Source organism: Canis lupus, chromosome 13 (assembly GCF_003254725.2).
Source record: "Canis lupus dingo isolate Sandy chromosome 13, ASM325472v2, whole genome shotgun sequence".
Lineage (NCBI taxonomy): Eukaryota > Metazoa > Chordata > Mammalia > Carnivora > Canidae > Canis > Canis lupus.
The window spans coordinates 49,235,846-49,292,290 of NC_064255.1; the positions used below are offsets into that span (position 1 = coordinate 49,235,846).

Here is a 56,445-nt window from a genome sequence, read left to right on the forward strand (position 1 = left end):
CCTTCCTTGTCAATAACTTTAAACCCAGTTAATAGGTAGACAGGTCCTGGATTCATTTTTTAAAAATAGCTCTATGCTTTTATTGTTTAAGAAACAGGCTAGGCTCCGTAATAAGAGATCTCCAAACATTGTGATTTCACCAAAATAAAAACTTATTTCTCTATTAGGCTCCTTCCTGGATAGGAATCCAGGGCTGATGTGATGACTTGATGGTGTTGTGTGCTTTGGTAGATACTAGTTCTGTTGAAAAAAATATTTCCAGTCTTCTTTCTTTGGAAATAAGGGAAGATTGTCCTTCTCTGCCCTGTTGGGGTTAGACAGGGTCATGCAACTTGCTTTGGTCCGTGAAATGTGAGTGTGGTGTGCCACAGAAGCATTTAGTTGCCCATGTTTTCCCTCACACTGAAATTTGCGTGGAGGCACTGTTAATATGAAGGACAGCCATCCTGAAAAATTCCTCAGAGCTGCAGCTTATTTGTGGAAGTGAGAAATAGAGCATTGCTTTTAAGCCACTGATTGGACGTTGAGTGTTAATGCAGTTAAACCTGGTATTTCTGAATAATACAGAGACCCAGGCTTCTTTTGTTTTGTTACTTTCCAAACCCTAAGATATTACTGTCATCTACAAGATCTGAGACAGCTCTAGTTCAGGAGAAGGGGGAAGAGAAACAAGAGGGCACATTATTCTTTTTAGAGGCATGACCCAGAAATAGCACACAGCACTTCCTTACCCACACAGTGCTTTAGTTATCCGTTGCTGCAAAACCAATTATCCCAAAGCTCGGCAGATTAGAACAAGAACCATTTTTAAGGGGCAGCTTAGCTGGATAGGTTATATCTCAAGGGCTGCTGTTATCTGAAGGCTTGACAGAGGCTGGTGGATTCACTTCCAAGCTCACAAGGTTGTTGACAGACCTCTGTCCTTACTGGCTGTTGTCAGGAGGCCTTAGTTGCTTGCCTTATGGGCCTCTCCATAGGGCTGCTCCACATGACAGCTGGCTTCCCCCAGATAAGGTAATCCCAAAGACGGACAGAGAGAGAAGCTGCAGTGTCTTTTAACCTAATCTCAGAAGTGACTCACCATCATTTCTGTTTCTTTTTTTTTTTTTTTTTTTAAATTTATTTATTTATTTATGATAGTCACACAGAGAGAGAGAGAGAGGCAGAGACACAGGCAGAGGGAGAAGCAGGCTCCATGCACCGGGACCCCGATGCGGGATTCAATCCCAGGTCTCCAGGATTGCGCCCTGGGCCAAAGGCAGGCGCCAAACCGCTGCGCCACTCAGGGATCCCTCATTTCTGTTTCTTTAGTGGTCACACAGACCAACCCTGGTACAATGTGGGAAGGGACTATGCAAAGGTGGGAATACCAGGAGGCAGAGATCATTAGAAACATCTTGGAGACTGGCTTAAAAACCTCACTGTAAAAGAGGTGAGAAAAGCTAGTCTTTAGCTGGGCAGCCATCTCCTTAGATAGGAAGAAAGGGAGAAGGGCTAAGGGGACACACAGAATTCTCTGCACTCGCCTCTAGCCACACATATTTACAGGTGCACTCTCCTCATACATGAATACACATCCTATATCCTAAAAAGATTCTAGGCTTCTGAATTGTAGTTCCTGTGTCCCAGAGGATTCTTATCCCTTAAGGTCACTATCTCCAGGAACTTGCCTTCTTCAATCCCAGACAATGCCAAATTCCCATATAAAAAGCTTTTTAGGAAAGGAGTGGGAGAGGGCGCTTCCATCTGGAAGGAAGAATAAAATCCTTCTCTGGGTGCCTGGGTGTTTCAGTGGGTTAAGCAACTGACTCTTGATTTTGGCTCAGGTCATGATTTCAGGGTTGTGAGATCGAGCCCCACATTGAGCTCCATGCTGAGTGTGGAGCCTGCTTGGGATTCTCTCTCTCCCTCCCCCGCTACTCCTCCCTGCTCATCATGTTCTCTGTCTCTATTTTAAAAAAGAGAGAGAAAAAAAAGTCCTTCTGCATTGCTAATCTGGAACTCCAAGGATGAGTCATATGAACTATGAGTCAGTTTACCATTATATGGAAGTAGTTGGGTGAGTTACATAAATTGAGATTCAAACCTAATGTTTCTTGTGTTTTTCTAAGTTAAAGTGGTAAATTCTTATAAGAAGAATCTATATTTACAGGAGCATATCCCCCAGTGTGACAGCACTTAAATACTTTGAAGCCTAAAAATGATAGTGAAGGAAAAGGGAGAAGATATCTAGAAACCTCTACTTCCTCGTGCCCTTCATTGTTTATGTAGAGCACAACAACATAGCACCAGGCACCCAAAATCCTATTATGCTGCTCTGCCAACATAAGCAGTGGCTGATATCCCAGATCATGGCCTGACTTATGTCCACTTCACTACCTCTCAGTACTTCCATCATGGGAAAAGAATGTGAAGTTTCAAATTATTTTTCTTATTAGCATTGTTATGGCTAGATACTTTGGCATTGAATTTGAGCAGGGATGTGTTTGAAACAGTTGGTATCAGGTTTTAAAATGATCTTTTAGTGGACAGTGGAACATGTGGAGCAAAATGTCTACAAGGAGATGGCAAGGGTCACAAACTTGTATCTACCCAACATTTACACTTAGTTCACAAAGTATGTCCTTGATGCCCTTAAATTATCTACTCGTCATCCTATAATGTGCAAAACTAATCTTTTTCTCAAGTCCCCATCAATTGAGAAAAATCTGGTACTCTGTCCAATTATTTTCAAGGTTTGTTGGCCGACATATTCTTGGTTATTTATTTTTTTCTTACTCTGATTCTCTGCTTCTCCTGGATTCTTAATTACTCTAGCGGCTGATAGTTCTCCTTCTATGCATTCCTCTCTTGATTCGGACATTAGTTGAGACTCTTTTTGCTGCAAGTGACAGATACGCAGCAAGAAGAGAATTCATTAGCTCACAGAGCCATGAAGGCTGTGGTAAGCCCAAGGGGAGAGTGGGAACCAGGGCCTCAGGACCTGACCTCTCTTTCTGTTCTTCTCTTTGAAACTCCCATCTCTGCATGGCTTCATTCTCTTCCACTACAGAGTGCTCTGCTCTCTGTGCTTGGGTAGATGGCTGCCTGCAACCCAGGCCTCTCATAACTCTCCAGGCAAGAGCACAAGAGAGAATTACCAGTTCCAACTGTGAAAACTGGCGAAGGCTAAGAGCCCATACATTGTTTCAGTCCCTGTGTGCACAGGAATATGGCATTGTGATAGGCCAGCGAGGGCCATGTGTTGAATTCTGAGTAGGGTGGGGAACCTGTGATGCTGTAACTGCTCTACCAGGACCACATGAAGTAGGGAAGGGGGTGCTCTTACCGCTTTATGAGAAGAGAACAGACAGAAACATTTCTTCAGTCCACCGTGTGCCACCCACATGGCTCAAGCAGTTCCTTCCCCGTCCCCTGAAGGATCACCAAGGCAAGGCCATCGTGTGCTAAAACTTTCCTGAAGGTTGAGGATTTAATCAATCATGCCTACATAATGAAGCCTCCATAAAAGCCCCAAAGTACAGGATTCACAGGGCTTCCAGGAGGTGCTAGGGAGTGTGGTGTGCTCAGCATGGGCATGGAAGCTGAGCACCCCTATGTCCGTATCTTCCATCTAGCTGTTCCTGAGCTATATCCTTTATTACGGACTGGTCATCCAGTGAGGAAACTGTTCTCCTGAATTCTGTGAACTGTTCTAGCCAATCCGTCACACCCAAGGAGGGGGTCCTGGGGACTTATATAAAACATTCAAAAACATGCCTCCTCTTAATATATTCTCCTGTAACATAAACATTTATAAGAGGTTACCTCTGGGTAGTGGGATCATGGGTAATTCTTATGGATTTTGTTGGTTTTATTGTTTCTCTCTTTTGCTTATCTCTTTTTACAATTACCAAATGAAACTGGTTCAAGGCAAGCAAGAAAAAACAGACTGAGCCTGCTACCCTCTCCTCCCCCTTTACCAGGAAATGCAAAACCTCTCCCCAAAGCCTCCCATCTCCTCCCACCTCCCCTCACCCCAGGTCTTCAGTCTCAGCAGCAAGACTGTGTCACATGACTGCCACAGCTTCCAGTGAGGATGGAAAAAGGAGCATTTTGGCTTTTTAACCTCTACAGCCTTGCTGGGAGAAAGGTGGCAACAGAGAAAGGGGCTGGGGATAATCATCAGTCTAAGCAGCCAGTACCATCTGCAATGGCAGAACTGGGCATCAAGGGTAGAAACAGGGATTTTTCTCAGTCCGGGGTGGGTGTTACCACTTTGGTGTGTGGCCCTGGGTGTCCAGAAGAGACTTCTGACAATAAAATGTAGAGCTCTGGGTTCTCTTTAAGACTTCTCTCAGGCATCAAGATGATCCTTTTCCCATTCTCATTAATACCTTGTAGTAAGAGTAATTATTATTACTATTTACAGAGTGCTTTTTTTGAAGTAGTGTATTGCCATCCTCATATTACTCGGGAAGGTTAGTACTGTTAACAGATCCACACTTAAAAGGGCACCGAGTCTTTCCTTGCCTCTGCTGAGCCCCCAGAGGCTGCGGAGCATTTAAGATTGGCCTCCCCTTCCCCACCACCAGGGGCAAAGAAGACCCTGCCACTGGTGGTGTAGGGTGTAGGAGAGGTTAAGACTGCTGTACCAGGAGTGCTGAAGACCGGCCTCATCCATGAAGGCCTTCACAGGGAATAGCCAACCTGTAGGAGCCTCAGACAAGCACCAAACCCATCTTTGTGTAGCTGCCTCTGACCCTGATGAGGCTACGTATGTCGACTTGGTGGAGGCACTTTGTGCCGAGTGCCAAATCCACATAATTAAGGTGGATGACAACACCAAACTAGGGGAATGGGTAGGCTTCTATAAAAGTGTTAGGGAAAACAGGAAAGTGGTTGGTTGCAGTTGTGCAGTAGTTAAGGACAACAGCAAAGACTCAAGCCAAGGATGCCATTAAGGAGTACTTCAAATGCAAGAAATGAATACATAAAAAACTTGGCACTTGTTTAAACACACTAGTTAATTAATTAAAAGGACACAGAATCTCATTTTCTCCCAGCATGTGCTATTCAAGGACTCTTGACTCCTGGGCCTGATGAACACAGGAAGTGATCCTTCTGTCCCAAATGGTGCTTCTTGGTACCAAGACGCACTCTCTGCCCAACTGGTTAACTCTTCTTGTCCTGGATGGATTGTTCTTGAAAGTGTCTCTGGGGTCTAGAAAGACTTCTGACATGGGTCTTAGATCTGGTTTAGCATCTTTCTCAGGGCGTGATATGGGTAAATCACTGTGCTCTCCATCTGCTTTGCCCCCAGTCATTTTTTTTCCTGTCAGCCAGTATCTATAAAAGCTTTGGAAGGTAAAGAATATTCTCTCGATACAGGTATTTATTACGTGCACACATTCCTACCTCATTTCCACCTTTTCCCTTCCTTCTTTCCAGAAAGTGATGTCAGCATCCAGCCCTGGGTGCTGAGAGATGCTCAGGGCATCACTAATAAGGTTGTAGGGAGCATGCCAGATGAGGTTATTCTTTCAGACCCTGGATCACTATGTGTTGTTTACAGAAGAAATATTTTAAGGTATAGGGAGAGGAAGCTTGCCAAGGGTGTGTACTAGGATCTTGTAAACATTTGTATTCTGAATAACTGTTAGTGTTTCTTATTCTGGACCCATTATTTTAAAGCTCTAAAAAAAAAAAATTGTGTCTGCATTGTAGGTCAGAGTTCAGAAGTGTAGACCAGTGATGGGTCGCCGAGGTGGCTCAGTCAGTTAAGTGCAGACTCTTGATCTCGGCTCCAGTCTTGATCTCAGGGTTGTGAGTTCAAGCCCCGTGTTGGGCTCCATACTGGGCTCCAGGTTGGGCTCCATGCTGGGTGTGGAGCCAATTAAAAAAAAAAGTGTAGACTAGTGTCTTTCCAGGCTGGGTTAGCAGACACTGCTAGTGGCCTTTCTAATATCCATCCTCTCTTTCTTTTTCTTTCTTTCTTTTTCTTTCTTTCTTTCTTTCTTTCTTTCTTTCTTTCTTTCTTTCTTTCTTTCTTTCTTCTTTTTCTTTCTTTCTTTCTTTCTTTTTCTTTCTTTCTTTCTTTTTCTTCTTTCTTTCTTTCTTTCTTTCTTTCTTTCCTTCTTTCTTTCTTTTTCTTTCTCTCTTTCTTTCTTTCTTTTTTAATTTTATTTATTTATTTGAGACAGAGAATGTCAGAGAAAGAGCACAAGCCAGGTTGGGGTGGGGAAGGGACAGATGGAGAGGGAGAAGCAGATTCTCTACTGAGCTGGGAGCCCAACGTGGGCCTCAATCTCAGGACCCTGGGATCAAGACCTGGGCCAAAGGCAGATGCTTAATCAACTGAGCCCCCTATGTGCCCCTCTGCCCTTCTTACCAACAGAACCCTGATTTTGCTCAAGGCAACAATATGCCCAATTAAAAATGTTCACTTTCCTAGGCTCCCTTGTTGTTAGGAATAGTCATGGGCTTCTGGCCAGTGAGATGTAGCTGAGAGTTGCTAGGTGGGGGCCTCCAGGAAACCTTTTTTAAAGGTCAGGGACTTAGCTGGCATTTCCCCCCTGCCCTTTTCTTTCACTTGAAACGCAGACTTAATGGCCAACCATCCACCTTGTATGCCATGAGCACAAAACCTACATGCTAAAGACAGCAAAGTAGGAGACAGAGTGACCACAGGTCCTTGACATTAGAGAGACACTTACCTGCTGATGTCTCATTAAAAATAATCAAGCAATTAAACAAAAAGCCATTTTGGTTAATCCACTATGATAGTTATTGTTTCATACAATGAAACACTTAAAAAAAAAAAAGATTTATTTTCTTGAGGGTGCGAGGGGCAGAGGGAGTGAACTTTCGAGCTGACCCCCCCACTGAGTGCAGAGCGTAACTCGGGGCTCCATCTGACAACCTGTGAGACTATGACCTGTGCCCAAACCAAGAGTCGGACGCTTAACCAACTGAGCCACCCAGGGGCCCCAATCAAACACACATTTAATAAATAAGACATTAAGACCTTTAATATGCGGGGCAGCCCTGGTGGCTCAGCGGTTTAGTGCCACCTTTAGTCCGGGGCCTGATCCTGGAGACCTGGGATCGAGTCCCATGTTGGGCTCCCTGCATGGAGCCTACTTCTCCCTCTGCTTGTGTCTCTGCCTCTCTTTCTCTCTGTGTGTCTCATGAATAAATAAATAAAATCTTAAAAAAAAAAAAAGACCTTTAATATGCTATCATAGAAGATAGAGGCAAATTGCCTGTAGGGGCTGTGAGAGGACAGTGCTGCTTACGCTTCCATGTGCATATACATCACCTGGGGACCTTGTTAAAAATGCCGATTCTGATTCTGTAGGGCTGGATTGGAGTCTGAATTTCTGCATTCTCAGAAGCAAGCTCGCTGCTAATGCTGATAATATGAGTAATGAACTCCACTTTGAGCAGCAAAGACTTGAAAAACGATAGCAATTTTGTCAGTCTGCTCCTATGTTGGAGTTCTTCTGTTTTTCTCTGATACGTGTATTATTCGGTTAAAAACCTACAGAGGAGGGAGATCCCTGGGTGGCTCAGTGGTTTAGCGCCTGCCTTTGGCCCAGGGTGCGATCCTGGAGTCCCGGGATCAAGTCCTGTGTTGGGCTCCTGGCATGGCGCCTGCTTATCCCTCTGCCTCTGCCCCCCACCCCATGTCTATCATAAATGAATTAAAAAAAAAAAAAACCCTGCATAGGCTATGTCTATGTCTATCATAAATAAATTAAAAACAAACAAACAAACAAACAAACCTGCAGAGGACTCTGTGCATTTTCAACAAAGAGGTTTTTATTTAGAGTATCATTTCAGAGACAAAAAGCAGTTCATTTTGTTTAGTAAAATAAATTTAACAAATACATTTAAGTAAGGTAAATTCAATACTCCTGTGGATTTTATTTTCCCCCCTCGGTTACTTGATTTTCTGCCCGTTGGAGTTTCTGTCTTCCAGCCTAACTGGGTTCTTTCCAAGTTAATGCAGCTATAATCCAAGGAACTGCTTTATGAAATCTGAATGACTCAAATATCCCTCTGTATTCTCAATCTCCATGTATTAAATGCAGCATAAGGAAAACAACTTAGGGAATTAGAACCAGAAGGAAATGCTTCCCCCTCTTGGTCATGTCATCTTTTCAACGGAGGCCTTACCTACTCTGAAATGGATGGTAAAAATAAACTCGTACGGGGAGATGATGGTCAAAAGCATACTTCGATGATTTTCATACCATCTATCATCAAGACCCGAAAGGAAATGCAAGCCCCGCCACTTTTCAGCCCAGCCACGGCTTTACACAGAAGCTACATACAGCTTCCTATAGTTATTTTCTTTCCTAGTTATATACATTTAAAAAATACAACATCGTGTTAAATAGCAGGACACCTAACAATGAAACACATAGCACTATGCTGAAAAAACAAAAAGGATGGTTAAGCTGAGAGAAACGGTGCATGGTCTTCATGGAGGGAAGCTCCTGGCACCAGCCCACCATCTCCTCAGTCTGTCACGGATCTGCACTCTGAGGGGAGGCCTTCCGACTGCCGCCACTGAGCCAGACGCTGCTTAAACCATTTCTGGAGGAGGGAAATAGCAAAATTACCTGTCACATATTGGAAAACTGGAACATTCCCTCTTTTTCTATGGTCCAACCAGAAAGGAGAGCAAGGAATGTGTCCACAGGGATGGTTTTTCTCACTGTGACACTTAACTTCTCTGCTCCAGGACCTTTGCACATGCTATTTCCTATGCTTAGCATGTTCCGCCTTCATTCTTTATCTGATGATCTCCCTTTCATCCTCAGGTCTCAGCTTAAATAGGACATTCTCAATGAAGCCTTCCCTAACCACTTAGTCTAAAGTAGGTTCTCTACCCATCTCCTTATTCTCTATTTTAATACTTTATTACCTTCACAGAATGTTTGGTATCTCTAATTACTATGTTTAATCACTTGCTGTTAGTCTACATTTCCTTCTAGAATATAAGATCCATGAAAACGGAGACTGTATTCATCTTATTATCATCGATTGCATCCTTTGCCCCCACCCAGCACCAGAGCTTAACAGGGATTAATCAGTGTTTGTTTAATGAATGAAAGAAATTGAAGGATCTCCTTGATGCCCCAGATAAACCTCTATGGCTGCTATATCTCGCCAATGTGTGGTGATCTCATCAAGGGCCTTGGTCATCAGTAGTGCTTAGTAAGTATTTGTTAAGTAAAATGAGTGGAAACCAGCCCTGAACAACCTTAAGGTACTGCTTTTTAGGGATCCATGGAGTAGGCTAGCCCAAACTCTCCTGCTGTGGGGCTGCTAAATAATAAGAAAAGAAAGAGTTGTCCTTCCAGCTTACTCAGAACCTTCTAGCTCTGTGTACTCCAAATCTTCACATCTCACAAAAGAGACCAGGGATTTAGGGAAGGCCCTGGATGGGATGCTTCTAGACATGGTACCCTGGGAGGGCTAAAACACTTTTATGTGTCATAGGTCTGCCTTTTACTATGCTACTGAGAGCTGGGGGATCCTGCAAACAAAAGACAAGGAGGAAACCCATGCTGGCGAATCAGCTGGGGTGTGGATTAGGTTGGCCAGGAGGAAGCTAGGATTTTTAAAAAACAATGTTGAAGGGGGACTAGTGAGGAAACAGAAGCAGCCTGCCCTGATCCTCATGGGAGAGGATGAGTCAGAGGGCCCTGTGGGAAGTCAGACCTCAGGCTTTTTTCTCCTGTGTTTCCCAGCCTTTCACTCATCATGGCAAACATTGGGCATGATGATATTTTTCACATCACACTGGGATAAACAGGCATATTGCTTGGGTAGGTGTCCACCAGGACTCTGTAGTCCTGGACCCTGCCAATAGGAAGCTCTAGGGTGATCAACTGGCTACGGGAACCCAAGGAAGCCCCTTAAAAATAGTGCCAGTCAGCTCAACTGTACATGAAGAGGTAAGCTTAGGGGGTCTTTACTGTCCCTTCTGGGTTTTTATAATTCACCTATTCCAGAGGTAAGCACATGAGGGGACAGAAAAGAAGCAAATAGAACACAGCTATGAGATGGACACCAGACCTGGGATGTGCTGATGGAGATGGTGTGGTAAGAAACATCCAGAGGGCTCTGACTTAGTATGGCCAGAGTAGACTCAACCTCAGGACAAAGAGGGTGGACTCTAGGGTCATGCTGGGGAGGATCTCATCTCTGCAGAGATCTCGGGAGCTGAAAGGTAGTTCAGCATTAGCCCATGATCAGAAGAAAGAGTGAGAACCACAGGAGAAGGAGTGCTTCTAGGAATCAAGGCCTGTAGAGCCAGAAAGGAGTTGGGGCCGCAGGGCCATTTAGGGCTCTGCACCAGTGCTAAGCTGGCTGAAGAGCATGGGACCATACTTATAACTTGCCCTGACTGTACAACAGAGTTTACACACTGAAATGCCTTACATGGCTGTCAAGATCAGTTGTCCTGAACTGTGAGGTGGGAGCAGAGAAAAGTAGCCTAAAGCCAAGGGCAGCAGACTACCCATGTGGGGCAGTTGCTCTCCAGATGCCATATTCTACTCCTGGAGATCACTAGCTCATGTTAACTTTGGTGGCTTTCACCAAAGTTCTACCGCTAAAGGTAGGGTGCATTTTCTTCCATAACCCGCGTGTGTTTGGTTAACTCTGGAATCTGGTGTGAGAGCAGCATGGTTCCAGTTCCCCTAATGAGGTAGCTCTGTGGGGGGTTCTGAGGCTACAAGGTCTGATTCAATAGGATTTCCAGTTACTAGAGCTGAACAAATGGCAAAGTTTTAAAGACTGACTAATTAAAACTTGGAGGAGGAAAGTCTCATTTTCTATCAGGATTCATTTAAGACAAAATGATTGAGCTGGCCTCATTCAGAAGAGCCACCCGTATCTTTATACTAGTAATGAATATTAATGTACAGTTACCAAAAATAACTTCAGCAAGGATCACATTCGTGAATTGGAGAGTTGGCATCCAAATGCCTACCAAAGTGAACCCTAGTATTGGGGGATGGGACAAGGTTCAAGAAAAACTGAACGATAATTTGGCAAACCAGTCTCTGTCCAACAAAAACCATGAAACACCTTGCTTGCTTCTTTTCCCCTCCAGAGCTGAATCTTACATCTCGCTCACATCAATACTAATTTTCCACCTGGCTTTATTCTTCTCTTCCTTGTTTCCGTCATCCCCTGGGAAAGACATTCATCCCTCACTGGCTTATAAATGAATGCCCTCATTACCTCACCCCATTGATGGAGATTTATTTACTCTGAGTGAACAGATGATAATTAGACACTGTGATGGGGAGGGGCGGAGGCCAAATAACATTGTTCCTGTCCTTTTCTCTAGTGACTAACATTTTAGTCTTTTCAGGGGGAGACCTTTAGATCTTTATTCCACTGATAAAGCGTCCAACAACTAAAACCACTGAGTTCTGGGAATAGTCCCAGGGCATTAAGAGGAGATAAAGATACTGGAAACCTCTGTAAGAACCAACGCCAGCTACACTGGGCTTGAATTGGTGATAATAGAAAATGCCAGATCTTCCTGGCCTCCCAAGGGACTGATAGAAGACCTTTCCCAGCCCCTTCTAACACTGACTTCAAAATAATAAAAGACACAGGGGTTGGGATTCTGTAAGGTTTATCTAATTTCATTGTAGGAGATATCTTATTACTGTCATGAGAAAAAAACCCATTCTAGGATCCCAGCAATGCAACTTAAAATGTCATTAACTTTAGCGCTCCCTTCACCTCACTCCTGGTACCTACAGGTGTCCCTCTAATAGCAGAGAATATTGTCCGACAGTGGGACAGTTACAAAGAGGTCATCCAAGCCCCCAGAGAATGTTTCAAACTTCTGGTCCCTCTTGCCTCTGCCAAAGTATCAGCAATGTGAATCAGCTCTAGCGAATTATCTCAAAGGAGCATCTCGTGCCTATTTTTCTTCCATGAAAGCATTACTTGTTCTAGGAAAATGAAGAATATGATTCCAATTCTGGAGATGGGTGGTGGTAGGGGTGAGGGACCAGGCATCAGAAATCAGTAGTATTTTGGCTCTGGAGAACTCTTCCTGTGGAAAGGGGCAACACAGATAAAGAATAGAAACAGGGGATGTGCTGATACCAGACACAGTCTATATGTTGGCCCTGTAGACCCTGGCCTTCATGGAGTTAAGGAGTCCCTCCAAAGCCTGCTGTCAATTAAAATAATTGTATTTATGTCTGAAAGTTCACCATTGGGCATTGTATCTCCAGAAGACACTTTAAAAAATACAGATGTTGTTTGAGGTGCACTTGGATGGTTCAGTTGGTTAAGTATCCAACTCTTGATTTTGGCTCAGATCATGATTTTAGGGTCTTGGGATCGAGCCCCAGAGTTGAGCCCTATGTCAGGCTCCTCACTGGGTATGGAGCAAGGTTAAGATTCTCTCTTTCTCTCTGCCTCTCCCTTGGCCCCTCCCCCTCTCTAAAATACATATATATGTGTGTGTGTATATATATATGAATGTTGTTTGAGAAGATTAAAGAAGAACCCCATTCTTACCAACCAGTGCACATGGGGGTGGGAGGAGCTGGGAAAGAGTTTGGGTGGAAAGGATGGGAAGTTGGAAAATGGGACCCAACCAAGTAAGGAGTGACAGAGGACAGACACTTCCCCTGAACTTGCTAACTTTTGCCTCCCTCTGAGCTCTGGGGTCTCCGGTGCTTCCCTGCGGGTCTACACAGGAAGGCAGAGGGGCAAGCAGAGCTGTAGCAGCCCCAGAGAGGAAGAAGGTGTTGGCCCCACGGCAGGAAAAGGAAGCCAGGCACCCTGCTCAGAGGCTGACTCACCCCTACAACCACTCATGTCAGGGTTGCAGCTACCATTTGGTTCAGTTGAGGATGGCAGGAGAGGGGCGATGGAGAAAGGCTGCCCGAGGAGAAAGGCGGACCTGCTGTCAGAAGTCTAAACTGATTGACCTCTATCACAAAAAAGAATCAGGCGCCCCTTCTTTCTTCCCATTCCTCACCTGATTTCATTTCAGTTCTTTAATATAAGGTGAATCTCAAGAAAAGATTGAACATAGCTGAGAAGACTGTCATGTAATACATGGATTTTTCTTTTTCCCCCAGGAAGAAATACAACAGAAGTTGAATTTTCAGGGCAGCCCCTGTGGCCCAGCGGTTTAGCGCCGCCTTCAGCCTGGGGTGTGATCCTGGAGACCCGAGATCGAGTCCCACGTCAGGCTCCCTGCAGGGAGCCTACTTCTCCCTCTGCCTGTGTCTTGCCTCTCTCTCTCTCTCTCTCTCTCTCTGTCATGAATAAATAAATAAAATCTTAAAAAAAAAAAAGAAGTTGAATTTTCAGTCCTTCCACCCCATCCCCTAGTTGTTTCCATTCTTCCTCTGTACCTATGAAGAGAGTCAGGAGTCCAGATTGTGACCCAGACTGCTACGATTCAAATCTCAGCTCTGTTACTTCCTAGTTGCGGCCTTGGGCCAGTTATCTAACTTTTCTGTGCCTTGGTTTCTCTTATCTGTCCAACTGGACTGATGCTACCTACTGCACAACCCTGTTGGGACGAATGATTTACTACCTGGAGGGTGCAGGGCGCAATACTGGGCAAGCATCAGTCATCACAAAGAGCAACATAATTACTCTGCCTTCAGGGTAAGGGTGATTTACCCCAGGAGAAGCAGAGGCTGGGAAGAGCTTAGACCCCAGCCTGGTACTGTGCCTACAATGAATCCGCAGCTTTTTTAAAAGACAAGTCGTTATCTCAGAGATCACTCCTCTTTCCTAAACATAGTGAGGGATTTTAGGTGATAAAGCTTCAGCAGGGTTCCAAGAAACATGAACCGTTGGACCTCGGTTACTTTAAATCACCTTCCATTAAATTCTCGTTCTGGTTAGTCAGACAGCTGTTCCCTTTGCTGAAAACAGATATGCTTGACTTTTTCTATTTGACCTAGGAATGAGAAGATTTTCTATGGGCAAACTCCCCAAAGTACATCTGGCTTAATTAGTAAAAATCATTTTAGACTTGGGATCCAGGGTCTTGGTTCTGGGATATCTTAGAGCACCCATGACAAGCTTTTAAGCCTCAGCTGAGTATGGTCCAAAGTGAGGAGAGGTCAAAGTGCCTAATGCTCTGGTCTATAAAATGGGAAAAATAAGAAAATCCCTGCTTTAGAGCTGAGACCAGAGGTGTGGAAGTGCTTCAGGCTCCCGTGGGAGAGATGCTAGAGCGGTTCCAAGTAGTAGTATCATGCATAACTAATTGTCTTTCCATGACCAAGGGGAAAATAGAAGTCAGAGTAAACTCTAGATAAGGGTTTAAAAAAAAAAAAAAAAAAGCCTGCTGAAGCAACATTGCACCTGGAGGTTCATAATCACAGGCAGTGTTTCCTTCTCTATCCTAAACAATATTCCGAATAATAGGAGCTTTTAAAAATAGATAAATCAATCAAAGCACTTAAAGGGACATCTGCTTCCACTCCCTTCAGTTGTAAATGTCAGATGCTTACTTTCTTGGAAAACTCCAGAAAAAGACTTAGAGCCCGGGAATTTTTTGAACTGTGAAATCTCCCTGGCTATACACAATTTTAGCTCCGCAGCTAAGGGGCACTGGAGCGCGGAGTGTGGAAAGAGCAAGCTTGACGACCCTTGCTATGCTGGCAACTCTCTCCTTGGCCTCAGTTTCCTCGTTTGCCAAACCGAGGACTGAATTTACTATAGCTGATCGCTAGAGTCCCTTCCAGCCTGGCACTCTCGCCCGAGAACAGAGCTGCCAGCGGGGGTTCAGAGGGCGCACGAGGCTCCTCTTCCGAAGGTGTCGCGGGGGGGGGGGTGGGGTGAGAAATCGCGCGCGGAGGAGGAGGAGGAAGCGAGGCGAGGCGAGAGTGGCCCAGGGACGCAGCCCCCGGAGCCGCAGGGAGGACGGCGCGCTTCTCCCGGGCTGCGGGGAGAGCAGCGAAGCACGGAGGGGGCAGGGTGACCGTGAGGTTTCCACGCGCTTCCCCGGGGGGCCGCCGCGGGCTGGGGCTGGAGGGGCAGACGCGGGGCGCACGGAGCCGGGCAGCTGGCGAGCGGCGGGGGCAGCGCCGCGGCGTCCGGGCTCGCGGGGTGCGGGCGGGAGCGACCGCTGATCCGGGGAGGGTGGGGGGGCCCCCGCGTGCGCAAGGCGGCCCGGGGCGCGCAGGGGTCGGGGGGATGGGGGAGCGTGCAGGGGTGGGGAGGTGCACAGGGATGGAGGCGGAGGGGAGCGCGGGGGTCGGGGGAATGGGGAGAGCGCGCAGGGGTCGGGGGCTGGCGGGGCGCGCAGGGGTCGGGGGTGGAGGAGCGCGCAGGGGTGCGGGGCTGCACAGGGATGGGGTGGAGGGGAGCGCGCAGTGGTCCGGGGGTGGAGGAGCGCGCAGGGGTGGGTGAGGCGCGCAGGGATGGGGTGGAGGGGAGCGCGCAGGGGTCGGGGGTGGAGGAGCGCGCAGGGGTGGGGGGGCGCTCAGGGATGGGGGTGGAGAGGAACGCACAGGAGTCGGGGGTGGAGGAGAGCGCGGGGGTGGGGAGGCGCAGGGGTCGGGGTGGGGGGGCGCAGGGGTCTGGGCGGGGGGCGCGCAGGGGTCGGGGCGGGGGGCGTGCCGGCCTCACCTGGGTCTCCTCCTCGGAAAGGCCGGCCTCGGCCGCGATGAGGCACAGCGTGGTGGGGTCCGGGTGCTTGTTGACCTTGCTGAAGTTGTACTCCAGAATCTCCACCTGGTCCTCGGTGGGGCCGCTCGCGGTCTCCGCCGACATAGTCGCGGCGCGGCTGCGGGGGAGAGGAGCGGCGGGGTGAGCGCGGCGGCGGCGGCGGCGGGCAGGGATGGAGATCGCGGCGCGGCCTCCCGGCCCGGCCCCGGCGCCCAAGGCTCCCTCCGCGGAGCCGCGCGTCCTCGGGCCCGACCTGCCCGCGGGGTCTCCCGGCCGCGGTCCCCGGGGCGGCGGCGCGCCCTCCTGCAAAGTCGCCTCCGGAGCTTCGCCCCCGGGCGAGGGAGCTGCGCCGGGCGGTGGCGACGGGTCGCGGGGCTGGGGACCCACCTCGCGGGTGCGCGTCCGTCGGCCTCGAACGTGGCTAAGCCGAGGGGGGCAGGACGCCCCACCCCGCCCCTCCCTCGAAGAAACGACCCGAAGGACGGAAGTTACTTAAAGTTGGGGAACTGGAGCCGCACTTTTACTCTCTCCCGTCTACAGAGGAGGACAGAGGTCCACGGAGATGTCGTTTACTCCTGGAGGCGCTAAGACCGGGAGCTGAGCATCAGGAGAAACGTCCACCTGAGGGCTTGTTGACTCACTCTGCAATCTGCAGCCTCCCTGGCCCTCCGCCCCACCCCTCCACCCCCATTTTTCTGAAGCCAGGAATCCACAGCCTCCAGTCAGCGCGGCTCCCCACGGCCTGGCGCTGCTGGCCGTCGGGGCCTAGCCACTTGGTCACCAGCTCCAGGGTCTCTTGCATTTCCTTGCTTCAGAGCCAAACATCGCTCTGGCAGATTTTGGGTAGCATGACTTCCTGCTGCATCCTCTCCATATCTAAATAGCCTCTGAACTGGGCCAAAAAAAAAGTTGGGGGGGGGGCAGGTGTTCATCAGATGTTCTCCTCCCCCCCACCCCTCTCCATCCTACAATTTAAGATGTACCGAGGCATAGGAAGCTACAGTCTTGAAGATCCTGGCTGAGGATTTGGTACAGACAGGTCAGGACTTGACTCTGCTGACAGTAAAAGACAAGTTCCAAGTGTGGGAATCAGGCTGGTTTGTTGTTTAAACAAACAATTGCAAAATCATCCAGCACAATCCTGAGTAGGTTTTGAAGTGGTTTGTGCCTGGGGAGGAGCCACACTCCACCGATGTGCCTGCATAATGTACCTGATGCTGGTACGACCCTTTCTACTGGGACCTGCCTCCTGTGCTCCCTGGTAAATATCTTTACCTCCCCTCTGGGTCACTTGGAGACGTTTCCAGGTGGGACAAGAAAGCATTCCACTGTGTGAGAGTCTTGGGCTCAAGGCCCTTGTCAGGCCACCATTGAAGTCCCCTGTTTATAGATGAGTTATATGCCCCCCTCCCCAATTTCAAAATCTGTACCAGTCACTCCTGTTACAGTGCTCACAGGCTCAAGCCAGGTCAGAAATGCCACCTCTCCTGTGGGCACCCATCTCCCCTTTTCTTTGACCCAGAAATTCAGAGCTGGAAAGAATCTCGGAGATTTTTTTTCAATCCTCTCCTGGAACAGCCCAGGAGAAGCAGGCACAGAAGGACTTCCTCTACCAGCATTGCCCAGTTAATGACCGACACCCTTAGCTTTAGTTTCAGTCCTGTGTTCTGCGAGACCCTTCCCAGCAGGCCATTCTGACTTTAGTTGGGCAGAAAAAATCAGGAGGGCAGCAGTTTAAAGGCAGGAGCTTCTGAATGGGCATTGACTGTCCTCATAGGATCCCAATTCCAGCCAAAGCTGCCTCCTGGAACCACCCCACCCCTGCTCATTTTGCCTAAAAGAATATAGAGGGGACATTACTGCCTCTGATTTTATTTCTTGGAAAGGTTCCATCTAATTCCTTTGACACAGTTATGCTGCCTCTTTTCAGTGAAACATTTTGGGTCTTTGTAGAACTCTTAGTCCCTCAAAAATATTAACCAAGTGTATAGATTTCTAAACTGGACTCAGATTCAAGGTCTGTTCGGCATGTACTTCTTTCTCTCTTTTTGTTACATACTTACTATTATTATATAACTCAAAGCCTGTTACTGTCCTAACATTTAATCAGGTGCATTTTCTCTTCTATTTTTGTGGCTTCCTGTTACAGGACTCTGTATGAGGTTTCATGGGTAGCTTCCGGTTGACTTGAAAGTGCTCCTTGGGTTAGTTGGCTGAGGGCCACTGGACTTGTTTGGCTGCTAAGGAGACTTGTGGGAGGGCCTTTTGAAAATACCTGCTTCTCCAACGTACACCAAACAAACAAGCTTGATTTCTAGAAATGAAGATAAAAGGTCTGACCTCGATAGTGAGACTTATCTGCTGTTCTCCACAAAACTGTTGCTGTTATTTCAGCCCCCTTTGGCTGACAAGTGTTTGCAGCTGTTGCTTGGTTTCTTCTCTCCTTCTCCCTCTTTTAAAGGAAATTTAAAAACCAAATCACCCCCATAACCTTGGCCTTATAAAACTTCTCAACTCTTTCCAGTAAGGAAGCTGTTGAAAAGCCTCTCTCGAGGTAGTAGTCTAAACACTTTCAGATGAAAAGAACTAAAAATATCTTAAAGCTTCTTAAACTTTAATCTCAGCACAAGTTCTATTGTTGCTGAGGTTATAGTCATATGAAACATTCAAAGAGCAATTTGTCCTGTGGTTTGTTTTTGTGGTGGGGGAAGACAACGCATAAAGCTTTTTCAAGAGGTTAAATGAAAACAGCAGGCTTTTCTTCTAAATGAATCCCTACACCTGGTTAGACAGTTTTACCCTTGCTCCCTAACCCTGTGGTTATTTATTTTAAAGATATTTACCTGGATGAACTAGCTCACAGAGAGTGCTACAAACTAACCTGCAGAGACTGCTGTGAGCTCTCATTTACTATCTCTCTCCCCCCCGCCCCCCCAACCATCAGACCTCTTTGTAAAGCCACTAATATCAAACCAAATAAACATGGTGAGCTGGCCAAAAGAGAAAAAAGCAGTTGAATCATTTTTTAGGGCCATCTCTCAATTTCCTTTAGCCCAGGACTTCTGGGAAGCAACGGGCTCCAGAAACACTGTATTTTCTTAAGTGAGAAAAGTAATGTGCTGTCCTATCCCCAAGAGAAGTGGAGGTTCTTCACCACTTACTTAACTACTCCGGACAGGGCACAAAGGGCACCATCCACGCTGTCTGTGTCTGTCAGAATTGACAAATGGGGGGCATCTGGGTGCCTCAGTTGGTTTAGTATCTGACTCTTGATTTCCCCACAGGTTGTGATCTCAGGGTCCTGGGATCTGGCTCCACATTCGGTGTGGAGTCCGCTTGGGATTCTCTCTCCCTTTTCTTCCTCTGTCCTTATCTCCATCAAATAAATAAATAAATCTTAAAAAAAAAAAAAAAAAGAAATTGACAAACAGGAGTGGAATATTGATCTGCCTCTCCAGGCTAACATGAGGTCTGCTTTCTTTCTTTCTTTTCTTTTTTTTTAAGACTTTATTTATTTATTTATTTATTTATTTATTTATTCATTTATTTATTCATGAGAGACACAGAGAGAGACACAGAGACACAGGCAGAGGGAGAAGCAGGCTACCTGTGGGGAGCCTGATGCAGGACTAGATCTGAGGACCCTGGGATCATGCCTTGAGCCAAAGGCAGACATTCAACCACTGAGCCACCCAGATGCCCCATGAGGTCTGCTTTCAAAGAAAAAACAGTTTGTGTATGTGTTTGTTTTTCTTTTTGATTGATTAATGCTTAGAACAGTAGCTCTTGTGCCTGACTGATACTCAGAATCACCAGTAGAAATGTCCGGGTCTCGGGATCCCTGGGTGGCGCAGCGGTTTAGTGCCTGCCTTTGGCCCAGGGCGTGATCCTGGAGACCCAGGATCGAATCCCACGTCAGGCTCCCGGTGCATGGAGCCTGCTTCTCCCGCTGCCTGTGTCTCTGCCTCTCTCTCTCTCTCTGTGACTCATAAATAAATTAAAAAAAATTAAAAAAAAAAAGAAATGTCCGGGTCTCCCATAGTCCTCTATCAGAACCACTTTAGGAATCCAGTGTGGAAGGGTTATAAAATGTATCTCAGCTCTTACAAGATTTTGTAATTATTAAAGTCAATGATGAATGTTTAAAACATCTTATACTTTATACCTATAAAAATTCATTAAAATATCTTCTACCTTTGATGCTGTGTATCATCTCGACAATTGAGTAGATGATAGGCTGAGGTAGTTTTAAAGGAATAAAGTCTTTTTGAAAATATTGTACTTATTTACTTTAGAGAGAGAGAGTGAGGACAGGAGCAGAGGGAGAGAGAGAGAGAGAGAATCCCAAGCAGACTCTGAGCTGACGTGGGGCTCAATCCCACAACCCTGAGATCATTACCTGAGTGGAAACCAAGAGTTGGATGCTTACTCAACTGAGGCGCCCAGACACCCCTAAGGTATAAAGTTTTTAAAGTACACAGATACATGTCAGAAAAAAAACATTTAGGCACCATGTTATTACTCTTTTTTATGTATGGTCAGGAATGGGGAAATTGCCTTTAAAATTATGAATTATCAGGGTACCTGGGGGCTCAATTGGTTAAGTATCTGACTTTGACTCAGGTGGTGATCTTGGGGTCCTGGGATGGAGTCAGACTCCACCCTCAATGGTTAGTCTGCTGTCCCTCTGCTCATCCCCTCCAGTCATGTTCTATCTCGCTGACATAAATAAATAAAATATTTTTAAAAATTATGAATTTTCAAGAGAAATTTCCCTGTTTTCAAAAATTTAGAAATAATATAAAACCCCTTAAAAATCTTGAAAAATGTATTTTTATATTGACATCAGAGTAAGAAAGCAGGTCATCAAAAGAAAAATCCCTTCCACCTCTTCATACAGTTATCTGTAATTGATTTAGATGGCAAAAATTATAGTGGAAAAGATTTGGCAAACTGGACAAATGACTGTCCTCTAATTTCTTAAAGTTTTCAGTGAGAGAACTGCTAAAATTTAAGTTATCATTTACATGGACAACTTGTATAATAGAACTTAAAACTGAACATTAGATTATGAATACTCCATATACACATAACATCATTACTATCTTCAGGGAAACAGGATTCCAAACAGAAATAGGAAAATATATTTTTTAAATGCTATTATCAGGGCAGCCTGGGTGGCTAAGTGGTTTAGCGCCGCCTTCGGCCCAGGTTGTGATCCTGCAGGCCCGGGATCGAGTCCCACATCAGGCTCCTCTTGAAGCCTGCTTCTCCCTCTGCCTGTGTGTGTCTCTGCCTCTCTCTCTCTCTCTCTCTGTCTCTCATGAATAAATAAACAAAATCTTTTTTAAAAAATGCTATTATCAATTCTAGTTTTACATATTTAAAAAACTAGAGAAAAATTCAACAAAAGGTTAACAGTGATTATATCTAAATTGTGAGACTACAGATGATGTAAATTTTTTTCTTTATATTTTCTTGTTTCCTCCCTATTCTATCATGAGCATTTATTATTTTGAAATTAAGAAGTTTATTTACTTTTTCTTAAAAAGATATCCCTGGGGGCACCTGGGTGGCTCAGTGGTGCCCCTATTCCTTTGATTATTAAAGTAGTTCCATCACATATGTATGGATCCCTAAAAGAACATATTATTTTAGCTTTGTATATTTTGGAATTATATAAAGTAGTATTATATATAATTATTCTATGAATTGCTTTTTTCATCAATAATTTCCAAGATTCACCCATAATTTCTGCATGTAGAGAAGTTCATCCATATTCGGTGCTGTTTCCATTTTGTGAATATACTATAATTTATTTATGTCTTTTCCTGTTGGTAGATATTTGGTTTTCAGTTTTTAGCTATTATGAACATTGCTCCTGGAATATTTTTTCATATGCCTTCTGAAGTGCATCTAGGAGGGTTTCTCTAGGTATACACAAGCGGAACAGGTCTTAAGATATGTGGCCTTTAAAAAAAAAGATTATTTTATATAGAGAGAAAGTGCTTGGGGGGGAAGGGGCAGAGGGACAGAGAACCTCAAGCAGATTCTCTGCTGAGCAGGGAACCCTACTTGGGGCTCAATATCATGACCCTGAGCCAAAATTAAGAGTTGGCCACTCAACCAACTACATCATCCAGGTGCCCCAAGATTATGTGGCTTTTAACTTTACAAATAATATCAACTTTTCCCCCAAAGTTGTTGAACTATACTCCTACAATGTATAGCATTTCCTTGTTCCACATCCTCATCAGTACTGTCAAACTTCTTAATTTTTGCTAATTTTTGTTATGTATTTTTTTTTTATCCATGAGTAATACCTAAACCTCTTGCAGCTATTTATGTGTTCAGCTTGCATAAGTTCTTGGGGCTAAAAGGTTCCATATGTTTACTATTTACTGTATAAAAGCATTCCCTGTTTCAGCCCAGCAGGAGATTTGAGGGTTTTTTGAGTTTAGTGTCTGTCTCTAGGCTAGCTTGTTATTTTCATGGGTCACCAAAAACAATACAAAAGATGTATGGAAAACCAATTATATTAGATCTTTTGTCTGTCTTATGCTAAAAATGTTATTTTCCCTTTTACAGAGCTCCTGGAAGTGAGGACTGGATTCTATACTTAAAAAAAAAAATTTAAAACAACATGTTAACCATATTAATTATCCACCCCCACCCCCCACCCCTGCAAAGTTAGTATCAAAGTTTCCGAACAAAAATAACAGATATGGATTTAAAATGACTGAGTAAAAGAAGAAAGGATGTAGGGATAGACAGGAAGTGTAAAAAGACTATTAGGCTGTGGGTTTAAAACAGGATATAAACATGTAAAACCAAATAATGTGTTCTTGTGTTTGGACTGCGATGCCAGGAGCAGGGGGTGTGAGCTCCAGTTCAAAAGCAGGTTGCTATTAGTTCTTTTGATTTCTTTCATAATCCTTTCATAGTAATCAGAATGGAATTAGTCCTGTTTTGTGGTTAGAGAAAGGTTAACTAACTTGTTTATAGCATCAGAGGAAAACCCAGAATTCTGGCTTTAGCAGTACAGGCAGTTTGTGGTATCTTGAGCAACAAGATTGATTTATACCTTTAAAAATATATTCTTCTTGGAGCGCTTGGGTGGCTCAGTCAGTTAAGCGTCCTACTCTTGATTTCAGCTCAGGTCATGATCTCAGGGTCATGAGATCAAGCCCTGCCTGGTGCTCCACGTTCATGGAGTCTGCTTGTCCTTCTCCCTCTGCTTCTCCCTTCTCCCCCATTTGCTCGTTCTCTCTAAAATAAATAATAAAATATTTTTAAAAACCTATATTCTCCTTATGGTCTACTGATATCAGAGATTCTAAGATATCACTGAATCACCTATTTGGATTGCTGAGCTCTAACTGGAGTTGTTATCTGTTAATTTAGTGAAGAACTGGGGCTGGTGGCAGCCAGTCTTTCCCAGTGTGGGGCAGGCATTGCTGACCTGCTGTGGTCTCTCCAGCCTCATTCCCTTAGCTTCTACTGCAGACTTCTTGCAGCCCTCCACATGCCTCCCGGGAAAGCCTAGTGTCTACTTGACACCAAGGTAACAGGGTTAACGGACTCACCCCTCTCAAGTTTTGTTCTGACTCCATTATTAGAGGTACAGATAAAGTGGGGAGATTTGTTCAAGTTTGTCCAGTAAGATCTGAGCTCTTAGTTTTTGACTTGGTTTAAGAGCTCCTGGCACATGCAGAACCACCTGCCAGCTCACAATGGCATGCACCTGTTCTCCCAGAACAGGCTACAATTGATTCAACAAAGCAGGAAGAATGAGATGCCCTGCATTGGGTTCCATGCTGGGTGCAGAGCCTCATTTAAAAAAACCCAAAACACAAAAGACATCACTTGCAATACCTCCAGTTCTCTCATGTGAAGAAGGGATATAACACACACCTTTACCTAGCTCACAGCTTTGTTATAAAGTTCATATGACATTATTGTAGGGAAGTATGTCTAAACTGTAAAGTGCTTGCTTATGGAAGATATTATTGTTCTTTGAATGACTGTGGGCTAGGCATTCAGCAGGGCGGCTCCTGGGTGGCAAGCTGGTAAGGACAGTTGAAAGTTTTGGTCTTTCTGGGCTGCAGTTTCCTTAAAAAAAATTTTTTTTTTTTTAAATCAAATGCTGGAGTGCCTGGGTGGCTCAGTTGATCAAGCGTCTGCCTTTGGCTCGGGTCATGATCTCTGGGTCCTGGGATCAAGCCCTACATTGGGCTTCCTGCTCAGCAGAAAGTCTGCTTCTCTCTTTATCTCCCTATGCCCCTCCTAACCTCTCATTCTCTCTCTCTCTGAAATAAAATCTTTAAAAAAAAAAATCAAATGCGGTCTGTATTCCTTCATCATAAGACATATCCCTGGATGGAATGTCTCAAAACTAATGAGGTGGGGATGGGAGGAGGTGAGGATGTCCTATCTTTAGCATGTTTTCTTATTAGCACTTCTATACTGTGCATTGATTTGAATTTAGTTGTTGGTATTTTTTTTCTCATTTCTCACCAGCACTTTTCAATTTATCTTTTTATTTATTAATAAGGAAGCATTAATAGGGCAGAAAGGGAATAGTAAGGAGTTAAAAATAAGCAGGAAAAAATATGACTTGGTGAGTAGATTTTTCTAGGCTGTGTTGGCCTATGAGAAAAATGACCAAATTGAAATTGTTTTAAAATCATTTGTTCCTGGGCCTGTCTTCCCCACTAAATTATATGCTCTTCTATGGGGAATATGTCATCTCTTGTACATTTATATCTCACCACCATTCATTAGGAGTATCTGGCACTTAATAGGTGCTTATTATTTGTCTGCTGAACTGAACTTAACCAATGGCATCTGGCAGGACTTGATATAGGACATAAGTTGGAAAGATACTGTTCTGTGTTTTCTTTCAACAACCAGGACTGACCAAGTTCAAAACCAAAACATTACATTGGAAAAAATAACTTTCCAGCCTTCTAATGTCTTTTAGTCCTCCCTGCCTAAAACAGCACAGAGCTGATTCCTATTATCAAATTGCATACAGAAACCTCATCCCTGCTATAACAATAACAACGTTATTATTATTATTATTATTATTGAGCAATTACTATATGCCTGGCACAGTCCTATGTCGTGGATGAGTTACCTCATGTAACCGTCAGAGGAAGGAGCATTATGGTAGAGGCACTCATCTCCATTTTATACTTGTAGAAACTGATGTATATGGAAACTTAGATACCTTTCCCCAGGAGCTGTATAAAACTTTCCCCAAATACAAACCAAGTGAGTGGTAGAGAAGAGATTCAAACCCAGAAAGTCTAGCTTCTGCGTCCATCTTCTTAGCCACTACCCTATATCTCCTCTTTGCATGAAGTAGCCGTGTAGACAGAAGAGCCTTGATGGGTGGTTGTGGAAAGAGAAGAGGTAAAGCCAGGTGGTGCCTCCTGGGAGAAAAGTAAGGCAGTGTCCTGTGTCTACACTGGCTCCTTGTGGGGTGGAGCCAGTCTGGCAGCAATGTCTTCCTCCCTGTGACATGTTTCAAAACAAACATGGTGACCAGACAAGGCTCTGACCTAGCTAAATGGATTAGCTAGTGATTTCAGTTAACACTACCAGCACCACCAGCCAGGCTGGCTTTCTTTCCCCCACATGCTCTTCTTTAATTGGAACAGAGATAATTGAAAGATGACATTATATGAATAATATAGTGTACAAATGAGAAAAGGTGTCAGCATCTGACAGAATGGAATAGAAATGTTGGCTTCAACCAGACCAGCTGGTATTAGGGATTGTGGCTGCTACTTAATCCCTAGATTTACAGAGTTTTATTGATTTAAGGAATATCCTGAAACTTGTTGAAATGAGTCCCTCTGCAGTCTAGACTTTCTACAGCTACTTACAGATGATAGTAAGCTCGGAAAAGCTGTTGGAAGAAGGGGTGAATTAATTGTTAATTAATCCTGGAAATAAAATTTTTTGTGTACACACTGAGTTCTTTTCACTGGTAGCCCAAGTCATGCTCTAAGTCGAAGCTTTGTATGTAGAAATATGAGGAAATGGTTAAAGACAATAATAAAACCTTGGGCTTCTTCATGCTGTGAAATAAGTAGAGGATTTCATCAACCTCCTTAGAAATAAATGGGCAGGGGATCCCTGGGTGGCTCAGCGGTTTGGCACCTGCCTTTGGCCTAGGGTGTGGTCTTGGAGTCCTGGGATCGAGTCCTGCATCGGGCTCCCTGCATGGAGCTTGCTTCTCCCTCTGCCTGTGTCTCTGTGTCTCTCATGAGTGAATGAATGGAATCTTTAAAAAAAGAAAAAGAAAAAAAGAAATAAATGGGCAAATGAAAGAAAGCAACCTCATTTTTGTCATCTCCTCGTGGGAGATCTCCCTATTGCTCCAGATTGCTATTCCAAAAGGCTATCTCTGTAGTGACTGTTACGAATTCAGAAAAAGTTTTCTCTAGACAGAACAGAATTGTGGATAGAACCTGAGGCTAACCCACACATAGAGTGTAACTAAAATGCTACATATTTGTTACAGAAAGAAAAAAGTAGAAAATAATCCTGTTGAAATATCTTAGGGAAATTTAATATCATTTCACTTTGAAGGCAAATGCTTAAGAAAGAGTTTTACTTGAAACTTGGCTCAGAGAAATGGGGTTCTGGTGCAGATATTGAAGGGGTTTCAGGGAACTTGGAAGAGGCTGGAGGTTTATAGCACAAGTCTGATGTATCCCAAGAGTCAGGAGCAGTCCCTGACACATTGTGGGATGGGAAGTGAATACATACGGATGCATGGTGATGGAACTTTATTTTCACTCCAGGAAGTCTGACTTCACCATGTCTTATTAAGGCATAATCATTAGAGCTGTATTCGTCTCAGAGATGAAATCAAGAGAGGGAGAGGGGGGAGAAGGGGAATGCTGAGAAGCATTGATGTAAGAATCAGGCTGTTTGAGACATAATTAATGAACATAAAGAAAAAGCCAGAGGTAACCTCCCATGGTCCTCACCTCCTCATTCTTCTACCCAAGGGACAAGGAAGAAGGGGATAGGAAAGGGTTTGTGTTTTGCACTTCCTGGGCCAGCCACCAAGAGGCGCTGTCGGGCCAGAACAGTTCAGTTGCTGGCCAGAGCGCTCTGCAGGTGGGGAAGAGAAAGGGTGGTAGATCTTTAATGGATTATACGTAGGAGATATATTTTAAATCCTCACTAATGAATGAAAATACTAACCCGGTATGATATATTGGAAAGAGCACTGGGCAAAGAGTCAGAGCTGCATTTCAGTTTTAGCTCCTCTACTTTCATAGTCTCATGACCTTGGCCAGGTGTGGATTTTTTGTTTTTTTTTTTAACTTATTTGAAACTTAGTTCTCTTTTCTGTAAAATGTGGCTAAAAACTTCCTTCCTTGCCTACTTCAATTGTGATCCAGTGAGAGTCGGCTCAGGAAACAACTTAGAAAACTGTACAATGACATTCACGTTTCCAGAAGTGTAATGATTTATTCATCTAGAAAAGCGAAGATGCTGGGCCAGATGACCTCTGAGATCATTTGTCCTCTACAATTCTAACGATCAGCATGGCCTGGGTTTAAATTATCATGCTATTCCTCAACAACAGTTTACTAATGTCACTGACCTGCTGAAAGGGAATACCGTGGCATATTCCAGGCTGTGTCCCTGGTTTGCTGAACACTTTGTGCCTGAACACTTCAAAGGACGACTAAAGAGCCCTTGAAACATTTTGAACCAAGGTGCTTTTTAATATTCAGCCTATCTGTTAAAGTAACGTGACCAAAGAATTCGCCATCTAACCTGGAACACATAGGTGTAAAAGGGACGCTATGAATAATTACATCAAGACAACAGCATACATCAGAAGTGTCCCGGGCGAACCTGGACATCTGGTCCCCGTGTTGTAAAACTTTACATTTCTCACTTAGGTATGGGATAGTAAAAATATTCCTGTTGAATTCAGGTATCTGCACTGCTGTTACAGAGTAGCAAGGTAGCAAGATGCAGTTCTGTTAGAACCTTGGAGAACAGAAACGCATATTCCTAACCATGGTAGCGAACAGGAGGCTGCTTTTGCTCTTAAGAAATCATATTGTTGCAGCTTGTGGTTAAAGATAAGAGAATACACTATAGCTTCAAATTTCCTGACCTTTCATTTTTATTCCACTTTGAATAGGTAGGATAGGAATTTGTCTGATGGGGTGAATATGCTTGGGCCTCTGCCTGTTTCGGGTATTGTTAGTATGGTTGTGCTAATGCTTAGTAAGTGTGAATATTCATTACATCTCAAACAGACTTTGGTCCTATGATCAAATATAAACAAAGGAACAAAAAACAGCTTGTACTAGAATTTTCCACCGGCACAGCCATGTGCTCTGGGCTTTTCAAACCAGATAATCCGGGAGGGGTGAGACTTGTGAAGTAAATTGAATGATCAAATCTCTTTGAAAATGTCTCATGCCCTAATACACCAAGAAATCAGACAAATAGATTTCTGCTGGGGGAGGGGGTGCAGATCTCAATATTTTCTAAAGAAAACCATTAAACATAAAGAGAAATTTGCATTACTAAGGCTAGAAGCAAATAACAGAAAAGCCAACTGTCTAAACAGTTTGTAGAGAGGAAAAGTGGCATGAGTAAGTAAAATGGCTGATTATAAATACACTAAAAAAAAAAAAAAGATTTATTTATTTTAGAGAGCAAGAGGTAGGGGGGAGTAGAGGAAGAAGAGAGAATCTTCAGGAGACTCCCCGCTGACTGAGGAGTTTGATCCTATGACCGAGATCATGACCTGAGCCAACATCAAGAGTCAGATGCTTAACCAACTGAGCCACCCAGGCGCCCCTATATATATCCTTTTTATGTTTTAAGTTATTCATTTTTGGTTACCCATTTAGCTTCCTAATTCTGCTTGACCAGGAGAACATTAATTAAATTAATTAGAGCAATAGGGTGCAGGGTAGGGAAAGATAGATTTCTTTCTTAGAAGAGGAGGGGTGCTCAAAATCTTTTTAAACACTGATCATAGAGATCAGTCTGGTATTTAAAAAATCGAATAAAAAAAAAAAATCGAATCCAGTGAAGCCACACATAGATAACTGAGAGTCAGGTAGATATGTTATACTGCTCTGTAGCCATTTTCTCAAATAAATTAGAGTTTTTTTCTGGAGAGTTTTTTCCCAGTGCCTGACTCTGAAAAAGGCTGCCTGATTGTAATTCTGGGGACATTTCATCATGATTTTTTTAAAAAGTATTTTATTTATTTGTTCATGAGAGACATACAGAGAGAGAGAGAGAGAAGCAGAGACACAGGCAGAGGGAGAAGCAGGCTCCATGCAGGGAGCCCGATGTGGGACTCGATCCCAGGTCTCCAGGATCACACCCTGGGCTGAAGGCAGTGCCAAACCGCTGAGCCACCCAGGCTGCCCTCATCATGATTTTTTTAAAATAATTTATTAAAAAATTATTTATTTATTAGAGAGAGAGAGAACGAGAGTGTGAGCACAGCAGGAGGAGTGGCAGGCAGAGGGAGAGGAAGTGCCCATCATGATTTATTATTTTTTTTAAGTGTATACTGGATTCTACAATATTTTTGCCTGAGCCCTAATTACATACTAAGGAACAGTAGTTAGGGACTTCCACGGTATCGCACATGCGTGATCCGTAGATGGTTAGGCTGTCTGTTTGTAGGCTGTTGTAACCTGTCTAATGCAAGTAGGTTGTTTGTACACTTTGAAATGTCTAGAAAAGACTCTTTGAAGAATGGAGTTATCTCTATGCAAATATACTTGAATCGATTATTATTTTTTATGGTCCAACCACCATTCTTATTTTATGACTGTAATTAGGTAACGAGTAAAATGACATGCACCTGGTACTTTGTAGTGCTCCAAGTCATGTCAAAGTCCAACCATGCATGCTGCTTGTTGCCGTGAGACTCAGTTATACGGGCTTTATTTTTTTACCCAGTTGTTTTTATGAACAGGTGTTCAACTAATGGGATAAACACAGGATGTGCAGCTACAGCCTTCTTATTAACATCACAAAATAATTGAAAAGGACAGATACTTCACAAAGTCCAGCTTGGGGGATAACTCTGAACCTCCTGTAGGTCGTTCCTCTGAGCATTAGAGGGATGTTGCAGAAAGGCTGGGTGGGCGGGGAACCTGGATGCCTCAGTCAGTTAAGTGTCTGCCTTCAAACCAGGTATAGTGCTAATGAAAAAGGAGATGACCTCCCCCTTTCTCTAGTCCTGCTTCATTCATGCCAAAGCCAGCCATCTCCAAAGGATGCTATTCTACTCCCCAGGAAGGGTATGAACAATATGTAATAAGGGAACAGATCCTTCCAAGCGCTAGTTATTGATTTTGAGTTTTTTCTAAAAATAAATTTCACTCTGGGGGACTAGTAGGCTAGAAATTTGAAAGGAGAGAGGGGCATAAGAGCTAGAGACATTGTTTATATAACTTTCTTAGGGAGAAACCACACAGGAAGGAAATGAAACTACAGCAGTGAAGACTAGACTATTTAAGCATATCTGTCATGTCCTTGAGAATTCCAGGAAACTTCCAGGCCTCTGGGTCTAGTGGCTAGAATGACAGCCATTGGTTTCCATACACACTAAGAGATTAGAACGGATCAATGTCGCCTTAGATTGTGTCTGGTTTTGTTTTTAACATCAAAGGACAGAGTAGTTCTGAAAGATCTGGAGGATTTTCATGTTTGGCCACGTTTTATCAAAACTACCAGAAGCAAATTACAAGAAATTACATGAAGATGGGTAAAAATTAACTTCTCTACTTTTAGAAGAGTTTCTATCATTATCCAAACATGGCCATAAGCTAACATTAGAACCTGAAGCAAATAGAGTAATTTGACCTTGTGGCGAACATTTCCTTGAACCCCCAGTGTTCATGTTGAACTTCTGTTTGGCAAGCCAATATAAATATATCAGCTCTTCATCTGCGCTGTACAGATACTTGCTTCCCACGAGGACCCTGAGTCACAGAGAGAGTGAGTGACTTGGCAGAAAGACCAGAATGGTCTAGGTTCCAGAGCCAGCTCAGCTACCAACTGATCCTAAGATGCAGGACAACTCACTTTATTCTTAAACTTTTATGCATTGTATTCATAGGTGGCCATATAATTTATTGCTCAGGCCAAGTATTTATTAAAAACGAAAGGCGGGGGGGAATCCCTGGGTGGCGCAGCGGTTTGGCTCCTGCCTTTGGCCCAGGGCGTGATCCTGGAGACCCGGGATCGAATCCCACGTTGGGCTCCCGGTGCATGGAGCCTGCTTCTCCCTCTGCCTGTGTCTCTGCCTCTCTCTCTCTCACTGTGTGCCTATCATAAATAAATAAAAAAATTAAAAAAAATTAAAAAAAAAACGAAAGGCAGGGGCGGGGGGGAGGCAGCTATTAACAATCCACTGGGACAACTGATATTTCGGGCTTCCTCTGCTTTAAAATTCCATTACAACTGAATTAGAACCGAAAATAGGACCCAGATTCCTGAACATCAGACCCATACTCTGCTCCCTAGGCTGGGCTATCATCTGCCAGGACTTGTCTACACCGGGAGTCTGTGGAAGAGTGTTTAACATATTGCTTGAAGATTGATGAAAGGAGTTACCCAGCAAAGAGAAAGGACAGCCTGACCTCTACCTGTTTGGTCATGTATCTACACACCCAAACCCCACATGTGTTCAGAATCAACAGCCCTGGAATGCCAAATCCACATCAGGGTCATTGGAAGGTGGGGTGATGAAGGGAGCCAGGGCCAGGAAGAGAGCAGATGCACACACCCCCTGCATCAGGAGAATCCCTCATATTTGCAGCCTCAAGCCAGTTCTCCGCCGGCCTGCCCAAGGCGAGTAGACAGGATGGCTGCGGTCCAGGGGCTGCCTTGGGATCCCCAGGTGCTGGCTTTTAAATGGGCAGGTGAGCACTCTATAAATTACTGTGGGCCACATGCCATCCTTCTGCCAACAATTTCATCTTTGCATCCTTCTGTTGACCAGCCCCATTCACTCGGCTTTTTAAAAGTTTGAGGAAGCCATCGACAACATCTTAAAAATTAATCTGGGTTAGGTCATGACACAGCCTTAAAAAAAATGTCTGAGTGAACTAAACCATGCCATGCTCCATGCTAAGAGAATTTGAAAACAAAGGGGAGGGGAACTATTTAAAGAAAAAGCCATCCAGGGCAGCCCAGGTGGCTCAGCAGTCTCGCACGGCCTTCAGCCCAGGGCCTGATCCTAGAGACCCAGGATCCAGTCCCACGTCGGGCTCCCTGCGTGGAGCCTGCTTCTCTCTCTGCCTGTGTCTCTGCCTCTCTCTCTCTCGCTTTCTCTGTCTCTCATGAATTAAAAAAAAAAAAAAAGAAAGAAAGAAAAGGCATCCAAAGAAGGCAGAAATTTGGTCACTGGTCTACAAAACTATTTTCTCCCCTGTGCAATCATGCCACTCATATTTCAAAAAAGTATTACTCTTGGTGAAACTCTGAATGGCAAGAGGAAGCAAACAGCAGCACTAAACCAGTGTTGGCTGCCTGCCCCCCCTTCCCTCCGCCAAGCCAGTTGCCTAATCCTTCCCTCCTGAGTGTAGGGCTCCGTCTCCCCGACTCCCAGGAGCCAGGATGGTGCTCACCTTCTTCCTCCCGTCCTCGATGCCACGCTCCCCGGTGAAGACTGTGCCCTCTGGCTGCCCAGCTGCTCTGGGCTCCAGCTGCCTGCAGACTTTGCTTCCCTTGAGGGAGGTTAATCACACACCTGGCCACACCCCTCTTCAGAGGCAGGACGTGCCCCACACAACTGCCACCGGGCACCTGCCACCAAGAGCTGCGGCAACCTCAGCTTTCCAAATGGAAGAAAGGGTTGGTGAGGACCCCGAGTCACAGGAACTGAGGGGGTCCCTTGCCCCAGGCTGCAGGACTGGGTCCCCAAGGAAGGAGGCCCCTTGTCACCCAGGCTAGGCAAGCTGCCCTGCCAGTGCCAGCCTTCCACATGGGAGAAGGAGCTAGGTAATCTTTATAAGGCCCTGTGAGCAGACTTTCTTGACGTGTAACCTCCACTGTAGTGTCCTTACGGTGGCGCTCTGTTTTTCAGGAAGATAAATGTAGTCATGGCTAATAAGCACGAACGCATGGCACAGTAGACCAATTCAGAGAAAGCATCTGTCAGCCCCACGGTCCGTAGGGAATTCCCTGTGCAGTGTGATTTGAGGAATTCTACTGCAAACCCCCAAACTTGGTATATTTTCCCCCAGCAAGTTGCTTGGAATTCTCACCACGAAGGCCTATACACACATTTCCCTAACACTTCGATTCCCCTGATAGCCTCTAATGGTAATATATTTAAATAACATTTCAAAGAATTCCCAGATATGTTATCTTGTTAGAACCTATTTAATATACTGGGGGGCAGGGGAGAGGAACATAACTCATTAAACAATTATTGTCTATTAACATCATAACTTTAATTAGTTTTCCAGAGACAGAGGCAAAGCCCTGAGGGGAGGAGACCCTGGAAGTCAGATGCGTTTGGGCTGGAAGGGAGCTGAGAAACCACCTGAAACATCTAGTGGCCCAGGCAGAGGGGGTGAGGTGTGTGGTCCCATGAGCACCTCTGCACCCACACAGACAGAACAGCGGTAGCCACAGAGACAGACTTCACCCACTCATGCTTCTGCCCGGGGCTGAGCTGGAAATCACAATGAAAAGCCCCCGTGGTGCCAAATAGACTCATTCCAATGCTGAGAACTCGAGCTACTTCCCCAAAGAACATCTTGGCCCAGTGCACCCCTCCCCGCCCCAGCAGAGTGTCTGCTGCGAATCTCTCAGTGACTCTAATCCTCTGACTTATCCCAGATATTTTTGAGGGAACAAAAGGAAGCATTCGTTTTTTGCAACATCCCTTCTCACCATTCTCTTCTCACGCATTAGCACAATCCTTAAATAATGCACCTTTGAGGTTCTGGGTAATTCTTCCCTCTGGCTGCCCTGAGTGTGTCTGAGTTCCATGAATTTGCTTGAAATGCACCCGATGCCCCATCCTAGCTAGAGCTGGAAGTGTGGTTTTGAGGCCCCTGTGGTCTCAGGGGTTCCTCTTCCTCCAAGATCCTGCTGCTGTCTTCCTTGGGTCATAGGACTCGGTGGTTGTATGGTCAGGGGCAGACCCACCCGCTCTCCGAGCTTCCCTGGCCTCGTGTGTCAAGGGAGAGGTTGGGGTTTCAATTAGTTCTCATCCCTGGCAGCACACATTAGAATCACCCAGGGAGCTGAGAAAAACAAAACAAAACAAAACAAAACAAAACAAAAACCCACAATGCCAGGACTGCACACCCAGGGATCCATATTTAATTGGTTGGGTTGGGGCCCATCCTAGGTATTTTTAAAAACAGTTTTCCAGATCTGTAATTGCTGAGTTAGATGATCTCTGGAATCTTCCAAGTTCCATAAAACCCCACAATCCTGACAGTCTGATGCTCCATTTTATTTACTGAATTAACTTTTTTTTACAAACATACTTCTTATTTTCAGGATGTTGCATAGGCTGGTTTTTAGAAATGCCTTTAATTATACAGAAAACAGTATTGTTTGTTGAGGTATAATTGGCATGTCATACTGCACATGTCTTGAAGTGTATGATCTGGTAAGAAATGGTTACCACAATCACAATAGCGAACATGTCCATCACCCCCAAAAGTCTCCCGTGCCCCTTGGTAATCCTGTCACCCCTCATCTCCCCCCTTCTCTTCCCCAGGTAACCAACCACTGATCTGCTGTTACTATAGTTTGCATTTTCTATCATTTTATACCAATGGAATCATACCATATATTCTATTTTTCACCTGGCTTCGTGTTATGTCCTTATACTTCAGATTTCAAGCTCTCTGAGAACAGAATCCACCTTTTGTTTATTTTCTCTTCCCTTAGGCCCCCAACTTATCTTTGCCCAGAGAAACCCCTTTATCAGTATTTCCTTGATGGGAATCAGACCTTTGTGACCTTACAAGCGAGCTTCCGTTTGGTGGCCAACTCCCCACTACCTCTCTGCAGATTCCTAGTGAGCAGGTTTCAGCTCAGTTTAAAAATAATGCATTAGCTTAGGTGCATTCATTTGGGGTCCGTGGGGTTCTAGGGCTCCAGAAAATGAATGTCAAGGCATGTGTTGGGGGCAGGGGGAACTACCTGGGAAAGGTCCTTGGCTTTTTCCAGATTCTATTTTTTTCTTTTGCATTTTAAAATTTTTATTTAAATTCAATTAACATAAAATGTATTCTTGGTTTCAGAGGCAGAGGTCAGTGACTCACCCGTCTTACGTAACACCCAGTGCTCATTACATCATGTGCCCTCCTTAATGCCCATCACCCAGTTACTCCAGTCCCCCCCCCCCTCCAGGGACCCTCAGTTTTCTGTGATAGAGTCTCTAATGGTTTTTCTCCCTCTCTGAGTTCATCTTGTTTTATTTTTCCTCTCTTTCCTTATGACCCTCTGTTTTGTTTCTTAAATTCCTCATATGAGTGAGGTCATATGATAATTGTCTTTCTCTGACTTATTTTGCTTTGCATAATACTCTAGTTCAATCCACATCATTGCAAATGGCAAGATTTCATTTTGTTTTTTGATTCGCCAGATTCTTAATCACCAGATTCTTGCTTTATTCCTATTAGAATCCTACATGTATTTCATTTATATGATGCCTAATTGTAACTCCTCTACTGTCTGGCCCCTCTCTCCTTCCCTTCCCCTCTCCTCAGAATCTTGATTTTGTTCTCTGCCTGCTTTGGTTATGCCTCACCCTACTTCACTAGGGACACTACGGGCCCCTCCAGGGGCAGGCGCTGCCCCACGGGAACTTTTGCATTCCTCATTTCTTCAAGACCCTCTCACCTAAGTTATGTGGAGTGTCGTGCCTCTTTATTCAATGATTCTTATTGCATCTTACTTACACTCCACCTGATTACCTGGATACCATTGTGGTTCAAATATCGTAAACCTGCATTTCCTCAAAACCCCAGAGCATGGGATTCCTTTTTATCTTAAACAAGATCGGTGTTTGCATTGTTGTAAATAAGTATTATAAGAACCAGGCGTAACAAAAAAAACAGCGCCGCAAATTCACAGCTGAGCTACCTCTACTTAATCCAGAGGTACCTCCTCTTACTCCCCTATATCATACACACAAAAAAAATTTAAAAATAATACTCTGATTTTAGACCGAGATGAATAATAGCAATATCAGCCTCCAAATGGTTATACTTGCTTATTTTGCTTCTGGCATCTGGCACAGTCATACAAACACCAGTTTCCAAGTGTCTTCCAGAGACAGGAGAGAGCAAGCAAAACATCTCACCTGCTGGTCAAAAGGCCAAAATAGACTCCACCTTGCCCCCAACCCCCCTCCACCCCTTGCACCTTCTCAAGGCTCTGGTATCTTGCACCCAGCAATGTTCTCTGGCTCCCCACTTGGGACCAGCTCTTTTTTTTTTTTTTTTTTTTTTTTTTGGGACCAGCTCTTAACTTTCATTGTCCCTCTCACCATTACCTTCCCCCCCCCCCCCACAGAACAGCAAATACGGTAACGATGGCCTTTCAGTCCACTTTCTATACAATTTCATTCCTGTGTAATAAAGGCAAACCTCTGAAAGCTACTTACGTGGAGGTGGCAAAGGCAACCCTGGGTTGGGAAGCAGAGTTTGCTGATGCTAGCCCGCTTAAATAGCTGGCTTGGCTGACGCAGGCTGTTGATGGCACGCTTATTTACGCCCGTGAATGCACGCTCAAGCAAGGACCTGAAAAACCTGCAGTGTGGGCAGCAGGGAAACCGCTGAACATGTGCCCAGGTTACATCTCTCCTGGTTATTCGGGTTTGATATGCAGGCGGTGACTTCTGAGTTTCATGGAACTTTCTCAGCACCTCCTTCTTGTCCCTGATCTCTTTCTTCACCAAGTAAGAGGCTTCCCCAAGACTACATGAGAGGTGCCGCTGGGAGGAAGGAAGAAACAAAGGACCCTGGACCCTTGTGCCAAGTTCCTTATTTTGAATGGGTTTCCAGTTAGATGTAGCCTCATTTTAAACCATAGGCTTGGTGAGGTTGATTTCACAGCTCTGCGGGCTGGATGCCAAGCTAAGAGCCTGGACAGTTGCCCAATCAATGAAAAGTTGTGGTTCTTTTTTTTTTTTTTTTTTTTTTTTTCAGGCACAGAACGAACAAACAAAGAACAGTTAGAGGGGAGGTTTAGGCTAGGATGATACAATTTTAGGTCCCCTTCAAAAAAGATGTTTTCATTTCTTTCTTCTGCGTCTATACTTTCATCCCGACTTCCCCTCCCCTTCCTTTGTTAATGAAATTCCTATCTAAGAGTTGAAAGATTCCCCACGAGAGCCCAAATAAAAAGCCAGTATGTGAGCAAGCCTGTGGGAAGATGTTCTCCAAGCGTGAGTGTGTTCAGTGGGTCATGTGACTGTCAGTGGAAACGTGTCTGAGGGTGAGGGTATGTGTGTGGGTGTGGGGACCCAGTCAGTGGCTGTTTATCTGTTTTTTTTTTATGGCTAGATATGGCAATTCATAGTCAATAGCAGCATGCTAAACACATTAGGTGGTATGATTTTGAGAGAATGAAGGAAGGGAGATAGGGCTTGGTGAGATCATTTATGGGCGTATCTGTGGGGATTTGCCGGGTCCACAGCACAGGCTGGTAAGTGCCACCCAGATTTACACAGCCTATATTCTTCACTTCACTGGACAAAGAAAGAGCCCACTTGATTCTCTCGGGAACAGCAGCCGTATGTGAAAGAAGAACAGCAATCGCTAAGAATATTCCTTTCTCTCTTGGAAAAGGGGGTAATGGTTATAAAACATGTGTGGGAGAATAGTAGAGACAGGGGGCCTGGCCTATCCTAACCCTGGTTACCAGAAGAATTCTTTTGTTGCCTAATTCATTGCCTAACTTTTGACTGTTCTATGGCCAAATCTGGATTCTGACCCCCCAGATTTCTTGAATGCAGGGTCTATGTCTTGTTCGCTTTTTGACATCGACAGAGCCTGGCACAAATGCTTCTACCAATGACAATGACGATGGTGATGATGACATCTGGGTTTACACTCAGGACTGATTTGAATCAATATTTAAAAAGTTGTTTCAGAATGTTTTTGGTTGTCCTTGTTTGTTTATCATCTGTCTTCTAGAATGTGATTTCCATGACCTCAATGCCCTTGCCAGTCTCGCCCACCCTCGTAACCCCAACACCCAGCACAGCGTCTGGCGCATGGCAGGTGCTCAACAGATATGTGCTGTCTGCTTAGTTTCTAAATTCCTTTGACGGATGTGCGACCCAACAGACCAAATGTCTGGAATCAGTAACGTCACCTTGGTTCACACATGTTTCTTTTGCTCTTGTATAATGTGTTGGCTGTAAGCGATTCCTCATTATCCGGTGTATCATGGAGATGAAACTAAAAGTGGCAGAGACCATAGGGCAGTTTGACATCACTTAAGAACTCTGTAGGTATGTGGTTTCAGGTTGCTCGGTGATGCAATGAGGTTACCAAGAAGCCAGGCATTTTCTGTGTTCTATTTTGCAGTCTTTAGTGTGGTGGCATTGCCTTTTTTCATGGTGGCGAGGTTGTTGCGGTAGCTTGGTATAACCTATCCTTAAATGAAAAAAAGCAAAGACAGGTGGGGAGGGAAATAGGCTTTCTCTTAGTGTCCCTCTTCGTTTGCTAGACACGTCTTTCCAGAAGCTATTAGCAGACTTCCAGTTATGTCCCCTTGCTGAGAACTGGGTCAAATGGCCACCACACTGGCTAAACCCATCATCTACAGAGAGGAAATGAATCGGGCTGACTGTGGTTCCTTTTATGGGCCCCAGAGAAGGATCTACCTTTCCCGGACAAATTTCCCCGATACCTGCACAAAATCAGGATTCAGTTAACAGGGCAGAAGTAGAAAAGTGCTACCAATAACTCTACCAATCTAAGGAATCCTTTAAAGTCTGATAACCTAGGGGCACCTGGGTGGCTCAGTCCATTAAGTGGCCAACTCCTGGTTTGGGCTGAGGTCATGACCTCAGGGTCCTGGAATAGAGCCACCCAAGTCCGGCTCCATGCTCAGCAGGGAGTGTGCTTGGGATTCCCTCTGCCCCCCTCGAGCCTCCCCCCACTCGCACACGCACACTCAATCTCCCAAATAAATACATAAATCTTTAAAGTCTGATAACCTAAACCCCTTTAGAGCTTGAGTGCCAGTCCAGGCCATGACAATTGTGCTTCACTCTGTCAGCTCTCTGTTGCATGCACTTTTTTTTTAATGAAAAAAGCTTACTTCAACTCGCAGCAAAATTAAAACTATTTCAACAACCCACAAATAAGGGAAATAGCTGGCTACAGTGAATTTTTTTTTTGTCTGCAGGTTTAGATAATAAGTCTGCATCACTACTGATTTTTTGCATATCCAAGGAATAGCATATAATCTTGCAGCCTCTTCTCTTCTCCTATGTCAGTTGGGATTGACGGTGCTGTTATTTCTCAGAAACATCAAATCTAATACTGCAACTAAGCACAAAAAGGTTGCCAAATAGTCTATAAGGGTTTCAGACTCATTTTCCTGCTCCTCCTCTTGTCTATTATATTTCAGTGGAGTCCCATATTCCCATGTTTGCATCTAGGAGCTCCAGCTACGGCTTCAGATGTGAAAACTGGAAACATGGTTGACACAGTAATTCTCACCTGGTTTTTATTTTCTCCTGGTGATTAGCAAACTTCAAATTAACACACAGATAGGTAATTTTGTTTTCCTTTTCTTTGCTGTTCTAGACTTTTTCCTTGTGGTGGACTTGAGGAACTCTTCATTGTCACAGATCAAGAGAGTTAGGATGAAGGATGTCGTCAAAAGAACATGTCTGGGAGATGGTCGGTGATTCAGTAAATGTTTGTTGAGTGACTGGAAGAATGGTGGAAAGGAAAGAGTCTGGTCTTCTGTATGCAGGCTTGGATTCAAGTCCCATCTCTGCCACTTCCCATCTGTGTGAGCCAGGACAAGTTATACAACTTCTCTCAGACTCAGTTTCCACATCTATAAAATAGGTTTGCCACCAGGACTAGAGATAATATATGTAAGCTGCTTAGCATAATGCCTGGAACATAGTATATGCTCAATAAATGGTAGTTACGCTAATAGCTACGACAAGAAGCCCATTTTTCCTTAGTCATCTTCGCGAAGCCCACACATGGTGGGCACAAAATAGTGACCCTAAAGCCCCGGATGCTAGAGCCAACAGGAGTGTTTGCTACATAGAAGGCAGTGATATCTGGACAGTGGGCAGCAGCTATTCCTTTCCGGCTCAAAGCCAGAGATCACAAAGTGCAGAGGGCCACTTCATGAGTGAGGAGCATGCAATGGTGGCGGGAGAGAGAAGCCATTCCCTAGGGAACAGAAAACTCTCAAAGACATTTAAGACAATTGATCATGAGAGATACAAACCTCCCCAGGGCCAAAATCTGACTTGGACAGAAGCGAATTAGGAAGAAGGGTTACCAGAGTGTAGAAGCATACTTGCTGAGAGCTCTGCCCCCAAGGTGTAAACCTGCAGAGAGACCAAGAATCTCATCCCATGTGCAGATGGTGTGGAAACGCCGACTCCCAGGGCGCCCTGCCTGGGCCCAGCTGGGCTGGAGGGAAAACAGCGCAGGAAGTAGCAAAGGTCCGCAATGACAGGGAACATGGACCAGAAAAGGATGGCAGCTAACCTAGGCTGGAGATGCTTCCCTTGGCTGCTCCTGCCAGAGGGCTTCACGAGGTCCCTGGTGAGGAGGGACTGAGTTCTAACAGAACCACACTCTGTAGTTTGTTGTGAGCCGGTAGTGATTAGGTCATTCTTTCAGTGAACTGCAGGTGTTTCTTTCCAAGTGTAGATTCCGTCATCTGACCTAATCCACCTGTTGTCCTTGAGGAGTCCTGAGTCCGTGGATGATGAGGAGTCAGGATGCTGTGGCCCAGCCACGGTGCCCACTGCAGAAGAGGCCTGGGAGGGCTGTTCCAACTGGTGTGGTCCGTGTTGCCTTTACTCTTTGACTTAAAAGTCATAGTTTCCTCCCATTCCCTTTTGTTTCAGCCAGAGTCTAATGAATGGGGAGGTCACAAGCATCATTTTCCCCAGAAACCCCTTCATGCTTTTGGTCAGAGGAAGGGGAAAGCCCTTGGTAATGGGGAGCATCACGCATCTGTGGAAAGAGGGAGGGAAAGCGGGCCTCTGTCTTCACCCACGAATGTCCCCAAATATGCCTACTCCTTGCCCTCAGCATTAGGACTCACTGCTGCCAGCAGGAGCTGCAGGGTGACATTCTCAAGGGGGGTGGACCCTCACCTAAGAGGCGGCTCTTCCATGAGTGACAGGAAGGTGTCACCATTTGGGGCCACCTCAGCCTGATTGTCATCCCCTAATACACAGGGTGAGGAAAGAGAGTCCCCACACCCATGACAGTTCAGGGATGCACCCTGTGCTTTTAGAAAGCAGTGGGTGGGGAGCTGGGGTAAAGAAAAAGAAAACTTACTTGACTGGGCGTCAAACTCAGGCACAGTCCATGCTATCAATCACCACACAGCATGACCTTGGTGGCCACTTCTCAGGGTGACTCACTGGAGCCCCAGGCAGGCGAGGAAGAGCAGGTCCGGCCTCCTCCCCATGAGTACACCCACCCCAAGCTCTATTTAAGATATTTGACTTCTGTGAGTGATTTTACCTGGAAACAGAGAGGAAGAAGAAAGGAAAAAGGGAAGATAACAAAAACATAAAGTTGAAGACAAACCAAACAACAAAAATGCATATCTGATACAGTGGTGAAAAAGTTAGAAATACTTTGGGCGAAAATTGTGGATCTGCTGAAGGGAGAGAAAAGTTTTGGTTAGCAGCTACAGACCTTCTCCTTCCAGCCCCCTCCTCTCCACCTCAGAGGTGGCAGGGTGGATTCAGCATGTGACTCTAGAAGCTCCCATCCCCTCTTCATGCCTCAGCCCCTGCCTGTGTGAGGAGGGAGTTGAACAAGATGATCCCTCTGAGGTCCTTTCTGTTTTAATCTTCTACCCTCCAAGGGGAGAGAGGCAGAGGCTACTGGGTAGACAGGAGGGACCCCCAGCAGCCATAAGGGAGGATGGCTCCCTCCACTTAGGACTTAGAGAAATGAGAGGAAGCATCAGTGGACAGGTACAATTGCACGAAGGTTGTGACACGAAAGCACTCCACTTACTACTGTTGGTAGGGCCTCCCCAAACCTCTTGGGATCCAGTAATTAGAGGGTAACACCTGGCTGTGTGTGCATAGGTACGTGTGTGTGCTTGTGCTTGGGTGTAGCAGAGGGAGCAACCAGAACTCAGCTCCAGCTACCATACTCCAAGCATGTGTTTGGTCAGTGCCTGACTTTTCACTGCAGTCTAGAGAGACATCTTAAAAGAGAGAACCCTGATGTGGGGGAGATTAGGGAGATGGGTTGGGCGGGGTAGGTGAGGGAAGGAGGGAGAGGGGAACTATATCTGTTTCAGCCCTGAAAAAAATGTCTAATGTTCTTAATTTCTGCTTTTGGCAAAAATGTGCTTTCGTCTGATTTTGTTAACTAATTCAGTGCAATTCTGCTCTGCACATTTCAGCAAAAACCTCCTTCTTCCATAGCCTTCTCTGAGGTTTCTGTAATGAGGCCCTGGCAGGGCAGTGGGCAGTGATTTAAGGTCTCTTGTAAAATGGCTTCTGATGTGGTGAATTACATAAATGGTGGTGTACAGTCTTGCATCTGACTTTCACCTCTCTGGAGAGGCAGCTCCTGGACTGGTCTTTCCAGTGGGTTCTGAGTGACCTGCAAGAACTGCAATGTCCTGAGTTGATTTCCCAAAGGTGACACTGATGAGAGAGCAAAAGGCAAGCTGAGGGCAAAGCATAAGCTAACACCCCACTCCCTGCTCTCAGGTGGGATGCTTGTGATATTCCTCAGGCACTCCTGGCTGCCCAAGAACAAAGGAATAGGAAAAATGAGTGGTCAACTGATAGAGATCATAGTCACACAGGATATGAGTCTCCATCAGTTTCCAATAGTCTTAATGATTTATGAGAAAAAAAAAAATAAAAGCAGCTTACCAACAGCCAGACCTCCAGAAACCTAAAGACTCCATTTCCTGGGGTCCTAACCCAACCCTCCCCTCCAGAGGATAGAAAACCATATATAATCAGTCACTTCTCACAACCCCAGTGCAGCTCTTTCTGCCCATGGGTCCTGTCCCTGTGTTATAATAAAATCACCTTTTAGCACGAAGACATCTCAAGAATCCTTTCTTGACTGTTTGTTCCTGAACCCCAATATTTCACATCAACACCACTGACTTTGTTCTCTGACTCAAAGGGAAATGACCTCTGTATTTTTCGTGGTGCTGCCAGTAGTTGCCCAAGGCCAAATCTCAGGCTGAAGAGAATTTAGGGTGGTACCGGGATTCAGAGAGAAGGCTATGGAGACAGTGTGGACCTGGCTCAGATCTATGGTGACCAACTTTCTTGGTTTTCCCAGAACTGTCCTGGTTTAGCACTGGAAATCTCATATCCTAGAAAACCCTCCAGTCCTGGGCAAAATGGGATAGTTGGTCAACCTGTCCTAGTCTTCTCACATCAGTGCCAGTAATCTAACCTTCTTTTTTTTTTTTTTAAGATTTATTTATTAATTTGAAGGGGGAGGGGAAGAGGGAGAGAAAGCCTTAAAAAAAAAGAAAAAGATTTTATTTATTTATTTATTTGAGAGAGACAGAGCACAAGCAGGGGGAGGGGCGGAGGGAGAGGGAGAAGCAGACCCCTCGCTGAGCTGGGAGCCCAATCCTGGGACCCTGAGATCATGATCTGAGCCAGGGGCAGAGGCATATCGACTGAGCCACTAAGGTGCCCCAGGGAAAGAGAGTCTTAAGCAGACTCAGCACCGAGCTCAACACAGGGCTGGATCTCCTGACCCTGAGATCACCGTCAGAGTGATCAATCAAGAGTTGGATGCTTGACTGTGCCACCCAGGTGCCCCAGGAATTTAACCTCTTTGTGCCTTAATTTCATCATATGTGAAATGAAGATAATGATCACTGCCTCATGTGAAAGATATTTGAGGAGTAGGGTTGATATCCACCCAAAAATTGTTCAAGAAGAAAAGAGAGGATTAGGTGACAAAAGTAATGTCTTTCTGCCTCTGTTTCAGGGAGAAGAGATCTCCTCTCCTCCCTGTGTTTTGACCTTTCCAAGTGTAGGTATGAGCATGACACTTGAGGTTTCTGGAACAATCCAGAAAGCCTTGCAGGCCCTGGTTTATGCAGAAGGCTGGATTACCGTCTCTCCCAGCCCTGTGATTATCTGATTAAGTGTAAATGGCAGAAGCAGCTGCCTGCTTGCAGAAGTCACTTTTAGCAGCTACCACTCAGGAGTCACAAATAAGGGATTATGAAGCCTTTTCTTTTCAGCTTCCTTGTTGCCCCTCAGTTATTGTGTGCAGAAATTCTTAACTAATAGCCATGTTCCGAGTGACTATTCCCCAGTAACTACTGTTTCGGGATTGAAAAGGGAAAAGAAGTTAATGCTTTCAAAAGATTCCCTTGCAAGGCATTTTGCAGCCCAAGGGTGAATTTCACAGGCGTCTTAATCCCTGGCAGTAGGGATGGAGGGCTGTCTTGGAGACCAGAAGCAGCAAGCAAGAACTCTGATAACAAAAGAGAGGCAAGGGAATTATTTATTCAAATGTCCTGATAGAAAAAGGCTTTAATCAAAGACACCATAGAAAACAAGCTGCAAGCTGATAGGGAGTATTTGGAACATGAAGGTGTCAAAGGGATCCAGGCTTTTTCTGAACAGAAGGAAGTGACTGAGGAAAATGTTCCTTCTGTGTTGAGCAGAGCTATGTCAGCACTAATGACACGAGGAGGGCTCTTATTAGGAAGATGCCAAGGGCTGGAGATGATTGAAAGCACGACCGTCTTTACTATCCCCACCGGCCCAGCCCCACCACAAATGAAGTCAGAAACATTAGAATTAGTGCCAGATTCTGATTGAAAAATAGAAGTTTGCAGAAGTTGGGAAATTCAACATGCAAGACCCTGGCACCAGTGATAGCGAACTCGGCCAAAGCAGTTGATGGCACAATTTTGCATAATTAGGTCACATTTAAGAGGAGAGGAAGAAAAAGGACTCTCCGATCAGGAATTTACTAATTTATATAAACATTAGTGTGATCGATGGTTTCAAATCCAATGGTGCCTCCTTCATATTTACATTCTAAATTAATGAGTGTTAGGATGACAAGGATGGCAATATTGCTGGCTTTTGGTGGCACACAAAACTACCCACCAGGCTCTGGGGAAACCTGCAAGGTAGATGTTTCCAGGTTACCAAGTTATCTTTTCTCCTGTGTTTCCCACCCCTTTCTAAAGAAAATTCAATTCTGGACCAATTAATTCAAGAGTCAGGAAATATGATTATCTGAATAATGCGTTAAGTCATGACCATGAACTATTACTGCATGATAAATCACTCCAAAGCTTAAACTAACCACAATCATTTTATTATCCCTCTCAGTTTTTGTGGTCAGACTGCAGGGGCGGTTGGGAGGGGGCGGTAGATTTTGGTCTGGCGCCCCTCATATGGTTGTAGTTAGATAGTAGCTGAAGCGAGAACAGCAGAGGAGCCGGAGAAACTGCAGTCTTACTGGGTATCTCCCTCACGTAGCCTCAAGGCCTCTCCATGCAGTCTCTCCATAATGCTGGTTGAGCTTCCTCACAACATGGTAGTCAAGTGCTCCAGTGCAAGTAATTCAGCTCCCAAGACAGAAGCATCAACTTTTAGGACACGACCTTAGAAGTCATGTAACATCACTTCTACATTCTCACATTGGTTGCAAGTGAGTCACAAACCCACCAAACCCAAGGGGGAGTTAGTAGAGAATTCTTCATTCTTACTGGAGAAATGGCAAGGTTCCAGAAGAGCAGTGTGGGATGGGAGATATTGTGGCCATCTTTGGAAAATGCAGTATGCTGTAAGATCTGAATGACTGATGATTATAGCCTTCAAAAGAAATGTTTATGACAGGATGAGCACTGAGTGTTATGCTATATGTTGGCAAATTGAACTCCAATAAAAAAATATACAAAAATAAAAATAAATAAATAAATGTTTATATTTTAAGAAAATAACATTAACCCAATAAATCTCTCAATTAGTGAACTATGTACTGAAGACCCTAGTGTTAACTACCTTCAACCCCTTCTTCTCCACATTACCTCTGATTCTTTAGGGTCAAACGGTGGGGTGTAATGTGCTGTGTTAGTTTGCTGGGGCTACCATAACAAAGTACCACAAACTGAGGGGCTTATACAACAGAAATTCATTGTCTCCCAGTTCTGGAGGCTAGAAGTCTCAGATAACAGTCGATTCTTCCTGGAGGCTGTAGGAGAACAACTGGCCCATGCCTCTCCCTTAGCTTCTGGCAGTTTGCTAGGATTCTTTGTTGTCCCTTGTCTTGTAGAAGCATCGCCCCCATCTCTGCCTTCATCTTCACATGGCGTTCTCCCCAGTGCATGTAGCTCTGTCCAAATTTCCCCTTTCTATAAGGACACCAGTCCTCCTGGATTAGCCCCCCAACACACTCCCCTGTGACATCATCTTAACTAATTATATCAGCAATGACCTTATTTCCAAATAACGTTACATGATGAGGTATTGGGGTTAGGACTTCAAAATGTGAATTTAGTGTGGGGGTTGGAGGCAATTCAACCTGCAACATGTCTCTTATTTGCTGAAGGCAGGAGCTTCTTTTGATAGGGTTTTTAAGAGTACAAATGGGAGAGTAGAACACAACTGCAAGTAACATTTTCAAAGTTTATATCTTCTTTCCATGGCCCTTGACATTCTCTCCTATCTCCTTAACAGTTTCAAATTTTAAGAAAAGGTTTTCATTAAAGCTATTAATGCCATTAGAGGATTTTAGGATTAAAGGTGTTTTTTCTTGAAATGTCATTAAATAAATAAATAAAAACTTTTAAATATCATCATCAGATGTTGGTTATGGAGTCTCCTTCCTTCCCAAATTCTCTATAATCCTAAAAGCATTAGTTATGTGACTTCAAATTGCATAGGACTTTTCAAGACTTTGTCCTCCGTGGATCCTGGGCCTCACCTATGCAGCAACTTAGTTCATTTAAGGAGGTTCAAAGAATAATTTATTGACTTGGGAATTTGAGATTGTTCTCTCTTAATATTGTGCAGACAGTTGAAAATGTATTTCCTTTGGATGTTTAAAGCAAAAAAAAAGAAGGAGAGGCGCATCCCGCTGCCTCATTAGGGAAGCCACATGTCTTTGGCTTTCCTGACCTAGCACTTATCTTGTATTTGATGTTTTCAAAATACTGTCTAATCGTTAAATAGCCAGTTCCCACTACATCTTTGTGAGATGTGAGGATTCTTGCCATTTTTAGTAAAGGAATTTGAAGCAAAAATCACCAAGGTGACCCGTGCAGGGCTACGGTAAAACAAATGAGGACTTGACCCATGTGTCTGCCATTTCACGAACTAAAACTTTGTTTTATGTAAACCAGGGGCAGATTCTCATGACCTCATCCCTTTCTCCTCTTCCAAGAAGCCAAATTCCCACTTTCCTCTTTGCTCTGCTATCATTGGAGGATCAGCAGGTGAGGCAGGATTTAGCAGATGCCCAGCAAACAAGGACAATGCTTAGCAGATAGGCCTGCTCTTAGTGCTTGGAAAACCCCCTGGGGAGTCTCAGAAATCACAAGGAGAACCTTTGGGATATGAAACCCTAGGCAGCAGGTGGGCATCCCAATTAAATCTCTTCTGGGGCAGCCCTGGTGGTGCAGCAGTTTAGTGCCGCCTGCAGCCTGGGGCATGATCCTGGAGACCCTGGATCGAGTCCCACATCAGGCTCCCTGCATGGAGCCTGCTTCTCCCCCTGCCTGTGTCTCTGCCTCTCATTCTCTCTCTGTGTCTCTATGAATAAATAAATAAAAATCTTAAAAAAAATAAATAAATCTCTTCTGTACCCACTGGGTGGTGAGATCTGGGAAAATCAGGACATATATCGATCCTAAAAATGGTCTGGAAGTTGTTACTTCCAGTCTTAGAAAACTGTAATCTTCTTGATCAGGGACTCTACTGGAAACAAGTCCTCTGAAATTCTTTGGTTTAGTCTGAAGCCAACAAACAAGAATAGCAAACTTTAGGGTCTTTCCTAAATTCTAGGAAGGTCCTGCCAGACAGAATCCAGACATCTTATGTGGCTGCCTCCCCAGGAAGACTGGTAGCCGCCATAATGCTCTCTAGTGTTTGTAGAGTTCTTGGTTTTTCTTCTGATGAGAGAAGATTGCATATCATTGGCTGGTCCTATACTTGGAATGAAGGAAAATTAGTGGCATGCAAATTATCTTATTTAAGATCATTCGAGACTCCACCCAGACCAGCATTTTACTCTTAGCCAGGCCATTAAAGTAAAAAGCAAATGCAAATCACAAGCTCCTCTGCAGAGGTACCAAGCATACCCTTCCCCACATTTTTTTCTTCAGTCATTCACTTTAAAGCTGTGATTGCCTCTTTTCTTGGCAGAAGTATAGCTAGTAAGGTACGTCTTGCTTAGATTAAAGGATATTCAGTGGAATAGCATATGATGTAGAGCTCTTTCTAAGCAAGAATAAAAGTTGAGGCTCCTCATCTTCATATCAAAATACCATGCTGGTCCTGCACACCTGAATTCTAAGCACAGGGATCTAAGCATTTAGGTCAATTTTCATAATCAATACTAGGAAACTCATTCCATTTCTCAGTTCATCTTAGTTTAGGTTTTCAGGTATAAAACTTTTACATTCACAATATTTATTATTTATACATATTTTTAATGAATTTATTTTTAAAGAGTTTTTTTTTTTTTTTTACTACAAGGTACCTTAAATCTTTTTTTTTAAGATAATGTAAACATGGTATCAATAATAAATAAAACACATAATATTCAACACTGGGAATTTCCTTAAAAATCATTGTGCTTTGTCCATAGGTTGACTAGAGAACACTGGTAAAAGATAACCAGTTCTGGTATTTTGCTGGGACACACTCATACCGCCATACTGGAAGTTAAGCTACTGAAATCTCTATAAATTGTTTAAAGCCACTGCCCCCTGAGAACCTACCACAGGCACTGTACTCTGTACCTCCCCTGGGCCCTCTCCCTCATTCACCTTCTCCAGGATCCAGCATCCAAAGGGGCCCTAAGAGACCAACTCCAAGCTATGACCAGTAGCCATTCTCTCATATTGGTAATCTAGCCAGTCTCTCTATGTATTTTAATAGTCCTCTTAGAGGGAATGTTTTTGAGACTCTTGCATCCCTTTAATACAAACAATAGCTTTGCACTAAGTGTTTGCAAACAATTCTCTTTAAAAAAAAGACTTTATTTATTCATGAGAGACACACAGAGAGAGGCAGAGACATCTCTCCAGGGAGACTGATGCAGGCAGGACTCGATCCCAGGACCCCGGGATCACGACTTGAGCCAAAGGCAGACACTCAACCACTGAGCCCCCTAGGTGCCCCATAAACAATACTTTTTTAAGGGAAGGGTGGTGGTGAAAAATAAAATATTCTGAAGCTGAATTGCTTGGGTTCAAGCCCTGGTTCAGCCTCATATTGTCCCTGTGACCTTAGTGGGTTCTCTATCTTCTCCATACCACATACCTAGAGTTGGAGATAATAATGGTACCTCCTCATAGGATTGTTGTGAAGAATGAACAGTGAATGTAAGTCAAGCAGTTAGAACAGTGCCCGTAGTAAGCTCAACACATTAGCCGTTATTACTGAGTATCTACCATGTGTCAAGCACAATACTAAATGCTTTCTATTATCTTATCCCCTCAACACCCCATCAAGTAGGTATTGTCATCCCAATTTTAAAAAGAACTGAATCTCAGAGAAATTAAGAAATGTACCTAAGCTTACCATACTGATGCTGGATAGAGCAAATTTAAATTCCTATCTCTTTTAACCCAAAGTCTATGCTTTCCCCCTCTGACTTAGAGTCTTCCTTGGTGGAAGTAACACTTGGCAGCAAAGAAGAAAGAGAATATGGCCATCTGGTCCAGGTACCTTTGGTAAACGCTAAGTACGTGAAGATGCTCAGTGGATACAGAGACCTTGCAGAGGATGGATGACAAATGGAGTTCCCCTCTGACTAGAAGAGTCCGAACTTCCACTAACAAGTGTTCTCCCATCACCCCAGCTTGGCCGGCAACCCTGACCCCTCCTGCTCCCTCGCTCCCAGACTAGTCACCAAGCCCCTCAATTCTGCACCAGTAGTGTCTCTCACATCCCTGCCATTCCATTCATGCCTTGTGCTAACACTCCATTTCAAATTCTCATTACCTCATGTCTAGATCATTTCAAAAGCCTCTTAACAGGAGTCCCAGGCTCCATGTCTCTAAGTCACCCCTCCCACAATCACCACATTATCCCTAAAGAGACTGCTTCTATCACGATTTCACCATTCAAACCCCGCCCCTGCCGCCACGCACATTCCCTGTGACTACCCAATAATGTCCACTGACTGTAGTTCAGCTATTTAGAATGACCTTCAAATTCCTTCTTAATCTAATTCCACTCTTCATTTCCAAATTGCTCTCTCAGGACTCCTCTGTAAGAATCCTATGATTTAGCCAAGATTGTTTCCTTGTTATCCCTTAATCATGCTATTTCCGTTCCCACCTCCAAGCCTTCTCCACTCCCATTCCTCATGCCTGGCATGCCCTCCTCCACTCTTCTAAATCCTGTATGTCCTTCATAACCCAACCTGGCTACTCTCTCTGCTGTGACAACTTCCATGCCCTCTCCAGGAAAGTGGAACTTCTCTATCTGACTTATAGCCCTCATTGACTCCTAGACCCCACTGACTTATATTATAAATTTGCTCTTTGTTTGTACATGCTCTATTTTCCCAGGTACCTTGTAACTGTCTTATAGCCAGGGGAGTGAAGGAGATGGGTGGTGGAAGGGTTTTGGTAAGGAGATGGTGGTATAGCCTGGTGGTTAGGTCTTTGGGCTCAAAAATCAGACAGGTTGAGTTTGAATCATAGCTCTGCACTAACTACCTAATTTGGCAATCTTTATCAAGATAGCTAATCTCTCAGTGTTCCCATCTATAAAACTAGGACAATGACTGTCCCTTCCTCATAGAGCTGTTGTGAAGATTAAATGGGCTGATAGGCAGAGAGCCCTTTTCCAGAGCCTGGACGTAGATAAAGTCAATATTATTTATTATTACTTTCATTATCAAACCAAAAGAAAGAGTTTATAATGTGCTAGACACCAAATAAATTACCTTAATTTGTATGACAACCCTATAAGGTAATAGATCATGCTTTAGCTATGCCTTAGCTCTGGAGCCTTCTGACCAGCCCTGAATCAGAACTTTTCCATGAGAGAAAAATATATCCCAGTCACATTTTAGCCATATTTAATGTCCCTGTTGCACCTGCTGTGCTTAATTCTAACAGGCACGATTCTTATCACTCTGGTGCTGGAAATAGCAGCACTTCTCTCTGGTGACCATTAGGAACTTCATTTCTAGTATTTAAAAAATTCTACTAGGAGGAAATGATCCAATTTGATTTAATACATTGGCCAGCTTTCTCTTCAGAGTGAGCAGGGGGATAAGAGATTGAAGAATAAAGAGAGAGACAGAGAGAGAAACAGATACAGATTCTTTCCAAAAATTCAGGGAAGAGGTAGGATAGGGCTTAATTCAGGCACCCTAGGCTGCCACCACCATAACCCTTGGGGATGGTGGGGCAGTTGTGGTTTCACAGTTGGCACAGTCTCTTCAGAGACTCACATGATGTTTCGGCTGTGCAGATCTTAAGTCCAGGTCAGAGACATGTCTGGTCAGAAACATGTCTGGAGCCAGCTTTGGGTATTTTTTGGTTATGATTAGCAATGAGAGGGTCAGGGACCCAACCATTGTGTTAACCAGAGCAGTACCAAGTGGCAAATAAATGGTGTTCTTTCCTTTTTATCTTTTTCTTTTGTGCCTTCCGGGAAGATTAAAAAAAAAAAACAACAACACAAACAAACCCAACTCACTTTTTACTTTCAAGCACACCCTGTTCCCTCACAAGAAAAAAAGAAGCCCACAGAGCAACATTTATTCATAAAGTCTCTATTCAGCTCTCCTTGCTTGTTTTTGGCTCAGGGTTTAGCTAACTGGTTCCCACAGAGCCCAGACCAGCAGGGGAGGTGAGGTTCAGAGTAGAGAACAGTAAAGAGACCTGCTCTTCCCAAATGCAACAGAAAACCACAATATTTCTGGATGAGTGGAGTGAGCACAGCAGTGACTTTTTTCTCTATTTCCCCCTTTGGATTCGAGCCTGCCTACCTCAGGGCTGGCCAGGCTCGCCCACCCATTCCTGCGCGCACATCCTCTTTCTGAAAGGCGCTGCCTTGGGTCGGGGAATTGAATGGGCTCTTCGAGTGGCTTTCATGGTAGAGTGATTCCTTATCTTAGAAGGAGACAAGTGAAAAAAAAAAAAAAAAAAAAAAGAAGGAGACAAGTGAGCCATCCTTCTAGCTGCTCAGGAAGAAAAGTTTGGAATCCTCTCTGATCCTCTCTTTCTCCCATCCTACTTCCAGTCCACTAGCATATCCTGTCGGGTCCACATTCAAAATTCCTTCAGTATCTATATCAGTATCTATACCAATAACAATCTAAATTACAAAAGTAAGTCTATCTATACCTGTATGTGGTTCCACAAGAGAAACAGAGCCAGTTGGAGAGGCATATTCAGAGATCCGTTGCAAGGAGTCCAGCTTACCTAATTGTGGGGCTAGTTAGGAGAATCTGAAGGCCATACGGTGGGCCTTCTGGAAAGGCAAGCAGGAATGCCCAGGCATCAGAGGAAGCTGCTGTCCACTGGCAGATTTGGTTCCTCCTCGGGGAACCTTCAGTTCTGCTCAGAAAGCTCTTTACTGATTGAATCAGGCCCCTGAATCTAGGATAAGTTTGCTGACTTAGAGTCAACCCACCAGGGACATTAGTCACATCTACGAAATATCTTCACAGCAACACCCGGATTGGTGTTTGATTGAGTAACTGCTGACTGTAGGCTAGCCAAGTTGACCCATAAAACCTGCCATCACATTGGCAAAGCCACCGTATTTCTCCTCTGAATTACTGCTGCTTCAGCATCTTTATGAGTTTCCCTGTTCCTGCTCTGATCCTCTGTGCCCCTCCCTGTCCCCCAACTGTTTTCAACCGAGCAGCTGGAGGGATCATTGCTCCATTGCTCAAAGCCCTCGTGGTGGGCAGAATGATGGTTCCTCAAAGATGTCCACATCCTAATCCCCAGAACCTGTGAGTATGTTATCTTGTGTGGCAGGAGGGGTTTAGCAGGTGTGCTTAGTGTATGGGTGGGAGGATGGTCCCCAATTGCCAGGTGGGCCCAATCTACTAACATGGATCTTTAAAAATGGAAGAGGGAGCAGAAGGTGAGGAGAGATTTGTTGTGTGGACTTGACCTCTCACGACTGGCTTTGAAATGCAGGAAGGGGTCACAAGCCCACAATGAGGAACACAGGACCTCAGTCGTACAACTGCATGGAACTGAATTCCACTAGCAAACCCAGTGAGCGAGGAAACAGATTCTCCCCCAGAGCTCCCAGGGTAAGGAATGCAGCCCCGCCAATAGCTTGATTTTATCTTGGTGAGACTGTTTGGGGCTTCTGATCTATAGAACTGTAAGATACAAATTTATGGTTTTTAAGCCACTAGATCTGTGGTAATTTGTTTTGGCAGCAACTTCCCATCCCACTCCGTGTAAAAGCCAAGTTCCTCAGAATCCCCACCTCCCCTTCTCTCTGACATCATTTCCTACTACTCTCCCCCGGGTTCCCCTCACCCCTTCTATCAACTCCAGGGCCTGGACCAGAGTGCAGCTCATGAAGCACCAGCCTTGAAATTAAAAAAAAAAAAAAAAAAAAAAAATCAGTAATCAAGATAAATAACATTTTTTTAAAAAAAGATTTATTTACTTATTCATTCAGAGACAGAGAGAGAGAAGCAGGCTCCATGCCAGGAGCCCGACGTGGGACTCTATCCCGGGTCTCCAGGATCACACCCCGGGCCGCAGGAGGCGCTAAACCTCTGTGCCACCGGGGCTGCCCAAGATAAATAACATTTTAATGAGATATCAAAACTAATGCAAAAAAAATCCATGGTACACAAAATCTAAAAATTTGGACAAAAGGCAGGATCCGATCCTGAGTTTGTACAGCTCATCTCCCACTAATGCCAGTTCTGATCTTTGTTGCTCTCAAACTCCCCACCCTTTTCCATTTGCTTTTGCCCCAAATATCTTCAAGTCTTTCTGCCTCACCTGCTTCAGGCTATGCTCAAATGTCCCTTTCTTAGGAGCCTTCTCTGACCCTCTATTTAAAGTAGCAGTGTCTCTCTCATTAGCACTCCCTGGCCCTTCCCTTGCTTTATATTTCCCCCAACATGTTACACATATAATATTCTATTTTATTTATTTACTACTGTAGGGGAGGTAAAATTTCTCCTCTATCCTCCTAGAGTTTCTGGTTGGGACTGTCTTAACAGAGTAAGAGGAGAAGAACATACAACATTCATTTTAATAAATATTTGCATGTACCTAGGAGTCTTCACAGGAAAATAAAGACCCAAAGAAGTATCTAGACCCAAGTGCTTATATACTAAGTTGAAAAAAAGAGTGGCAATTGTGGAAAAGTAAGTAAAATATATGGGGAGACTAGAAGATAAGAGTTATTGTATACAAATTTCCCTCAACCTCAGCTCCCCATCTTTCTTGATAAAAATGTTCTCTTCCTCTTGATATTAGGAGGACAGCTTTCATGTTGGGAGTTTCATCTCTCCTTTTCAGGAAGAAAAGGAAAGGTCAGAGTGCTTTCCTTGTACCTGTTGTTTTTACAAGTGATTTAAGCTCAAAATAATATGCCAAAGCAGCCTATTTTGAGGTGGCATGTTCTGAACCCCTTTATTACTTATTGTTCACTGCTGTTTCATCAAGGCCTAAGAGATATATGGTAGGCCCCGAATCAGGTAGGAATGAAGGAGGGAGAGAGGGAGAGAGAGAGAGGAAGTGTGGAAAGTGTCAACGGGTGGAACAGGATGTGTATGTACATTCAAGTAAGAACTTTCTCATTGGTTCCTTGAAGCCTAAAATCCCTGAAGAACTGCCATAAATTTCAGTCTTTGTGTTTAAGGAAACATTGATTTATAAGAAGGGTTATTTTTTTCCTCTCCCAAAGGGGAAAGCTATCAAGAGCCAGTGTGTTCTATTAGATTAATTAGCAGATTTGAATTAGCTGTGTACTTTCTTTTCTAGGGCATTAGCTAAATTGTTTCCACTGAAATTCTGGGAAATGTTTGAATTCCATGTAGTTTGTCCAAAAGCCTTTGAGATAGTCTCTGAAAGCTATATTTAAAAATCTCTAGAGATTTTATTCTTGTCTAGTTTACCGTCAACACTTAAAAATTTAATGTTGAAGATCCCTGTTCTCTGTCTTTTTTAATGGATTCTAATAAATCTATTGTCAAAGATTAATGATAACTTGCATCATAAGTTGACTTTTATGCCATAGTAACAAAGAACATTGTAATAAATGTATTAAAAAGTTGATTAGGTTGGAAGATAGACCCAAGTTTCACCACCGTTCATTAACTGACTAGCACCCATGAGAATCAGGAGTTGGCTGGAATATACGAGCTGAGATTTAATCAGAGTGAGGTTACAGTTGGTGACACATGCTGAGTTATGAGGATTGTGGGCTAAGATGGCTAATGTGGGTATTTGTAGGACAATTAAGCTGAGAAAGTGGGTTTAGAAGAGAGGTACAGGAAGAGGCAAAGAAGAGGAGGTGGGGAGTAGAGGGGACAGAGAGCTCAGACAAACCAGAAATAACAGACCCCATTCCTTATGGCTCTTCCAGTTCCCATCCTTGAGTCTTTGACTCCTGTCCATGAACTCCCATGGACTCTCCCCAAAGCCTTCCTTGAGCTAAGTTGAGGGACTCTTTGTTCCTTGTACTTGGAAGAGCTGACTGGACTGTGTATTCTTGAGGATGGCCATTGAAAAAGCAAAAATTTCCTTGAGCACATTTAGGAAACCACAGGCAGATTTGTGCAGTCTTTTCCACTGGAATTAAAGAGTGGGTTTTGATGGTTTTTAGTGTATGAAAGAAAAATTAGTTTCAACCAACTGTAGTATCTTGGACTTGATCCTGGAACAGAAAAAGGATCTTGGTGAGAAAACTGGTGAAATATGAATAAAGTCTGGAGTTTGGTTAATAATCGTAGTAATAGTTATTTCTTAAATTTGATATGTACCATGGTTATGAAAGATGTTAACATTAAGGCAACCTGAGTGAAGAGTATAGAGAACCTGTACTATCTTTTGCAGCTTTCCTGTAGGTCCAAACTTATTCCAAAATAAAAAGTATATTGAAAAAAAATAACTTTCAGGGGCACCTGGGTGGCTCAGTGGTTGAGCATCTGCCTTTGGCTCAGGTTGTGATCCTGGGGTCCTGGGATGGAGTCCCGCATTAGGCTCCCCATGGGGAGCCTGCTTCTCCTTCTGCCTGTGTCTCTGCCTCTCTCTCTCTCTCTCTGTCTTTCTGTCTCTCATGTACAAATAAATAAAATCTTAAAAAAAAAAAAAAAGAAAAAATGGCTTTCA

General features: G+C 44.3%; 1 protein-coding gene, 3 long non-coding RNA genes and 1 pseudogene across 7 annotated transcripts; 3 read left to right on the plus strand and 2 right to left on the minus strand.

Annotated features, from left to right (window-relative positions):
* The first annotated feature begins 4,078 nt into the window (after positions 1 to 4,078).
* Positions 4,079 to 4,968, plus strand: LOC112652179 (40S ribosomal protein S12-like; annotated as a pseudogene).
* Positions 4,969 to 7,781: 2,813 nt separating this feature from the next.
* Positions 7,782 to 37,194, minus strand: HOPX (HOP homeobox). Of its 3 annotated transcripts, none has more exons than XM_025435580.3 (3): positions 36,338 to 37,194; positions 15,634 to 15,790; positions 7,782 to 8,583 (listed from the first exon to the last, which is right to left on the minus strand). In XM_025435580.3, the coding sequence occupies exons 2-3, from the start codon at positions 15,775 to 15,777 to the stop codon at positions 8,506 to 8,508; spliced, it is 222 nt and encodes a 73-aa protein (XP_025291365.1). In that variant the 5' UTR covers positions 15,778 to 15,790; positions 36,338 to 37,194; the 3' UTR covers positions 7,782 to 8,505. The 3 variants fall into 3 exon arrangements, with proteins under 3 accessions (XP_025291365.1, XP_025291366.1, XP_025291367.1); XM_025435581.3 differs by lacking the exon at positions 36,338 to 37,194 and adding an exon at positions 32,328 to 32,487; XM_025435582.3 differs by lacking the exon at positions 36,338 to 37,194 and adding an exon at positions 16,060 to 16,202.
* On the plus strand, positions 36,375 to 40,779 carry LOC112652127 (uncharacterized). Of its 2 annotated transcripts, none has more exons than XR_003131258.3 (2): positions 36,375 to 37,176; positions 39,498 to 40,779. It is a non-coding gene; the product is annotated as an uncharacterized LOC112652127 (long non-coding RNA). The 2 variants fall into 2 exon arrangements; XR_007401810.1 differs by having other exon boundaries at positions 36,375 to 37,120.
* On the minus strand, positions 39,392 to 52,799 carry LOC125752387 (uncharacterized). Its single transcript, XR_007401809.1, has 3 exons — positions 52,546 to 52,799; positions 41,235 to 41,423; positions 39,392 to 40,904 (listed from the first exon to the last, which is right to left on the minus strand). It is a non-coding gene; the product is annotated as an uncharacterized LOC125752387 (long non-coding RNA).
* On the plus strand, positions 52,697 to 53,937 carry LOC112652128 (uncharacterized). Its single transcript, XR_003131259.3, has 3 exons — positions 52,697 to 53,084; positions 53,275 to 53,393; positions 53,774 to 53,937. It is a non-coding gene; the product is annotated as an uncharacterized LOC112652128 (long non-coding RNA).
* The last annotated feature ends 2,508 nt before the right edge of the window (positions 53,938 to 56,445 follow it).

Excerpts from the sequence above, each read along its gene's own strand:
- HOPX (XM_025435580.3), bottom strand. The coding sequence starts at position 15,777 with ATGTCGGCGGAGACCGCGAGCGGCCCCACCGAGGACCAGGTGGAGATT. Across the intron at positions 8,584-15,633 it reads TTTCCGAGGAGGAGACCCAG|AAATGGTTTAAGCAGCGTCT; the intron begins GTGAGGCCGGCA and ends TCCCTCCTCCAG.